The sequence below is a fragment of the Salmo salar genome, chromosome 06, assembly GCF_965601325.2.
Source record: "Salmo salar chromosome 06, fSalSal1, whole genome shotgun sequence".
Taxonomy (NCBI): Eukaryota; Metazoa; Chordata; class Actinopteri; order Salmoniformes; family Salmonidae; genus Salmo; species Salmo salar.
In genome coordinates, this window is record NC_138296.1 from 33,917,483 (window position 1) to 33,989,571 (window position 72,089).

Here is a 72,089-nt window from a genome sequence, read left to right on the forward strand (position 1 = left end):
TGTTGTATCCACTGACATAACCTTCAAAGAACTGCTCACGTTCAAGAAATGGGAGGATCGTGTCTGATAAGCAGGCTAGCTGCCTATTGTTTCCTGCATCAGCTGGCCTGTACCCATGGTCGCTGAGTGTCAGGTGGGGTGAGTTTACAGAGGAAGTAGTGACATGGGCCAATCCTCCAGGGGAAAGGTGGCTGACGCACTCTCCAGCTCTTTAACCCTCCGGCCCTTGTAGAGCAACTAAACAGTCACTCCCCAGCTCTTTAACCAACAAACCCTTGTAGAGCAACTAAACAGTCACGCGCCATCTCTTTAACCCACCAGCCCTTGCAGAGCAACTAAACAGTCACTCCCAGATCTTTAACCCACCAGCCCTTGTAGAGCAAATAACAGTCACTTCCCAGCTCTTTAACCCACCAGCCCTTGTATAGCAACTAAATAGTCACTCCCCAGCTCTTTAACCCACCAGCCCTTATAGAGCAACTAAACAGTCAATTTCCATCTCTTTAACCCACCAGCCCTTGTAGAGCAACTAAACTGTCACTCTCAATCTCTTTAATCCACCAGCCCATGTAGAGCAACTAAACAGTTACGCTCCATCTCTTTAACCCACCAGCCCTTGTAGAGCAACTTAAAAGTCTCCTCAAAATGAATTTACAATGGTTTGGACTTACGAGAAGCTGTAAGTGGTGCATAACCGGTGGTAGGGAAGTCAGACGCAGGAGAGCAGAACTTGGTAATAGCAGTTTAATAGCAAAACCAACGGCATGAAAATAACAAGATATGGGTACAAAATAACAAGATATGGGTACAAAAATCAGTCGCGCACAAATCAACACTTGCACAAGCACTTACAATAAACAATCCCACACAAAGACATGGGGGGAACAGAGGGTTAAATACACAACAAGTGATTGAGGAAATTGGAACCAGGTGTGAGGAAAAACAAGACAAAACACATGGAAAATGAAAAATTGATCTATGATGGCTAGAAGACCGGCAACGCCGAGCGCCGAGCGCCGCCCGAACAAGGGGAGGACCTGACTTCGGAGGAAGTCATGACAGTACCCCCCCTTGACGCGCGGCTCCAGCAGCGCGCCAACGCCGGCCTCGGGGACGACCCGGAGGGCGAGGCACAGGGCGATCCGGACGGAGACGGTGGAACTCCTGCAGCATTGAAGGGTCCAACACGTCCTCCACCGGAACCCAGCACCTCTACTCCGGACCGTACCCCTCCCACTCCACGAGGTACTGAAGGCCCCTCGCCCGATGCCTCGAATCCAGGATGGAGCGAACGGAGTACGCCGGGAACCCCTCAACGTCCAGAGGGAGCGGAGGAACCTCCCGCACCTCAGACTCCTGGAGCGGGCCAACCACCACCGGCCTGAGGAGAGACACATGGAACGAGGGGTTAATACGGTAATCAGGGGGGGCGCTGTAACCTATAACAAACCTCGTTCACTCTCCTCAGGACTTTAAATGGCCCCACAAACCGCAGACCCAGCTTCCGGCAGGGCAGGTGGAGGGGCAGGTGGAGGGTCAAGAGCCAGACCAGTTCCCCCGGTGCGAACACCGGGGCCTCACTGCGGTGACGGTCTGCGCTGGCTTTCTGGCGCAGCACGGCCTGCTGGAGGTGAACATTGGCGGCGTCCCATGTCTCCTCCGCGCGCCTGAACCAGTCGTTCACCGCAGGAGCCTCGGTCTAACTCTGATGCCAAGGCGCCAGAACCGGCTGGTACCCCAGTACGCACTGGAAGGGGGAGAGGTTAGTGGAGGAGTGGCGCAGCGAGTTCTGAGCCATCTCGGCCCAGGGCACGAACGCTGCCCACTCCCCCGGCCGATCCTGGCAATACGACCGCATAAACCTGCCCACATCCTTGTTCACTCTCTCCACCTGCCAATTACTCTCGGGATGAAACCCTGAGGTAAGGCTGATCGAGACCCCCAGACGTTCCATGAACGCCTTCCAGACCCTCGAAGTAAACTGGGGACCTCGATCAGACCCTATATCCTCAGGCACCCCGTAGTGCCGGAAGACGTGCGTAAACAAGGCCTCCGCAGTCTGTAGGGCCATAGGGAGACCGGGCAGAGGGAGGAGACGGCAGGACTTAGAGAACCGATCCACAACGACCAGGATCATGGTGTTTCCCTGTGAGGGGGGGAGGTTGGTAAGAAAATCCACCGACTGGTGCGACCAAGGCCGCTGTGGAACAGGTAAGGGGTGTAGCTTCCCTCTAGGCAGGTGCCTAGGAGCCTTACACTGGGCGCACACACCGAGCAGGAGGAAACATAAACCCTCACGTCCTTGGACAAGGTAGGCCACCAGTACTTCCCAACCAGACAGCGCACCGTCTGACCGATCCCAGGATGACCAGAGGAGGGTGACGTGTGGGCACAATAGAACAACCGGTTACGGACAGCAGACGGAAAGTACAGGCGCCCAGCGGGACACTGGAGGGGAGCGGGCTCTGCACGTAACGCCCGCTCAATGTCCGCATCCAGCTCCCACACTACCGGCGCCACCAGGAAGGATGCCGGGAGTATGGGAGTGTGATCCATGGGCCGCTCCTCTGTGTCATACAGTCGGGACAGTGCATCTGCTTTCACGTTTTAGGAACCTGCTCTGTAGGAAAGGGAAAAAACTAAACGGGTGAAAAACATGGCCCACCTTGCCTGGCGAGGGTTCAGTCTCATCACTGCCCGTATGTACTCCAGATTGCGGTGGTCAGTCCAGATGAGAAAAGGGTGTTTAGCCCCCTCAAGCCAATGTCTCCACGCCTTCAGAGCCTTGATGACAGCCAACAGCTCCCGGTCCCCCACGTCATAGTTTCACTCCGCCGGGCTGAGCTTCTTCGAGAAGGAGGCACAGGGGCAGAGCTTCGGTGGCGTACCCGAGCGCTGAGAGAGCACGGCTCCTATCCCAGCCTCGGACGCGTCCACCTCCACTATGAATGCCAAAGAGGGATCCGGATGGGCAAGCACAGGAGCCCATCCTGAGATCTAGTTTGGTGAAGAAGCGCGCCCCGTGCATTGACTCAATCACCGTGGCGATAAGAGGTAGCTGTACCTCACCATGATCTGTGGAGTTCTGCTCTCGACCAGGTGGAGGGCTCTCAACCCTCCACCTGCCCTGCCGGAAGCTGAGTCCGCGGTTTGTGGGGCCATTTAAAGTCCTGAGGAGAGTGAACGAGGTTTGTTATAGGTTACAGCGCCCCCCTGATTACCATATTAACTGTACCTCACCGTGATCTGATTTAGGCCTCGGTAGTCAATACACGGGCGCAGACCTCCCTCCTTCTTCTTCACAAAAAAGAAACTCGAGGAGTCGGGTGAAGTGGAGGACCGAATGTACCCCTGACGCAGGGATTCGGAGACATATGTTTCCATAGCAAACCATAGAAACATACAAAAACATGTGTGCAACAGAGGGCTCTGGGTGAGAAGGGTGCCGGCTCACCTGGGATGATGCCAGAGTGCCCTGCCTGCTGCCCCGATCCCCAGAGGAACCAACCCGGCACCGACCGGCAGTGTGACCTCTGTGGCCACAGATGGTGCACGAGCCGGAACCACCTCCAGTCTCCCTACGCACAGCACCTCCCAGCTCCATGGGTACCGGAGCTGCGGTGCTGGGGGATGGAACCGATAGAACCCGATATGGACGTCCGCGGGTGGCCAGCAGGTTATCCAGCTGAATGGACAGGTCCACCAGCTGGTCGAAAGTGAGGGTGGTGTCCCTGCAGGCCAACTCCCGACGGACGTCCTCGCGCAAACTGCAGTGATAGTGGTCGATCAGGGCCCTATCATTCCATCCCGCGCCGGCGGCCAGGGTCTGAAAATCCATGGCGAACTCCTGGGCGCTCCTCGTCCCCTGCCTCAGATGGAAGAGAAGTTCACCCGCCGCTCTACCCTCGGGTGGATGGTCGAAGACTGCCCGGAAGTGGCGGGTGAAATCCTCGAAATGGTCCAGCGCCGCATCTCCTTCTCCCCACACGGCGTTGGCCCACTCCAAGGCTTTCCCAGAGAGGTACGAGACGAGGGCGGACACCTTCTCATGACCTGAAGGAGCCGGGTGGACGGTTGCCAGGTAGAGGTCGAGCTGTAACAGGAAACCCTGGCAGTGTGCAGCCGTCCCGTCATACTCCCAGGGAAGGGCGAGACGATTACCACTGGGACCGGGGGAAGGGGGGGGGGGCGAGTAGTGGAGACCCTGGTTGTGCTGGTGGAGGCACTGGAGGAACTCCCTGTCTCTCCCAGCGGTCCATAGTTTGGACAACGCGGTCCATGGCGGTGCCGAGATGGTGGAGCATCGCCACATGCTCCCGGACGCGCTCCTCCACCCCTATTCCAGGGGCACCTGCTCCTGCTGACTCCATATAGTTGGTGTGGGATTCTGTAAGGGGTGCATAACCGGTGGCAGGGAAGTCAGACGCAGGAGAGCAGAACTTGGTAATAGCCGGAGCAGTTTAATAGCAAAACCAACGGCATAAAAATAACAAGATATGGGTACAAAAACTCGTTGCGCACCAATCAACATGTGCACAAGCACTTACAATAAACAATCCCACACAAAGACATGGGGGGGACAGAGGGTTAAATATACAAGTGATTGAGGGAATTGGAACCATGTGTGAGAAAAAACAAGACAAAACACATGGAAAATGAAAAGTGGATCGATGATGGCTAGAAGATCGGCGATGCCGAGCGCCGCCCGAATAAGGAGAGGACCCGACTTCGGCGGAAGTCGTGACAGAAGCTCTGACCATAGAATACAGTGAGGGAAAAAAGTATTTGATCCCCTGCTGATTTTGTACGTTTGCCCACTGACAAAGAAATGATCAGTCTATTAATTTTAATGGTAGGTTTATTTGAACAGTGAGAGACAGAATAACAAAAAAATCCTGAAAAACGCATGTCAAAAATGTTATAAATTGATTTGCATTTTAATGAGGGAAATATGTATTTGACCCCTCTGCAAAACATGACTTAGTACTTGGTGGCAAAACCCTTGTTGGCAATCACAGAGGTCAGACGTTTCTTGTAGTTGGCCACCAGGTTTGCACACATCTCAGGAGGGATATTGTCCCACTCCTCTTTGCAGATCTTCTCCAAGTCATTAAGGTTTCGAGGCTGACGTTTGGCAACTCGAACCTTCAGCTCCCTCCACAGATTTTCTATGGGATTAAGGTCTGGAGACTGGCTAGGCCACTCCAGGACCTTAATGTGCTTCTTCTTGAGCCACTCCTTTGTTGCCTTGGCTGTGTGTTTTGGGTCATTGTCATGGTGGAATATCCATCCACGACCCATTTTCAATGCCCTGGCTGAGGGAAGGAGGTTCTCACCCAAGATTTGACGGTACATGGCCCTGTCCATCGTCCCTTTGATGTGGTGAAGTTGTCTTTGTCCCCTTAGCAGAAAAACACCCCCAAAGCATAATGTTTCCACCGCCATGTTTGACGGTGGGGATGGTGTTCTTGGGGCCATAGGCAGCATTCCTCCCACTCCAAACACGGCGAGTTGAGTTGATGCCAAAGAGTTCAATTTTGGTCTCATCTGACCACAACACTTTCACTCAGTTGTCCTCTGAATCATTCAGATGTTCATTGGCAAACTTCAGATGGGCACGTATATGTGCTTTCTTGAGCAGGGGGACCTTGCAGGCGCTGCAGGATTTCAGTCCTTCACGGCGTAGTGTGTTACCAATTGTTTTCTTGGTGACTATGGTCCCAGCTACCTTGAGATCATTGACAAGATCCTCCTGTGTAGTTCTGGGCTGATTCCTCACCGTTCTCATGATCATTGCAACTCCACGAGGTGAGATCTTGCATGGAGCCCCAGGCCGGGGGATATTGACAGTTCTTTTGTGTTTCTTCCATTTGCGAATAATCGCACCATCTGTTGTCACCTTCTCACCAAGCTGCTTGGCGATGGTCTTGTAGCCCATTCCAGCCTTGTGTAGGTCTACAATCTTGTCCCTGACATCCTTGGAGAGCTCTTTGGTCTTGGCCATGGTGGAGAGTTTGGAATCTGATTGATTGATTGCTTCTGTGGACAGGTGTCTTTTATACAGGTAACAAACTGAGATTAGGAGCACTCCCTTTAAGAGTGTGCTCCTAATCTCAGCTCGTTACCTGTATAAAAGACACCTGGGAGCCAGAAATCTTTCTGATTGAGAGGGGTCAAATACTTATTTCCCTCATTAAAATGCAAATCAATTTATAACATTTTTGACATGCGTTTTTCAGGATTTTTTTGTTGTTATTCTGTCTCTCACTGTTCAAATAAACCTACCATTAAAATTATAGACCGATAATTTCTTTGTCAGTGGGCAAACGTATAAAATCAGCAGGGGATCAAATACTTTTTTCCCCTCACTGTACTTCAAATGACACCTTGATCAGAAACACAGTTCTAATATTCATAACAGCAACTTATCTCTTGAAGTGAATTTTTGTAACACCGTTTTCAAGTGAACAATCCACAATTATTAGGATATGGTTAGCTGTTTTTCCATTTGGGCTGGACTGTATAAGAACATGGGCAGTCTTATTTGTGTGCAGACACAAAAAGTGAGAATTTGTCTTCCTTTACACCAACAGCCCTGACACAGTTGTCATAGGAAGGAGTAGACAAAAGTGCAGCGTTCCACATTTTATTTATAGTGTGAAACTATGCAATACATAAATACACTGAATGAAAAAACAACAAACCGTGATGCAGAGATGAACACATACACAACTCAAAATTAATCACCCACAAAACCCAGGTGGGAAAACCCCTACTTAAGTATGATCTCCAATTAGAGACAACGAGGATCAGCTGCCTGTAATTGGAGATCATCCCAAACAAAACCCCAACATAGAAATACAAAACTAGAACCTAAACATAGAAATAGAAAACATAGAGAGAGAAAAAACCTGTCACACCCTGACCTACTCTACCATAGAAAATAACATCTTACTATGGTCAGGACGTGACAAGCCCTAACAGCCTAATGATAACAGGGTGAGCTCACAAGCAACGATTAAAGAAATATTTCTAAAACGTTGACCTCATATTCCAGGTCAACCAAGGTCATTGATTGGAGGTCATTTGAAATAGAAGCTGTAATAAATAAGCCCTTTGCTCCTCTGGTACCACATATTTTGATTATTTCAAGCTGTTTATGGTTAAGTCATGCTTCTCTGGTGTTTTTTTTATCAAGTATTTGATAGGAAGTAACTGACTGAAAAGGATCCCTGTAATGTCTGCCTCATTACTTTTAATTGTGCTCATCCCATTCTGGCTTGTAACAGCTAGCCGTTATGGGCTTCTTCAATTCAATTAAAATAATTTGATCCAATCTCATTTTTGTCTTATTCATAAACATAATTATCTGCTTGGCAGTCCCTGGAACAAAAAAAGTGACGTACACCAAATTCAGAAAGAGGGTACGGTTGTGGAGAGCACTTGTTAAATCCCATATCAGGTCACCCCTTTTTTCCAACTTCACTGCATATTAGCCCTAGCTGCTGGTAAAATGTCATGCGGAAAAAGGACACATCTTACTAAGTGATTAACATTTGGTCTCAGAGTCAGGTGTCTGAATGACTCCATTCTCCCCCTATAAGGAGCTTCCCTATGCGTGGGGTAAGGTTCGCCCTCAAAAGTGACAAAGTATGTTGTAGGTGCTCCTCTGACGCAAGCAAACCATTTAGTTGTAGTGTCTGGTGTCACAGGGACGCATAGCAACGCAAATGCTGCCTATAAATATACCTCCGCGTCTGTGCTATTTTAAACCAAGTCAAACAGGAGAGTTCAATTTCCTTTTACCTTTGGGAATGTATGTATTGGAAGGTAGAATGAAGTATTGATTCTGTTGGCCAACTGACCACTGTTATGTAGATTATTTGGACTTTACTATATAGTGGAAGAAACGGTGGAAGTGATTTCTCAGCTGTCAAAGCATACAGTGATGTCACCTTTGGCAGCTACACAATTTGATCCTGACAGAGGTACAAAACAACAACAAATAGTTAATACATTGTAATTTTAGAACAAATATTAAGTAGATATTACTACTGTAACTTATTTATATAATACATAAACAATATTTATTATCCTTATCACGAACACATTTCATTCACTGCAAATTAATGAAATGTAATCCTAGGCAAACCTGCCCTCAAAGCAGTTTAAACAATCAACAAAGGGCAGAACAAGTGCATAAGGTTGAATACACAATGGAACCCCAGGATAAGGAGTTGGACTTAGTGGTGTACGTCAGGAGAGAAAGACACACTTCCTTCAATTCACTATTGAATGTTCAAGTCACACCACTTAACTGCTTTTAGCAGTTATGCCCTACTCTTTCTTCTTTGACAAATACATTAAGTGAGAGACATTCTATTATGTCATTTCAGTCATTAAAAAACCCCAACGGCGAAATAAACCATGTGTGGTTGTGTTAAACAGAAAGATCATTTCATTTGATATGTCAAGCTAATAGCTGATATGAGCCAGACTGTCTCATGGAACACTTCGACTTCTCCCCTATATATCAGCTGTTCTCTTCAGAGTGCATACATAGTGAACCTTTGGATCATGAAAACAGACACAAATGAAATGTTTAAATATGGATGAGAGTTTATTAAACCTCACTATAACCTATTAACAATTGATGTACTGTTAACAGAGAAGTCATACATAAAAATGATTATAATAAAGTGGAATAAAATACTAGACCATTTCATATCGCTCAATATATGAAATACATTTACTGACAATGGCAAGTACTGTAGTGACAACAAGACTGTGGCAAGATGCTAGTAATTCCAAAGAATCTTGTCGTCATAGTTACATAGAACACCATGTTAGTCATGGTGTGGAACAAAGTGCTTACAGAGAATACTTAATAAAGGTTAATTTGATGCAAGTTACATTTAGTCAATAATCATATTCCCTCATAATGTAATACTACCTATAACATCATAGGTACATCATTGGTACTATACATAATTACTGTGTGACATCTAACTGACTTTATCTCTGAGCTTGACTTGTTTCAGAGAATACGATAATAAACATCAAACAAAAACAACACGTTTTTGTGTCCCCATAATGCCAATATATATCATTACATACTAACATGTAAGTACCATATTCCCATGTCAGGTAATTGAACAAAATTATGTGTGAAATGAAAAGGAACAATCAGACTTTATGAGAGATGTTATGCCTAAAACATGGTAAATGAAGCATGATTCATTGTTCTGGATTTTCCCATGTCCCCCTCCTTTCAGACCACTATCCCTCCCAGTAAATCTAAGCCACCAGATGCAACAGTAGATTAATGGGAAACATCCTCTCCATTGCTTTGTACAGTGGTAATTTGTCTTAATTTTGATACATTCAGTTTGGCTGTCAGCCCAGCTTCCCAGATGTGACCAGTCTGTTTGACAGATTAAAAACCCAACAACTTCATGAAAGCTAAGACGTTTTGACTTGCTTAGCCTAGAGACAGTCTGAGGTCAAAGCCTTGCAGGTCAACGACCCACCACATAGACGTTGGTCAGTCATGAAAACATCTGGGTACAGCTGTCTCCACTCCGCTTTCAAATGCATCACTACCTCTGTTTCCTCTTGCACCCAAACATATCACAGACTTATTTCTCTCCTGATGATCAGTCTTTCCCTTCATGCAAAGATGCTCCTCTGGTTTGCGACCAGTGCCGTTTGGCTTTCCCTCCGCCTCTCCTTCTTTCTCTCAAGTCTCATCTTCCAGCATACCACACTTAGCGCCAATAGCACCAGTCCAGCAGATAGTAGCACAAGCCCAAAGTAGGAGATGGTGGACCCATGTGAGTTGAAGCTGTAGGCCACAGAAGTGACCACGATACCGGCAATGAGAATGACCACGCCAAACGGCACCGTGCAGCGATAGCAGGAGAGTTCTGCACCACCTGTGGCCGCGTTCAGTTGGATTTCAGTGACCAAAGGGATAGCTATTATAGTCACAGTCGGAGTGTGGTCATTGATGTTGGCCTTCTCCACGACAGCTCTTTCTGGGGCTGCTGGCACTGTCATGGTGTCTTTACTGGGTTCCTCTGGCATCGCAGGATCCAGCATCAAAGTTTTGCTTCTTTCCAACCACAGATGGATCCTCACTTTAACCACAGATGGGTCTTCACTTTTTATATCCTGAGGTTGTTCTGTCAGCGTGTCCCAATCTATGTGAAGAAATATATCATTTGTCATGTCATGCTGAAGGGAGTGTCAAAATCCATATGTTCCTCAACATGTTGCCCAATTGTAGCCTCACTGGACATAATAAAATAGGCCTAAACAATCATTTAAGTAGCTATTATGTGCATGCACATGGCCTCAGTCGGAATTGTTGACAGCTTAAGACATGAGCCTTCATTTGGCACTTAGTAACTCCAGGCAACCTCCTTGCACAATGCTAGCCTCTGGCCCAGCAAAGTCAGAAATTGGCTGAATGACGCAGAACCACTCAACCTTGCACAAGCTGTCACATTCCCTGGAGAGCGTGGGAGATGGCATTACAAACTACTCCGTGTAATGCGAGCAGCCTCAAAATCATCAGCAATTTCACAAGCAGTCATTGTTTCTCCATGTCCGCAAACTTAGAAAATATAATAAAAAATGTCATTCAAGATGCTTGTTATAAAACATTAGTCCATGTCATAACATCTTAGAAATGTATTACTCTAATAGGCCTAGTGCAAAATTGTAGACCTTTTGCAATTGATATTCTATATGGAATATATTTCACGTATAGCCTATCTATTGTAGTAGGCCTAGTCCTTTATTATAGTAACCTTTGTTGATGAGGTCCCTGATAGAAAAAACACATTAATTTCACATGTGAACATGTGAAGTGTTCCAAAAACACATGTTTTCATGTGATCACGTGATAGTATGTGAAGTTAATGTGATAACATATGACAACAAGTAAAGCAACATGTGATAGATAACATGAAATTACACATGTGAAATGTTCCCAAAACAATTTTTCACATGATTTCACATGTACAATGTAATGTGAAATTATGTGATTTTACACATGTAAAATCATGCGGTTTTTCTGTAAGGGGTGTTATGTTTGAATTGAATTTCAATGGGTCTAGAAAGTTAGTAATAGAAAATATTGTAGCCTTAGCTGTGCCACATGCATAGGCTATAATTCCGATGACTACATAGTCTACCTACCATATATAAACACGTTATCTGAAGTTATTATAATGATTACATAAAAGGGAACATATCATGTATGAGGAAAAGTGTTTGGGTTGGAGAGATCGAGTTTTACGCGTGGACCAACTTCCGATAAACACACAGTGAATATTGTGTGATGAAGAAAAAAAATCAGCATGTTCGATAAGTGTCTAACGAAGTGTTTAAACTTACCTTGCACGCATTTTCCATGCCCGCACCGTTTAAAATGTGGTTTTGCCCATCGATGAATAAAACATGGACTGTAATACGCTTTTGTATTCCAGTAACGCCGTATACTTTCAAAAGCCGACACAAGTGGGACTCCCCTCCGTCTTTATGTACATTAAATTATAAGCCAGATTCAATGTGTTGGTCCAGAACACAGTTTCACTCTCCACTTCGCTCAGCCAGTCTACAGCTAGCACGGTAAACGTTGTGTTGGAATTTGACTCCCATTCATCGGATGTCCCCTGTGCGTTTCCTCCTGTGTAAGAAAACGACTGTTTGACTGCCATCTTCTTGCATTGCAAGCACGTTTGTAGAATATCGGTGGCTATGGGGGTGGGGTGAACCAAAAGCGGGCGACAGGTTTGTATTATTATCTTGGCTTCAGAGGAGGGGGGACCTTTTAACCTCTTTTGACTAAGGCAGGGCCAACACGAAGCACAGCTGTTGGGATGTCCAGACACATTTATATAGCCTAGGCCTTTGAAGCAGATGTTGGCTAATACGAAGATGAGCAATAGCAGTTGACATATTATAATATTATCACATCATTACAAACAAACATACACACACAAACATACAAAAACATACAACATACAAACACACACTTGAGCCTACAAGAATATCCATGCACATATCTTCATGTTTGGTTATTTTTAATTAAAACAAGGGACTCTCTAAGATGAATGACATATGGTCTATCAAACTGGGGCCATGGTTCATAGGACCTATGTGTCTGGAAATTCATGCTGTCACACCCATGCTATGCCTATGATCCAATGGCAGCCACCAGGGCCTGTGGATGGGATATGCCTACTGCCTGTAACACAAGTGCTCCCCAAGACAGATCTGACACATGGTAATATGATACGGGGTGTTGTCTTGTCTCTTCCTTCCTGCAGTAAATCCCTTCCCAAAAAGAGACAGTGGCAACGGGAAATCATGGCTCTTCCACAACCCTTAGCTGGACCATATACTGTCCGGATGGAAAACTGATTTTAGTAATATGACATGTCTCTAAACTATCCCTCAGAGGCACTTATGGAGTGACATATTTTAGAGTGATTATCATTTGGGCCTACCTTCAATCAGTGGCATATGTAAATGCTGAATTCGCCTGGTGTGTTTGCAAAGGATGCTAAACCACAGATCCAGGGTTCTACCTCTGGAAGTTCCTAAAGGCATTGATATATTTTATTAAAACCACCAGATGTAGCTTATCCTATATTTGAAATAGCCTACAGTTTTGGGATTTCTGAATGGAATGGGAGTGGTTAACCTCAGAGTAATCATCAACAAGCAACTGAGACAGGGCACCAGGAGGACACAAAGCATTACAGATTATGTTTCCTATCTATTGTAATTGGAGATGGTCAGTGCTTCCAAATTATATTTTTCCTTGGATGGCACTTCAATTTGGAGGTGGGATAGACAGAGGAGCATTCCAAAAACATTACAGTGCAGTGCAGATAGTCATTAACCACACACACGCACAGTTTAAATCCAAAATACAATTTCAATCACAAAAATAAATAGATAGTGATTCTAAGTATATCACTGGAATGACTGACGCACTTCAGCGCACGCACGGCGTCTGACGCGCACACACGGAGTCCTAGATCACATGATCAAATGTCAGAGCACGGTTTGAAAACATGTCGCTGCACTTTACAGATGAGGATTTTCTGGAGGCATGGAAGGAATTAGATAAACCTCAGTTGGAGGGGGGGTGGGAGTTTTTCACAGAGACAATGGGTGTCAAAATCTACCGGCTGTATGACAAGGTACATTTAAGTTACTGTTTTGAGACAGGAATAGAAAGTGAAAACTGCTGTGTTAGCTTATCGACGGTTAGCGTCGTTAGCTGGCGAAGCGATAGTTAATTCATTGTGATTATGCGGATTGGCGTGATTGAATGACGCACTGGCATCGATCTGTTGGATGTGCTCGCACGTAGACTATTTTCACGTTTCATACGTTGTATTATTTTCACGTCGAAAAGGACGAAATAGCATAGCAGATTTTGTGAGTAGCCTACGTTAGACTCGAGCAGCAGGCCCACTGGCAAAATGCGGAAGTCGCTATTAGTTATCATCAACTAAAGTGTTTTAAACGTCATATTGATGATGGAGTAAGCTAGGGGAGAGTGGGGTAAGTTGAGCCATTCAGAAATCATGTAAACATAGTTTTGAAAGCATACTGTAGCTTGTCCATAAAAAAAGTGGCCTTTTGGCACAACTTACCTCGGCAATTCAACACAATTACGATCGCTTTTTTGTATTTCAGTCATTTTAAGCATATTTTAACAAAGCTTAACACCCAAAAAACACATTTCTTTTTTTCTTTTTTTTTTAACATAGGCCAGGCCCTGTTGTTACCTCATATCCCAGCGATAATGCCGTGCATTATGCCTGGAAAGAAAACACTTCAATTGGCTCAATTTACCCCAAGGCAAACATTGTGACTATTTGCCCACACAGGTACAAGGATTCACTTTTATGCTAGGTTTAAAAGAAAAATCCAAATCAAATGTTATTTGTCACGTGCTGAATACAACAGGTGTAGACCTTAGAGTGAAATGCTTACCTACAAGCCTTTAACCAACAATGCAGTTTTAAGAAAAAAATAAGTGTTAAGAAAGTATTTACTAAATAAACTTAAGTAAACAATAAAAAAAATACTAATTAAGAAAACAGAAAAATAACAAATAATTAAAGAGCAACAATGACAGTAACGAGGCTATATACAGGGGGTACCGGTACAAAGTCAATGTGCAGGGGCACAGGTTAGTCGAGGTAATTGAGGTAATATGTACATGTAGGTAGAGGTAAAGTGACTGTACATAGATAATACACAGAGAGTAGCAGCAGTGTAAAAATGTGGGGGGGGTGAGGGGGTCAGTGCAAATAGTCCGGGTAGCCATTTGGTTAGCTGTTCAGGAGTCTTATGGCTTGGGGGTAGAAGCTGTTAAGAAGCCTTTTGGACCTAGACTTTAGGACCGCTTGCCGTGCGGTAGCAGAGGACAGTCTATTAATAGGATGGCTAGAGTCTTTGGCAATTTTGAGGGCCTTCCTCTGATACTGCCTGGTATAGAGGTCCTGGATGTCAGGAAGCTTGGCCTCAGTGATGCACTGGGCCGTACGCACTGCCCTCTGTAGTGCCTTGCAGTCGGAGGTCGAGCAGTTGCCAGGCGGTGATGCAACCAGTCAGGATGCTCTCAATGGTGTAGCTGTAGAACTTTTTGAGGATCTGAGGACCCATGCCAAATCTTTTCAGTCTCCTGAGGAGGAGTAGGCGTTGTCATGCCCTCTTCACGACTGTCCTAGTGTGTTTGGACCATGACAGTTCGTTGGTGACGTGGACACCAAGGAACTTGAAGCTCTCAACCTGCTCTAATACAGCCCCGTCGATGAGAATGGGGGCGTGCTCAGCCCTCCTTTTCCTGTAGTCCACAATCATCTCCTTTGTCTTGATCACGTTGAGGGAGAGGTTGTTATCCTGGCACCACACTGCCAGGGCTCTGGCCTCCTCCCTATAGGCTGTCTCATCGTTGTCGGTGATCAGGCCTACCACTGTTGTGTCGTCGGCAAACTTAACGATGGTGTTGTAGGCTAGAGATAGTGGGATGAATGGCACCCTCAGAAATATGCCAAATATTGCATTTTGTGCTGCGTCTGTTGGGTATGGTGTGCCAAATTGTAGCCTAGAACTTAACGCATGCTCAGACCGTACCTTTTCACAGAATGCATGTTTGTTTTTTATTAAACCCCCTGCCTAACTCTATCCCCAGCTCAAGTTTTTGGAGAATAATATCCTGTGCAAATCCAGCACATTTTTTGGGGTTGCATGTTTCTCCAACTGGCAATAATCCTGTGGTATGGGATTAGTTACATTGTAGGTGTGGTATATATTTGGAAGAGAGAACTTCTTTCATATGCTGTTCACAGGAAACTGGACTTTATGAGTACAAAGTCTTTGGAGTGCTTGCCACCTGCACTCCAGAACTGTGTGCTGATGTCTACATGGACTTGCCCTATCGGAAACAATGGGATGGATATGTCAAAGGTAAAGAGTAACGCAAACTCTCCCTAGATCGACTTTCTTCCATTCAAACCTCTTGTCGCACTCAACCCCTAATAAGGGCCATTTATAAGACTCATAACACATTCATAAGCAACTCAATTCTGTCAGTTTGGTTGAGTATTGATGACATGGTATTGCATATTAATGCTTGTTTTATATGGTGCTTACTTATGCATGTGTTATTGTTCATATGTATAGCCCCTTTAACGCTTACTTAATTATCTTAAAAATGAGCCCATCACCTTTCCATTGTCCTTTTCCATTCACTCCTGTTCTATCCCAATCAAACCAATCATAACCAATAATCCCTTTTATCTCAGTTTTCATGAGGATCACATTAAGAGCACAGGGCGCGTTTGGCAGTTAATCACTTTTCTCATCTTTTATTCTCTCTTGCCTCCCCAAAGTATCCAACAGGTAACATGTCTGTCCACCTGAATTTAGCCATAGACTGTAGCTATTGATGTCGTAGTTGGGTAGTTAGCACTCTGGTATAGCCATAGGCTAATGTTGTTGTGTCCTTTGTGTATTAACGTGCTTAATCCAATGTTCATTTAAGCCTAGACTGTGAACAAACAAGGGAACTTGAAGATGTTCTTTCAGGGCTTGTATCTTGAAAATGTAGTTTTTGTTTCGTCGACCCTCTGAGAAATGACCAACAGGTTCCATCTTAACAGGGTAGGCCTAAATCATTGGCCATATCTTGTTTTGGGATTTCCAAATACTGTACTGTTGTCCTTTTCAAGAAAAGACACAGGGTTATGGATATCCTGGAATTGATAACTAACTGAAGTAACATTTGCCTCTCTCAGAGACTTGTTGCGTGAGAGGGTGGAGTGGGCTTTTTATTGGAAACACATCCTTGGCTTCAGCTTCTGACTGCCGTCAAGCTTTTTGCTGTTGAATAAAATGGCCATTTCAATAGATTGGATAGATGCTGTATTCTGAAAGTGCTGTTGGTGTCTTTGCTTGCACATGTGATTGTATCTTGATGTGCGCTGTACACACTCTTAGAAAATAGGGTTCTGCAGTTGTCCCCATAGGAGAACCCTTTTTGGTCCCAGGTAGAACTCTTTTGGGTTCCATGTAGAACCCTCTGTGGAAGGGGATCTACATGGAACCCAAAAGGGTTCTACCTAGAATCAAAAGGGGTTATTCGAAGAACCCTTTTTGGTTCTAGATAGAAAAAAAGGTGCTAAGTGTAGCCAGTGTATGATTTAATCATGTAATGAATAGTATATGACATTATAGTATAATGCTTATCGTATAATAGATGACTGATGTTTCATGATGTAAGCACTGCTTTATTTTGTGTGTGCCTTTTTGTGTTTGTAGAGCTGCATGAGAAGGACTATGATGGTCATTCAGCAATCTACTGGGAGGTGAAATACCCATTTCCTCTGTCAAACAGAGACGTATCCTTAATGAAGTAAAATGTCCAAATAAATAATACCTGTAGATAATATCAGGTCATCATGTTTCTCAGTAAAAGCAATTAGGCCTATGCTTTTTTTTGTTTAAATGTTTTTACTAAATACATACTCACTATAGAATATCACATAATCCTGTTCTATGTATTCACCCACCCACAATGTCTCAATCTTGCTTTTCTCTCTCTCCTCCTTTTCACATTTACAATGGGTCTGACATGGTGAAGTGAAACCAAGTATGGTTTATAGTATTAAGAGTAACGTGAGAAATGTATTGTTCTTTAGGCGACAACACGGGACGGTATATTTTCTCAAGGAGTAACTGATCCAGTCACAAGGTGTGGACCACATTAGACCATATTATCTCTACCAGGCTTCTTTAACAGTGTAAACCTCAGTACGTGTACGTCAGGGAGCGGAGGGACGTTGACGTGGACAGCAGGAAGATCTGGGTGGTCCTGGCTAAGAGCTCCCCACAGTCCCCGTTACCAGAGAAGAGTGGGGTGCAGCGAGTGATTGACTACAAGCAGACTGTGGCCATGGAGAGTGATGGTGCCTGTGGCACTAAAGGTACTGCTCACTCTAGAGTACACCAGATTCAATCAGAACTCATCCCTGTAGAACCATTTTAAATGTCCATAGGGGAAACTGTTCAGTTGTGAACTTGAATCTGTTGTGGATCTGTCTGTGAAGTTACTTGCTTTTAATTGACAGCCATTTACATTTGCATTGTTTTCTTTCAGTCTTCATGAATTACTTTGATAACCCTGGTGGTAATATTCCAACCTGGCTTGTGAACTGGGCAGCCAAGGTGAGTTCAGACCTGAGTGCTATGTAAAACCTAATAGGGTTCTTCGGCTGTTCCCATAGCAGAACCCTTTGAAGAACCCTTTTTGATTCCCGGTAGAACCCTTTTGGTTCCAGGTAGAACCCTGTACACGGAGGGTTCTACATGGAACCAAAATGTGTCCTATTTGGAACCAGAAATGGTTATTCTATGGGGACAGCCGAAGAACCCTTTTCAAACCCTTTTTTCTAAGAGTGTAGCAGCTCATCTTTTTCTGTTGGTGGGATGGCTGACATATTCATAGTAGAGTAATAATAAAGGAGTACTATAGAATTAAGAAAACGGTTTGTTTACTCACATTTATATCTACTTGCCAGTTTTGAATGCCCCAAAGCATGCCCTGTTATCTCAAATGGAAGGCTTTATTCACGCTGTTAATCTCAAGCAGATGTTTTGTGTTAGGATGCCAATGGTTCCTCTCTGTTGCCCCATTTGGGTGTGTCTACTCTGCTAGTCTATCCATGACGTTCATTGACAAAGGCAGCTATTCCCTGTGTTTCAACAGAGTGGAGTGCCTGCCTTCCTTACAGACATGCAGAAGGCCTGTGGCAATTACTCAAACTACTGCCAGAAGAACAAGAAATGAACACCCTTGGTGGGAAGTCGCATCAAAGCCATGAGGATTGCATTTTTCAGCCCATTGTTCAATAAAGTCTACACTTACGGTGTCTGAGGGCCATTGTGGGTGTTTTGGGTATGGTTGGAGACTTATTACGAAGTCAATAGGTGAAAGTGGTGTTGGTGTAATCTGCAGCTGGATGTGGTACTGACTGGGGCATGTACTGTATTTTAGTTATTAGATGTATAAAAATATATATATTTCAATTGAAGTTATCTGGTACTGAATTCCTACTCCTATGTAAATGTTGCATTTCGGGCTTGCCCACGGTTAGGGCTTGGATGAGATCTGTAGTGATCTACCCCCTGTTTTAACGAGTACTGTTTCTTTGACGACAATGGCTTTTCCTTTTATTTTCCTGTTGTTTGTTATGGTCAAATGTGTGTTTTTTAAATTATACTTTTTTTTTTTATGTATGAATGTTCAGTCAATGAATGATATGCATTTTTGCACTTGTGATTAAGCACTGAAATCAAATCAACTTCCAAACCTTAATTTTACTGTTCATCAGCCTATTAATTAGTGAATTATTAGTTTCTCAGCAGCTCTATTGAGGAATGATTTCTGTACTCTACAATGCAACATTGTTGCTTAGGCAAGCAAGGCTGAATCGAAAGCAGACTAGATTTTTATTTTGTATTTCCCTAATGGACATTTTGAATGTACATTAAAAAAATCTGATTTTGTCCTGTTATTAAAAGTTGCCTGCACTGATTTGTTGTGATACTTGAAATAAATAAAAAAACACGATAATGAAATAGTTTAAGTTAATTATTCATATGTTGAATCTTCGAGAGCTAGGCCTATACCTCTTTGTCCTTGTGTGGTTGCAGTTAGGCCTCCAGTTCTATGGAGGTGATACAGTGTGTATTACTATCTAATACATATAAATAAAATGACGGCTGAGATGAAGCACTGCATGCATTATTTGACTGAAACCCGTAGATGCTTTTCAAAACAGGACTACCACCTTCATCGAACACAATTAAATTTTTTTTTTGTATTTTCCACCTTTTGACGTTGACAAATGAAAGTCATTGTTTCTTTGGCTCGCGCTCCCTCTTGCGGTAAAAATGATATGTTCACGCCGCGCGGCCTTGATGTTGCGTGATGAAGTTGATATACTTTACTTGACCTTTCAAATTTGATACATGTATCTGTTAATTCAATTCTCTCACCGGAAGCACTGCTGTGTTTTTTAAAAACTAGTTATATTGAAGATAAATTGACAGGGTATTTCTTGACATCATCTGAAAAAGGTAGAGCCTAGGTTTAGCAGTCTAGGCCTACTTTGCAGGTTTTATCTTAAAATTCGTCGACAGCATAAAATCCGCGAGAGGCCGGAAAAACCGAAACTCATGAACAGTGATGGTGATGAGTATGGTGAGTCCTATAGAATTTGTCTGGCTACATAGGTGGTATAGGAGTTTAGTTGTAATTAAGCGATGTTATTCTCAGGTTGTGAGAAAGTGGACCCTACCTTGTCAGTGGGGTGCTAACTGCAAAGCATTAGGAGTCAGGCAGGATTCAGCTGGAAGATGGGAGTATTTATTTACAGGTATAGAGGGTGAGATGAAACCATGAATATTGACAAGTTGATGAACATCACTGACAAACAGAAACACTACAGACTAGTGGTTAGAGCGTTAGACTCCCCGAGCTGACAAGGTCAAATCTGTCGTTCTGCCCCACAACGAGGCAGTTTACCCACTATTCCTAGGCCGTCATTGAAAATAAGAAATTGTTCTTAACTGACTTGCCTAGTTCAAAAAATAAACTAAAGGGCCCAAAATACTGACGTTTCTGGCTTCTAAGGCAGAGCGCCTTCAAACTGGCAGAGCGCCTATAACTTTGACAAAGCATCAATATTTACTCACACAACAGAGTTACACATAACCATAAAACAAAATGTCACCCCAGTGTAAAATGAACCACGACCAACCCCCAACGTAATGGATTTGTAATTATTGGTCATGACTAGACATTACCTTCTCACAACGTTGTGGCTACATAATCTGAAGGTAATACCATTTGGTCATCTTCCTACCTCCTCAACATGTCACAGCAACATGATTTCATTACATATTGGTCTTGATTAGACCCACACAAAGAATGTCACAGTATCTGCGCAGTGAAACATTCTGTGATCACAGCCTATATGAGCTGTGGAGCATGCGTCCTCAAATGTCTTTTGAATGAACTACACATTTATAGTTGTTTGAGTCCATTTATTGTTCAGATTGGATTTTAAATCTCCATGTATTTTTTTTTTTTTTTACTGCACCCACACATTTGGAAAGACTGATTCAACATTATGTAAGGCACAATTTTCCTCAAACAAATTGGGCATACACTAGATTAAATAGCATGGTCAAATAAAATAAATATATATATATATATACATTTGATGTATTTAATATAAAATGATATACACTATATATATACAAAAGTATGTGGACACCCCTTCAAATTAGTGGATTTGGCAATTTCAGCCACACCTGTTGCTGACAGGTGTATAAAATCGCAACACAGCCATGCAATCTCCATAGACAAACATTAACAGTAAAATGGCCTTACTGAAGAGCTCAGTGACTTTCAACCTGGCACAGTCATAGGATGCCACCTTTCCAAGAAGTGTTCATCAAATTTCTGCCCTGCTAGAGGTGCCCCGGTCAACTGTAAGTGCTGTTATTGTGAAGTGGAAACATCTAGGAGCAACAACGTATCAGTCGCAAAGTGGTAGGCCACACAAGCTCACAGAACAGGACCACAGAGTGCTGAAATGCGTAGCACATAAAAAATAGTCTGTCCTCGGTTGCAACACTCACTACCGAGTTCCAAACTGCCTCTAGAAGCAACATCAGCACAATAACTGTTTGTCAGGAGCTTCATGAAATGGGTTTCCATGGCTGAGCAGCCGCACACAAGCCTAAGATTACCATGCGCAATGCCAAGTGTCGGCTGGAGTGGTGTAAAGCTCACCGCCATTGGACTCTGGATCAGTGGAAACACGTTCTCTAGAGTGATGAATCACACTTCACCATCTGGCAATCTGACGGACGAATCTGGGTTTGGCGGATGCCTGGAGAATGCTACCTGCCCGAATGCATAGTACCAACTGTAAAGTTTGGCGGAGGAGGAATAATGGTCTAGGGCTGTTCTTCATGGTTCGGGCTAGGCCCCTTAGTTCCAGTGAAGGGAAATCTTAACTCTACAGCATACAATGACATTCTAGATGATTCTGTGCATCCAACTTTGTGGCAACAGTTTGGAGAAGGTGCTTTCCTGTTTCAGCATGACAATGGCCCCGTGCACAAATCGAGGTCCATACAGAAATGGTTTGTCGAGATCGGTGTGGAAGAACTTGACTGGCCTGCACAGAGCCCTGACCTCAACCCCACCGAACACCTTTGGGATGAATTGGAATACCGACTGCGAGCCAGGCCTAATCGCCCATCATCAGTGCCCGACCTCAATAATGCTCTTGTGGCTGAATGAAAGCAAGTCCCCGCAGCAATATTCCAACATCTAGTGGAAAGCCCTCCCAGAAGAGTGGAGGCTGTTATAGCAGCAAAGGGGGACCAAATCCTTATTAATGCCCATGATTTTGAAATGAGATGTTTGACGAGCAGGTGTCCACATACTTCTGGTCATGTAGTGTATCACGTTTGCAAGGCATATGAACTAACAGGTTATAGAATAAACAACGCAATTATCACATACTGTAGGTTTTCATAGGGCTTTTTTTCTGGCTTGGCTTCCCCAGGGATTTTACCCACACACCGCTACTGGTAACTATACTCCTGTTTATTGCCAGTCCACTGGTGGAGAGTGAGACCAGAGAGTGTTCCCCTCCCATCCTCACTGTGTTCCTCTCTCTGACGTTTCACTTCTGCTGACCTGTCAGCGAACTGGGCATTGTTCTAGATGTTTCCTGAGTGAAAATGGTGCTGGCTTCCTATGAGATCACCACCTCACTAGTGTCATTGCTCTAGGCCTAGGATGTCTTGTGTGAAAGCCCTCCCATAAACCCCAAAGAGAATAGCTTTGTCTTTGCCATTACATTTCCAAGCACTGTCCAGGTAAGTTTCTAGTCATCGGCATATAGGCAGTTATTAAAATCGGAATGTTTTGTTGTCCCTTTGTCAGGCGTTCAGCCCCGTGCATGTACAGTAGGCTACAGTGTACACAACATGCCATCTATAGCCTTTGATATTGATTATTAGGCTATTTGCTATTAAGGAGTTAGAGAAAAGTGCAATCATGGAATCACTACCCACTGGGCACACACTGGTTGAATCAACGTTGTTTCCACGTAATTTCAATTCAATTAGATTGAACCAACATGGATTAGATGAATTGATGTCTATGCCTAGTGGGTATTGTTTAATCATCAATGGAAAGTGATGTAGGGCCTAGGGCTCATTGATTTCACTGTGCTGGAGATTGACCACTTACTTTGTTCTTCTCTTCCACCTAGTGGTCTGTGGAGTGAATAGTAGAAGGTTGAACGAACATAATCTGCAGTGAAGGTCCGGTCTCAATTTTGACTCATGACTTCTTTCAGCCCTGAGACTATCAGGAAGTACAAGGAACACATTTGTGTATCTAATTAATATCTCAATTTGATTCATGAATACTTTACAGTATTAATTACATTACTGAATTCAAATTCCATCAATGGGCCACAAAGCATAGGCGTGCATTAGTTATTTTAATAGAGTAATCAAAGGCACACTTCAGTTCTGGCAATGTAAGTGACGGGTCAAGAATTGTCATAGCAGGTAGAGCTGAATCCATTTACGAGATAGTAGTAGGTCGATGACTTTGGAATTAGATTAAGGACTTTGAATCTTGGAAGAGTTTTTGTAAGATTTTTTATGCATCCGTTCTTTTTTGGTGGAACTGAATTATGGGAGTAATGATAAAAATCAGAGCCTTACATTTCTATTTTTATGCACCATTTTATCCACTGGAATTTCTTGAGTGAATAATATTCAGTTCTCAAAAGGGTTCTTTCCATTGCCAGTCTTTCACAAATGGAAGACAAATATATTTCTTGGCTAGCCATTGTATTTTAGAGGGGGGTTCTTTTGATTGGTAATATACAGGGCTAATTAGCTTTAGAAAGTGATATACTTTTTCTCCTGGACTCCTGCTTCTCCTAAATGTCAGCTCAGATTTCCCAGGTGCCTTGCTGTCTGCCAGAGGTAACACAATAATGGCTGTGCTTGGAAATGTATTTTTTCAACCTCCTTTTTGGTGATTTTTAATAGATTACAATTATAGATATCAGTGTGCTCTGGGAATCGGAATCCTTGATCCTGAATAGGCTTTTATATGATTTTATACAGTGTTGTGCAAATCAACTGTAGTTCAACTCAATTATACATGCAGACTCACATGGGGTTCTAGCTGAGCACAGTTGTCTTGCTTTACCTCTATTCAAAAAGGCCCAATCTTAAGGTTATACAATTCTTTTCTTAAGCATAGGTAGCCTAGTGGTTTGAGCGTTGGGCCAGTAACCGAAAGGTTGCTAGATCGAATCGCCGAGCTGACAAGTTAAAGATCTGTCGTTCTACCCCTGAACAAGGTAGTTAACCTAGGCTGTCATTGTAAATAAGAATTTGTTTATAACTGACTTGCCTAGTTACATAAAATAAAAGCATTTCCTTTACATTATGAATATCAATCAACCCTGTCGCACTGGTTCAGTTCAACAGCATCTTTGTTAACTGCTGGGTACTTGTGCCAACCACATATTTTACTTACTAATTCAGTCCAAACTTAATGATTTCCAGAAGTAAGAGCTTTTTGAATAACCAATAGTATAACAAATGTCCAGAAATAGGCTACATACGCATGTATTTATGATGTTGGAAATACGTCAGCCCTGCAAAATGAGAATATTTAGGAGGGATTGTTTAACTCCATTAGTTTTATGGTTAAAAAAGATGTATAGCAGTATTGTATTTGAATCTCTCAACAACTGGCATGCAACCTGGTAGAGTTATAGCTTATTCCTCTGTCTGTGTTGTTATGTGTGCTCAGTTTGTGCCCCCTTTTATTTTGGAGAAATATTGGACCGTAGTAAGTCGTATATCAGGATACCAGGCAGGAATCCAACTGTTTGACAATACTTTTATAATGGCTCTGTTAATGTTCTTATTACCACAGAGGATGGTTTAGTTGAGTTGAGAAAGCTTGCAGTCAAAACACTTGATGTTTGACTCTTTCTGTTTTAAAAACATGCTTGTCTAGGATGGCAAATACTGTATCTCTCTGTATGATAGCTCATTTGGCGGGAGCCATTCCGGTTCTGGGAGAGTCTAGTCTGTTCCTCAGGGCCAACGTTTAGCCTGCTACTGAGGTAATGAATGGTCTCTTCACAAACATGGAGAGACACAATATTGTCTCAGGGCTCTCCTGCTACGGAACTCGGAAATCACCAGGATGGCAGGCTGCTGCTGCTGGGCACTCAGGGGTATTTATGGATTTTGGATCGTTACAGCTGTGTAAGATAATGTTTGATTTTCATCCATCAATCTTACTGCAAACAGCTCCTCATTCAACAAGCAGAAAAAAATGTCTGTGTGAAATACGGGTCCTTTTAAACAAATTAATACAAAAAAGAGAAGCCTTTTCCTGACTTGAGCATACATTTACAGGCTACAAAAATACACAGAAGAGAGTTAAAAATAAAATGTATTTTTGTGAACTGGGTCAGACACGTGGCTAATGCCTGTGACTGGATGTTGACTTCTTTCCATTCACTTTCTACCTGCTGTTACGATCCCTAAATTCTCTGGTCATTAGAATGCAGGCTTGTGTCTATGATGATGTTGAGAAAACAGACTATGATACAGGCTATTTTCTTTTTCAGAGGAGTAACAATAACTGCAAAATTTGCTGTTTTTCTGCAGGCCGCTGCCAAAAAGAGAGAGGTACACACAGACCATAATTAACACCCATTGCTGGTCTTATGGTATGGTTACAATGAATGCTCTTCTAAGTTTAAATGACTAAGCTCTGCTTGTCTGCGCAAGTACAGATTCAATCACATAGGAGTAATGCACAGTGTAAGCTGCATTACACAAAATTGCTAAGGCTTTGGCGCTAGCTTAATGTCAGGTATTTGTTTTCTTTGGTGTTTCTTTGCATTCATTAAAAATAATTGTGTTTTCTGTTGAGCTGCCGTGGACTGGGACTGGCACCTCCTCCACACGTAACCTAGTCTCTGGGCCAACACAAGCCTTGCATTCCAAGGAGGGGCTACTCCTGTTTACCTCTCCCGACCGTCTGACCGCAGACTCAGGGTCCTCTTCTTTCCTTCTGTGGTTTCTGGCAGCCAACTCCAGATTCCTGCATGTCTATCACTGTAATCAGGAGTCCAGACCTGCAGTCAGCCAAGCAGCTTGAAACAAAGCAGAATAAAGTAGGTGAAGCATTTCATTTGGATATGGAGAAGCAGCATCTGCATTCTCTCTCAGATTGGTGACCCTCCTCTGAATCTAGATGATGACCATTCTTCCCCAAAGAGCCAAAAGGGGGCATGCAAGCTCTCCTCAGCTCTGGTAGCCTAACTACAGAGGCTCTATTGGCTGCTCTCTTCATTAAGGAGTTGTTGAGGACTACCACCACTACTATCGTGAAAATGTCCAGTTATTTTCTCCATTGCTCTTTTCAAAAGAATTGAACCCACAAAATATAAATTTGGCAAATGTCTGATTGCAAACATTTCGAGTGATTACTGATTATCCCCTCTTCTGTTTTATCACTCTGGCTCTTCTTCTAAATTCCATTTAATGAAACTCCTCTGGGACCTGATACCTCCTATTATGTCATTACCCCTCTGGCAGAAGAAGAGATGACTGTTTTTGCTTGACTACAGCTGCCTGCAGACCACATAGAGCAGAATAGTACTAGAGCACTGAGGAAGTAGATGGCATGAATAAGTGACAGAATGTGCAAACCATCCAGAAAATAAGGATTTCTGCTAAAAAATGCATGTAATGCAAAGACCTGTTTACTTAGGAATGATAAATGGAATGATTTGTACAAGTCAAGTGCTTTGCTTGGAGTGCAGTTTTGGCGTAGGTGATTGTTTGGTTTAAACAATAGTAAAAACCTTTTGTGGAAAAAAAAGATGAGACCTGATAAACACTAATGTGAGTGTTTTAAAAATGAATTCCTACATTTCTTTGCTTGATTTCCATTTAGAAAAAGATAACTATTTTTAGAAGTAAGTTAGTAAAGAAATATGAGTTAAACCTGCAAGATAATGATTTATCACTGTAATCAATAGAATGCAGATTTACCACATCGAATAAATATTGTGGTTAGAATTGGTCTCTGATGGAGAAATTGTGCAGCATGTCGAAACAACATAAATTCTTTACTTCACAAGTTCTTCATACGACAACATAATGTACAGTGTTTTTTCTCTGTGGCATACACTTTCAGTAGATGGCGTTTTAAATGGACTTAATGATTTTGGCATGTTGGTATGAGTCGTGAATAGTGGTTTGCTTAAATGGACCCCATTGGTTTCTGAGGATTGTACTTGACTGTAGTGGCTGACATGATGAAGGAGTGCTATGCATAGGTAATAACACCTTTGAGTAACCATCAGTAAACCCATCTGTGAACTTAAGTGTTATTCTATAAACTTCTTAACAGCAAATTCCCAATCAAAACCAACCCTGTCTTGGTCAGAGATGGATGGGGCCATTTAGGGACCAATAAACAAAATAAATACCACAAATGAAATGTCTCAGTCTATAGGCTGATTTACGCATTCCCAGAATCAAAGACCAGCAGGCCTCGTACCCTCTGGTTCCACAAACAACAGTGTTGGTAGTGGACAGACAACCATTCAGACAGTATTACTGTCCTGTTCTGTCTTTTACAGCATACGTACAACTAACTGTCCTTAGTCAAATATAGAATTCACCTGAGTAAGTAACTACAGACTTCATTCATATTGTTAAAACCGTACTTGTCTTTCCTCTAAAATGACCAAATCTATGAATGTTAAACCCGTGGCTGCCAATATATAGATTTGATGTATTGTTTTGATTTCATTGTCTGAAATGATGAATGCAGTAAAGAGCCTCTCCCCCACCTGGGCTGACCTGGTGTGGCTACAGCAGCAGCAGTAATAACCAGTAGTGACTATCTCCTCTCTCTCTCCCTGATTAATGCACTTAGATATGATTGAACCCTGCTCTTTGTCTGTCTCCTCTCAGACTGATGCCTGAAAGACTATCTCATTACAGCCCCAGTTAACTGTAGTAATACACACTGTGGCAAGCGCACATCTTGCAGTGTCATTAAAGCCACTGTTCATTACAGCTTTGCCCTTGAATTCACACATACCAGGGAACTGGAAGTGTTTAAGGGCTGCAGCCATAGCAACGGAAATTCTGTCTCTTTCACTTTTCCTGGAAAAATAACGTTCACTTTACCATACTGCACATGAGCATTTTGTTTGTGTTTCATGGTTAGTTTCTGCTATAGACATATCAGACCTCCTGAATATCATTCTTTCTTTCTTTCTCTCTTTCTTTCTCTCTTTCTTTCTCTCTCTTCTTTCTTTCTCTCTTTCTTTCTCTCTTTCTTTCTCTCTTTCTTTCTCTCTTTCTTTCTTTCTTTCTTTCTTTCTTTCTTTCTTTCTTTCTTTCTTTCTTTCTTTCTTTCTTTGCATCCAACTTAATCCTCCCACTAAGACCATAGTTTGTAAGCTTGTTTTTCTAATCAGAGATAGGTGCAGATTCTCAGGGTTTAAAGCCTGGCATCTATCTGCTCTGTCGCCATAACATTGTGTTTGTAATTAGTTTAATTCTACAGTTATTAAGCACTCTCACAAATACTGGAAGGAATTTAAGCCCAGAGTGGATTCTCACAGAGCTTGCCATTAAAGCTGTCTGAATAGGTCTGGTGCCATGGTTCTTGCGTGGGATGATTCCACATGTTGCAGTGTGTTTTAGCTCCACATTGCTATGCACCAGTGTCAAAATGAGGATATATACTCACTCACAGATTTAACTGTACAAATATTTTGAGAGCAATATGCTAGTCCCTTCAAATACCTCTCTGAATGTGAGACTGAACCAATTTATCTAGACGTCTCATTTGTTGAAGGGGGGAAAATGTATCATTTTGTGTCCTGCACATATAGACAGTGCTTCTCAGAGGTAACCTGAGGTAAGTTGTTATACTGTATATGCCTACTACTAGATGTTGAAAGCAGTCCATTACATTTTTGGGGGCATATTATGTCAAGCATATCAGTCTTGTGAGTTACTGACCTTTGTCTGGCTCTTGTGGATAGTTTAATGAGACCTCTGTAACACAGATTACAGCATATTATTCAATGTAGTCGACATTCAGAGGAATCGGAAAATTGACCTTTTACTGTCACAATTACAAAAGCCTTTTAATGTATCTGTCTATCAGAATGAACAAAGCTAGTCAGACAGATGTCTCACTGTGGTGCTGGAAAGAAAACGAGTCAGAATCAGATGATATTAAACATTCTCAGTCCTTCACATTGAGCAAATGCTTGGTACATATGGTTTGAGCTAGTTATATAATGTCCATGACAGATCTATGCAACATAAAGCCCTCTATTTAGAAATTCCAACAATATTTAGTTCAAATTATGTATATTTGAACATGTGGTTTCACAATTGTTTTTAAATACAGTAATTCAACACGGAAAATGACCTTGGCTGTTCCCCTGCGATATGTTCCAGGACAGTTCCTTTATTGTTCTGTTTGACTGTGTGCAGTAGAGTGTATTCTGTAAAGGAGGTTGCTTATTCGGGTGTAATCAGAGTGCCGTGGCGAGACTCTAAACCATCAGAAAGTTGACTGTCCTGTATCAAGTCAAGTCTCACTTGGCTTTCCTGATAAGACTGCCACCTGCTGGCTGGCTGCCACTCGTAGCGCTGTTCAGTTAACCAATAATCTGAGCAGAAGGGCTGTGATAATGTACTACTACATCAGAAGATTTACCCATTTAAAACAATAGTGAAAGAAAAGGATTCATAAGAATGTATCTTTCAGAAAGATGTTAACTCACTGCTTTGGAGAGAATCTCTTTACGGATTATTCGTTACATAAACCTTTGACATGAAGTTCCGTTGAGATTGATGTTATGCTGGACAGTTTTTTCAACATGTCGGTTAATTAATGTTGAAAAGGTTGGCAGCTGGACAAATTGGCAAAGGGCTGTTTTGTATGATGTGGCAGTTAGTATGATGACTTATGATGAACCCATTTCCTTAGGAAAACATAGTGTGATGCTGCCCCTGTGGAATGTGGTGCAGTGCAGCTGATTACTGCTGGACTTGGTGCAACCACACTTACATCAATAGTGATACACATTGAGATATCTAATGTCACCATTAGGGAACAGAAAACCTAGAGACCCGACCAACCAGAGGACAGCCTCTCATAAACATGGTATGTGTCTCAATAGTGTTGCACCTAAATATCAATATGTTGTAATGTCTATAATTAAAATCTAAATCTAATGGCAATCTCATTATCTCAGCCTACACAGCCGTTTAGTCTCTACTTGTCCCCTCTCTGAGCTGGATTTAAAATGACCTGGGGACCAGCTTTGCCTGTGATGCTTTGGTCTTTGTAGGGTTCTGAGAGACAAGGATGGACAGCACTTTGTTTTGTCTGACCTCTCTGTTTGTTCTCTTTCTAAGGTCTTGGGAGACGCCAAGCCGTGTGTCTGAGTGACCAGCCGCACATCACTCATTGTCATCTCCTTGGAGCCCCCAGCACCCCAGGCTCCCTCTCAGTGCCAACGCCAGACTGGAACCCAACTGTCAGCTCTTTGGGTGGAGAGGATCCCAAGTCCTAACAGGACTCAAGAAACGAAGGTATATATCCAGCTCTGTTAAAGAAAATATAACATAAGTTATGTAAGTCAATGTGGTAATGGGTTTCTGCCTGATCAGATTAATAAAGACAATATTAACAACCCTACCACAGGGCCCTCCACCCAGCTCCATTCACCCATCACACTCGCTCATCTGTCCTCACCAGCCAAATCTGTTTGTTGATGCAGAAATTCTATATAGATTTTCTATTTCAGTTTGATAAAACATTGATATGAATGAATGAGGTAGGTGTATGAAATACCCAGCCACTGTCTGTCAACGGGTGGCGTACCTCGTCAGACTCAGTCAACCCACCCAGACCTGACCCCCTCTACAAAGCCCAGTCCCCTGCTATTAAAATAATTTACAGAAACAACACAAGACGTGCTCTTGAGGGATTGGGTGGTCTTTCAGTCCTCTCCTGGTGAGGGAGCCTCTCAGCTGAGTCTCTGGACTGGCTGCACAGGTAATCCGAGTGACTCCTAATTAAATGTTACAGCGTGTCGAGTCAGAGTTTCAGTCACACTGCGGAGCTGGGCTGGTGTCGGACTGGTGTTTAAACATGGTCTGTCAGAGCCCAGGGTATCTCTCTCTCAGCCTGTATTTTCTTACTTCCTATACTCAAACCAATATTGCCCCCAAACCGAGCTGATTTTCTAGGTTGTCTTGATCACACCCCAGAGTATGACTTGAAAAGACATTGGCAAAAATGATTAAGCTGATGGCAGAATAAATGTATTGACATCATTGACATTCAATACTTCCAGACAGAACATACTTTGATAGACCTACTGCCAGGTTTGTGCAATAGAACCCCTGACAGAGGTTACATAATTCAGCCCTTCAAAATATAGCTAGCTAAGGATGTACAGGATTATGCAAGATATGAGATTCAGACAGACAGTTATACAAACATTTATAGACTGTTAAAGATCATTTTGTTGTTTTAGAGAGGGTCTCAAATTGAGTTAAAATGTTACGTCTCCTTTAAACAACATATCATGCAATCATATATTTTCCTGCAATAGGAAGAAAAAAATATTGATTTCTATGACTACAGATTTGCAAGCAGACAGAAAGCTCTTTCTCCTTAGCCTTCATATGGGCGTTTTACCATGGTTTTGTTTTTCTTTAATAACGCAACAGCTTGAATCACGGAGTCGGCAGGGATCGACCATCCTGGTTCCTGAGACAAGTTAAAGATCTTAAGCTGGGTGTCTCTGCTCTACACCCAATGGTCTTAAACATATATCACACTGGCAGTGGGCTGTTTGCGTTCAACCCCCTCTTCCCCTCCCTGAGCCGACCACTGATCCCCTCTCTGTCTGTATCTCATAGAGGATTCCCTCTATTCAGGGGTACAAGTGAGGCTTCACAGTCAAACAGCCATGCTGACAGAGAATTTCTTTGATCCCCAAAGCTTACTATCTGACCGAGCTTCTGGATTTACTCCACCTGGTGAAAGATGTATACTTAACGTAAACTAACACATTTTAAGTCACGTGTAAATGTGTTCATTTAGACTGTCTTCCAAACACCATGAGGGGATGAGGTGAAAGATCATATGTGTCGGTCCTGTAAAACATGTATGGTGAACAGTCTGGTGAACTGTCCTGCTGATCTCTGTGTCTCTTTTGATCACTGGACCTTGATGACAATCTGTCCTTACATCTTGAATCACCATGTCGCAAAACAGCAGTTCATCTATCAGTCTAGATTTGCCTTTACCAAAATAACACTTTGTGCTAGTTTTGTGAACTAGTCTTTCTGCATTGCATTAAAATATGAGCTGGTAAATGTTAAATGTTTATATAATTTGGTAATGTATATAGCTCTGAAACATCATCTCTTACAGAGAGCATATTACATTAAATACAAACATGATATTAGTGGAGGAAGAGGGGAAATTTCTCCTTGGGGAGTAGTCTAATCAGACTGACTCCAGCCATTTCAAAAGGTCTGCTCGTTTTTCAGACTAGAAATCCAACCTTAAAATTGCTTTAGAGTCTGACCCACAAGTCTCAGTTACAGTACATTAATCTGAAATCAAAATACATTTTCCTGTTGGAATTGTTCTCACTAATTCACTGCCAATGTAGAGGATTCAATCCTGGTCATGATACACCCATCGTACATGTTACATCACATTGGACCCATTAAAGTTATGGTCATCCATACACTGGTTTAAGTTTATTATTGTCATTGAAAATAGACTTCACCATGAAACAGAAGAAGGTGATAAAAAATAGAAATTAGATTAAATTCATATTACGGACTTTAAAATGATTGTATGATTGTACAATAATACGACATGTTTCAGTGGCCATTATTCATGTAGCTATTGGTTCAGTTCTGTCTGGAGACAGAGGTGCTGTCTCTCTGCCTGTGGTTCAGCAGGGGAGAGTGGAGTGCTTTTGAGGGCTTCTTCCTCTATACCGTGGAGAATAGCCCCATACAATCTGCTCTCCCTGGTGTGCACAGCGACACCGCCCTCCATGATAAACGCCCAAACCATGTCCAGTCTGTCTCTCAGCTCTCTACTACTTAGTGTATTCAACACCACGGGGCAGGTTATAAGAGGGGGGCGGGGATAGGGGTGTGCCCTGACGTTTGCATACTGTATAGCACTCTTGGCAGTAGCAACAAAACAGCCATTCCTCACTGCTAGTCATTGAGCATAATTTGTCTGGCATCCCTGTGCTGAAAATGCACAAAGGGGGAAAGTAAGACCGCATGAGGCATTTTTCTAAGCTGTGATGTGGAGAGATGGGGGCCCCATGCGGGGTGCAGGGAGCAGACAGTGACAGGGAGGCTCGCTGTGATCTCTCCCAGGACAGCTGGGGGACAGCAACCCGAGAGGGACTCCCCTGATGGTTAAAACAACAGCCCCTGCAGCCAACCAGGCTCCATCTCCCCTGCTGGATTTACACTCGTTTCTCAACCCCCCCTGTCCCTCCCTCTTCTCCCCTTCTGCTTCCCCCGCCAGTTCCCCTTGTGTCAGTCTTTCAGGAGCAACCTCCCCCTCCTCTCTGGGCTCTCCTGCTGCTCCCGTAAACAACTACTGTGACAGAGCGGTGAGCTGAGCTGACAGATCCACACTCCAGCAGCCAGCCAGCCCTCAGGAATGACTCTGGCATTCTAGGTTTTGATTAAACCGCAGTAGGGACTTGTCATAAATTGCCCTGTCTGGTGTCATTTTTTATGATGATGGGCTGAGTGAGAGAGGTCCTGCCTCCATAGAACTCACCCTATGAAATCTGCCCTCTCTGTGTCTGTTTGTTACCACTTTACATGGCCACAATAGATCAACACCAATTCAAAGGCAAACGGTGTGAGAAAGAGAGGTGGGAAGAGCCAATAGTACCAATAAAGCCATTTAGTAGAGATTATAGATTTCCTACAGTACAAACCAGAGGTGTAAGGCTTTCTCAGTTGGATTTCAAAGGCAATGAAGTGGAAGTCTTAGCTTTTATCGTTAAAGGGTGCTTGTTTAAATCTCAGCCTCAGTTCTTTAGCCCCTTTCTGCAGTAACTTGCTACCCGCCGGTGTCTGTTACTACAGATTTGTGTCTGGTCCTCCTCATGCCTCACCATGCTTAGGATCATCTACCTCTCAGATGATTCCATTTTAATATAAATCACGGTGTTCAATGTTTTGAAATGAAAGATTGATTTGGGGTTAAGGCTGTTGCTCTCTTTGCCTGTGTGACGTGTTGAAGCCACGTGGAGGCCTTCGGAGCGTCTGCCTGCCGTTGCGGATCACAGGGAGCATGACGCTAGGCTAGCGCTGGAGCCGCGAAGGTGAGGTGAGCTGGGACGCGCCTGGGTGGCAGGGCAGCGCGTGGGGCCTCCCTGGCTGGCGCCTGTAATTTTACCTTCCCATTCATCAGCCAGAGATATTAATAATAACAGCCCATCTGGATTCACTTTACTGTCTCACTTTAACTCCTTCTGTAGCTGCTGCCCAAGCCCCCAGCACACTCCCCCTCCTCTGCTGTCTGTCTCCCTCTCACTGCCTTCCTCTCCTTTTTCACTTCTCTGTTCTTGAGTCTGGCCTCGTCAAGAGCAGGGTCTCCTATCTCAATCTCACTACTGGAAAGGACCGCCTTAGAAGACTCTTGCTATCAAAACAAACGTCATTCCATTGATACATTTTACAGTCCTAACAAAACAGTGGTAAAGTCCTTATTCTTAGCTTAAGAGAGATCATTATAATAGTTGTATTTCAGTACTAATGTTAACGCTTCATATGGTACCAAGACCAAGACCAGGTGTTTAGAAATATAAAGTACAGACATTGAACTGGCTTTAATTCCACTGCCAACTTTCAATTAGCACCAACCCTCTGTACACAACTGGACATGCCACCCCTGGGAAGAGGCTGTGTAAGTCACTGAGCTGGCCATCCATAGGTGGAGGCAGGGGCCTGCTGCTGGCGGGCCAGGCTGGCTCAACGCCCGCTGTCCAACCCTCCTGGCTGCGGCAGGTGAAAGAGGTCTGCTGTGTGCAGAGCTGACAGCCCTTCGCAATGCATAGAAACACTTGCTTCATTACCAAACGCCCCCCAGTGAAAGAGGGAGAGGTAGAGAAAGAGTTGCTGTACTAAACATGACTTTGGGAAGAGGAGAGAAAAAACTGTGTGCATCACTCATCTGCTCATGGGTCAACCAACACTGATGATGTCACAGGGAGCTGTGCAAGCCTCACACAAACTATACTGTATTACAGATTTTCGTTTAAACGACCTTATTTATTTACACAAAGAAAATCAAGAGCTGATTATTTTTTCCATGTTGTGGACTGAAAAGTACCTCCCACAGAGAGGGAACAGCCTTATTTCACAAACAAAACACTTCAAATACTTATTCAGTACAGAAATAGACATTGGACAATTACGGCTCATATTTTCTTAGTACATAGCGCCTCTCATGATATATTCAAAATATTACCAAATGGAAATATGAAGCCTGGTATGGATCTTTTCATTTCTACTCAGACATGTTTCAGCTTTGATGATCAACAGATTATCTGCTATAGCAGACTTGTATCTACTTTTATTTAACTAGGCAAGTCCGTTAAGAACAAATTCTTATTTACAATGACAGCCTAGGAACAGTGGGTTAACTGCCTTGTTCAGGGGCAGAACGACAGATTTTTACCAGCTCGGGGGTTTGATCTAGCAACCTTTCGGTTACTGGCCCAACACTCTAACCACTAGGCTACCTGCCACCCCAGCAAGTTATCAGGGAGTGAATACATCCATGAAATGAATCCTAGCAATGCTGCAAAAGCACCACTATAAAGCAAAGAGAGGGATTCATTAATGTAAGGACAGGTCATCTTGATTTATGATGTGTGAATTTGGAGCTGAGAGTCTGAGAGACCAAGGGGGTGGGTGGCAAACACAGCACCCTGTGTTATAGGTTGAGACACCGGGATCCCCCTCGGCTGGCTCCCCATCCTGTCTCCAACTCCCCCAGCCTGTTAGTTCATAGAGGAGGCTCTGGCTGCGCATCTGCAGCTTTGTCCTGATGAACCGTGTAAATCCACCTTGATTACTACATGGGATCACCACGCTGGCTTTGGTGGTGCTGAAAAGCCGTCTTTGACGTGTGCTAAATATCTTGGCAGCCGCAGTGGATGCCCACCGTCTCTCTGTGCTGTTGTTCACGCTCCATTACTGTGACATGGTGGATTGATGAACTGCTGAATCATCAATCAAAAGCCAAAGTATTTATTTTTCATATGCTAAAGGGGCTGCTATCTGAGAGCTGACCACTGCCTTCGGGCTGCATCACAGCCCAGTGCACTTGCTGTGTAACTGGCTTGTTAGAACCATCGGTCCTCCTCCGTCTCAGCTGAGGACACTGTTACACTGGATGACATATGAGTTCATGCTCACCTCCTGAGCTCAATGAAACCTTAAGCCCTCCACCATCCATGACGCTCTGATGTAATATGTTAGTTGACATATGAGGTATTGAGCTTGCTTTAGATTATAAGTAGGCCTACAATACTGTATTATCATTTTCCCAGGCCCGTATCTTGGTCAAAGTGCCAAATCTGTGCATCAGTTTCTTTATTTTATTGATCATTTCTGGAAATAATGACACAACTGCCTTTCATAATTTCTTAACGATTTCATTGTACAGGCCCAAACTAACTGTGTAAAAGTACTCTATTTGTTTTGAATCCCAAATAGACATTATGTTAAGTAATTTGTCTGAATAGCTAGCGAGGGCAGTTCGGAGATTGAAATAGCCCAGTGTTTATATTCTGGTTAATTACTCTGTTTGGATAAAATGCTATTGTCTATGAAAACTTTATGGGATGAAAAGAAATGAACACACACAACAGTGTGATGCCTCGACTCCACAACCTGTGGGAAAACAAGGCTAGCTGCTAATTAAAGAGCCTGTTAAAGGGGAAGTTCACCCATCTGGCCTTATTTTCACTCTTTCTGTGCTTGTAGTTGATATTTTGTTTCTTTACAGTGAAAATTGGTTGTCACATTTTTCTGAGTCATCACTTGGCATTGATTATGATGCAATATGCAAATATGTCTAAAGCATATTAGAAAACACTCTAAAACACTCCAAACCAACTCATATTACATCAGAATCCCATTCGGAATGATGTCTCTGCACTAAAAACATTCCACTGTGCCATAAATCCATGTTTGAATGATGCTGTTTATAACAACAACAGAAAAATATGCAAATATGGATTTATGGGACAGTGGAAAAAAATAGCAAGAATTGGGTGTAGAGACCTGATTCAGAATGGGATTGTGATGTAATAGGAGTTGGTGTGGAGTGTTTTAGAGCGTTTTCTAACGTGCTTTAGACACATTTTCATGCAGTCAATGGCAAGTAATGACTCGGGCAAAATGTGTCTACCAATTTTCTCTGTAATTAAACAAATGATATATTTTTTTTAACGGTTCTGTGCCTTCAAAGAACAGTATTTTCCATGCATGGTAATGTATAACGACTACATAACTGGATATTTATGATAATAGATTAACGGAAATAGGATTGACATCTGTATACTACATAAAACCTGTAGTTGTGAAGATCTGATCTAGACAAATGATTGGTGTTGTAAACTCTAACGGCTTTGCTCGAGCAGTAGAGTGGCCTTGTTTGACGTGAAAGAACACCATCTACGATAAGGCTTAACATTGTGAGGAAAGATCTCACCTTGCTCTAGTGAAACCTAGCAATTTGTTGAGATAAAGCACATAGTAAGTGTGATTATTGTGATTGTGGGCTCTTGGATCGCAGGAGGAACATGGAAAAAGTGCTAAACAAACTACCAAATTGCACACCACCAGAGTGCCAGAGTAAAGAAAATGGCACCCATTTCATGTCTGTGTTTACTCAGCGGCAATGTGGCCTCAATTAGCCTGGAGTGTGAAAATGGGATTGCGCGAAATAAACCGTGTGAAAGGTGCTGTGTCGGAAGCGCGCCACGTGAAATGGACTGTTTGCTGAGACAATTTCATTTTATTGAAACCACACACTGTTTCCATCAGTTATGACAACTATCTGTGCCCCCCACCATCGCCTCCAGTGTAGACTACACAATTTCCCCCCCCACCGGTTGAGTGGGAATGTCAAGAGATTGTATTGTCTATCGGTTGTGAGGTGCTCTGACTTAGACCACTTCTGTGTTGAGCATACTGATCATTCTTGCTGTGGGTCCTATTCAAGCAAACACAGTAAACAGTCATCAGTAAAAAAAAAAAAAAACACTGATCTAGTACTATCAGAATGCACATTTTGATTCATGTCCTACATGAATAATACAGTTTACTCTGAAACAGCAAGAAAATGCTTAAACTTTGTCATTGTACAGAGAATAACATAGTTTTTTCTTGTCTTATGCTTTCAGTTAATCTTTGTTATCAACAGTCAACTGAGGTAAAAGTGTAACTAATGCAGTAACTGGAAAACCTATGTCCATTATATTCATAACAAATCTCAATAACTTGATACAGTTGAAGTCGGTAGTTTACATACACTTAGGTTAGAGTCATTAAAACGTGTTTTTCAACCACTCCACACATTTCTTGTTAACAAACTATAGTTTTGGCAAGTCGGTTAGGACATCTACTTTGTGCATGACACAAGTAAGTTTTCCAACAATTGTTTACAGACAGATTATTTCACTTATAATTCACTGTATCACAATTCCAGTGGGTCAGAAGTTTACATCCACTAAGTTGACTGTGCCTTTAAACAGCCTGGAAAATTCCAGAAAATTATGTCATGGCTTTAGAAGCTTCTGATAGGCTAATTGACATAATTTGAGTCAATTGGAGGTGTACCTGTGGAAGTATTTCAAGGCCTACCTTCAAACTCAGTGCCTCTTTGGTTGACATCATGGGAAAATCAAAAGAAATCAGCCAAGACCTCAGAAAAAAATGGTAGACCTCCACAAGTCTGGTTCATCCTTAGGAGCAATTTCCAAACGCCTAAAGGTACCACGTTCATCTGTACAAACAATAGTACGCAAGTATAAACACCACGGGACCACGCAGCCGTCATACCGCTCAGGAAGGAGACGCGTTCTGTCTCCTAGAGATGAACATACTTTGGTGCGAAAAGTGCAAATCAATCCCAGAACAACAGCAAAGGACCTTATGAAGATGCTGGAGGAAACAGGTACAAAAGTATCTATATCCACAGTAAAACGAATCCTATATCGACATAACCTGAAAGGCCGCTCAGCAAGGAAGATGCCACTGCTCCAAAACCACCATAAAAAAGCCAGACTACGGTTTGCAAATGCACATGGGGACTAAGATCTTACCATTTGGAGAAATGTTCTCTGGTCTGATTAAACAAAAATAAAACTGTTTGGCTGTGATGACCATCATTATGTTTGGAGGAAAAAGGGGGATGCTTGCAAGCCGAAGAACACCATCCCAACCGTGAAGCACGGGGGTGGCAGCATCATGTTGTGGGGGTGCTTTGCTGCAGGAAGGACTGGTGCACTTCACAAAATAGATGGCATCATGAGGATGGAAAATTATGTGGATATATTGAAGCAACATCTCAAGACATCAGTCAGGAAGTTAAAGCTTGGTCGCAAATGGGTCTTCCAAATGGACAATGACCCCAATCATACTTCCAAAGTTGTGGCAAAATGGCTTAAGGACAACAAAGTCAAGTTATTGGAGTGGCCATCACAAAGCCCTGACCTCAATCCTATAGAACATTTGTGGGCAGAAATGAAAAAGTGTGTGCGAGCAAGGAGGCCTGCAAACCGGACTCAGTTACACCAGCTCTGTCAGGAGGAATGGGCCAAAATTTACCCAACTTATTGTGGGAAGCTTGTGGAAGGCTACCCGAAACGTTTGACCCAAGTTAAACAATTTAAAGGCAATGCTACCAAATGCTAATTGAGTGTATGTAAACTTCTGACCCACTGGGAATGTGATGAAAGAAATAAAAGCTGAAATAAATCATTCTCTCTACTATTATTCTGACATTTCACATTCTTAAAATAAAGTGGTGATTCTAACTGACCTAAGACAGGGAATTTTTACTAGGATTAAATGTCAGGAAGTGTGAAAAACTGAGTTTAAATGTATTTGGCTAAGGTGTATGTAAACTTCCGACTTCAACTGTAGGAGAAAGTAATAATTTAATACAACCACAATAAAAGCAAAGTTGAAAAGACACTGGAAAGTCTAGGTCCATTCTTAATCACTCTTAGTGTGTTTTTAATGGTTTAACTAAGCTGGCCTTTTCTTGGTGCCTATGTTTAAGGGCTCTTGAGTAGCGCAGTGGTCTAAGGCACTGCATCTCAGTGTTAGAGGTGTCACTACAGACCCGGGTTCAATTCCAAGCTATATCACAACTGGCTGTCATTGGGAGTCCTATAGGGTGGCGCACAATTGGCCCAGCGTTGTTAGGGTTTAGCCAGGGTAGGCCGTCATTGTAAATAAGAATTTGTTCTTTACTGACTTGCCTAGTTAAATAAAGGTTAAATAAAAATAAAAAATAAGGTGCCTGCCAAGAGAGTGGTCTGGTTTGCCTCACTAAATGAGAAACCAGCAGGAAAGGGTACAACGACCTATGCAGAACCTAAAGGTATTCATTTTGAATGCATATCCATTAAGCAGAAGTTGTTATGCCTTTGTACCTTTCAAGGACCAGACCCTGAAAATGATAATTATGTTGGCTGTTTTACTAGCTGAGGAAATTGACTTTGGTTTAGCCTACCTGAATAAAAACTCTTAAATTAAGCAGGCGTCTGTCTAAAGTATTCTGTCTTTTCAAGGTGAATATATAACTATCACCATGAAATGAGGGCAGGCAATAAGTCCATAATGTAATGAGAACCATATTGAAATGTCACTTTGTTGGCTCTAATGTAGCTGTATTCTCCAATGAATTTCATCGCATAGATTAAAGTATTCCATAGATGCTACCACGTATCTAGACCATTGAAAGTTATAATCATTGTAATATATTGCTTGTAGATGATTATGTATCTATTCATCAGTATTTACCTATTATCGCTGCAGCATTTCAACACCGGTATTCAGATACATGGGGGTTTGTCACATTAAGTTAAACCTTGTCAATGCCTTATTGTCAATGCCCAAGAATGCCTGAATAGTCAGATCAATTGTTGTTTCAAAAATTAAAAATAAACGTGACCTTTTCCAGACTTTTCACCATAATTTGACCATAAACTAAATGAGTCGTGCGCAGAAGTGCTTGTGTGAATTAGCTCATTGAAAATGAAACGGAGATGCATTTATCTAAGTAAATGCTTTATGGCTGATGTAGCAGCCAGTCAGTTCTTCCATTAAATTATTTTCAAGGAATGATTCTCCAAGCATTTGAGGGTAGAAAGGTTTGCAAATGGTGATACTTTCCATGGCTGCTGCTTAGTGAGAGTTGTTTATTTGGGAGTTATTTTGGCCAAGGTTAAAGGAGAGGTTCCCTGTGACATGGTTGCACACTGAAATATTGTCCCTGCCAACAAAGAGAACACTCTTCATTAGTAAAATAAACAGTTGTTTGTTCAGTCATGTTCTTTATAAGATCTCTCCCTACCTTCTACTTGCTCACAACAATTCCAAATATTTCAAGCATTTTGTGTTGGTATTATTGAGTAGAGTGTATGTGTCATGAGTGTCATTTAAGGATGCTATTATATAGAGTATTTAACATGTTTTTCCTCATGACAAATACTATCTCTATATCCTGTTGTTTTATAACCTAGTAAGCCTTTTTTTAATCATCAGCAGTATTTGTACAGGGTAGCCAGTAGGCTAACCTCTCAAATGAATAGAAATAGTAGTGGCTATGGCCTCTCACATTCAGTTCTAATTGTTGTTCAGCCTTCTAGCTAATACCCCCCCTCTGATATCAATGGAAAATTAGCAGAAGTAGTCAGATATTCCGACAGAGGGCGATCAGAATCCAAAGTGACGGACCCCTCCTCTCCCTAACCCATCCCCGCCTCTTGATTGAGGGAGGTGTCGGGGATCTCCTACAACAAACCCACATTCAGATGGATATATTAATTACATCACAACCCGTGGAGGATATATCAGAGGGAGCAGGTTACTCTCTCAGCGTCCTGCAAAAGAAAACGAAACACCATGCCGATCCTCAGAGGGGAGGACTTGAAACTGGAATCACGCGTCAAAGCGCACAAGAATGAAAACCGCTGATGCCATTGATGCTGTCACAGAGCCATTTCATACAATATATTGAATTCGTGCGTAAAAGGGAAACACTGCCTATATCTAGATTTGTTTTACGAAAGAGACTATTCATCTTTACCATCTTCAATCAATTATCGTTTGCTATGGAGTAAGCAGTGTGAATTTTAAGGACACCAACACTCAATAAGTGAAGTTTGGCTGGATGTTACTCAAGCCGGTGCGCACTCCGCAAGAACCGGGCACAACTGTACGCTGCAGAGTAGCCTAGGCCTACCTGTTTAGCTGTATCCTATAATACTGTCTTATTGTGCGTAACGGACATGGATCAATCACAGCATGTTGTAGCAATGTACTTGCTGATGTTGTCCCTCGGACTTATAATAGAAGAAGGGCTATGCCAGCATTATTACCTCCTCCGTCCTATCCCGAGTGACAGTTTGCCACTTGTGGAATTAAAAGAGGACCCAGATCCTGTCTTTGACCCAAAAGAGAGAGACCTCAATGAAACCGAACTGAAAAGTGTATTGGGGGACTTTGATAGTCGCTTGATGTCTATTACACCACCACAGGATAAATACACTGGCAACGATGAGCTTGACGATTTGGACATTCAACAGAAGCCCAGTGGAGTGATGCCGAATGAAATCAAAGCAATGGATTTTGACGTACAGTTTGGCAAGAAGCACAAACCCAGTAAAAAACTTAAACGGAGGCTGCAGCAGTGGCTGTGGTCATTCTCGTTCTGTCCCGTCATTTACACATGGAACGACCTCGGCAACAGATTTTGGCCACGTTATGTGAGAGTGGGAAACTGTCAAAGCAAAAGATCATGTTCGGTTCCAGAGGGGATGGTCTGTAAACCAGCAAACTCGACCCATTTTACGATATTGAGATGGCGATGTATACAGAAGAAAGGGGGCCTCAAATGTACTTGGATACCAGTTCAATACCCCATGATAACCGAATGCAAATGCGCCTGCTCGAACTGAAATGACTGTTTTCAAGTATAAATTATGATGACTTTGTAATTTTGTATGCACTACCGAATGTAGGAATGTATTTTATGTATATGAGGTGCCATTCAATTATATAGGTTATTGTAAAAAGTCAGTATTACGTGTAACCAGAGTCTACCGTATTTGTGGAAAGTATTGGTTATATTTGTTGTATTTATATTGAAGATCAATGGCGCATAGGTGCCGTTTTATAAACATGTTGTTTTTCATTATGGAAACGATTCTATCGACCTCAGATTTCATGTGGATTATGTTATCTTGCAGCTGATATACAGCTGAATATCGGTAGCCTATTTCAACGATTTATCATGTAAATTAAGAGAACTGCTATTTATTCTTTATATTCATACAATAAAATGTCACTGAAATAATGAAATCTCTATTTTGTCTTAAAAATATATATCTCCCCTATACCTGTCAACTCAACACACGGTGAACCCTTTGATGGAGTAATGACACCTGTCACAATTAGGGTTTACAGTGTGCGCACTCACTCACTCTGAACCAAGCTCTCAGGAGTCTCGCGTAGTTTGCGCAAGTAAGCAGTCTGGTTCAAGAGACTCTCAGTAAAGCAGCGTGCACCGGTCATACATGGGTAACCTATGGGCGGCTCTCAGTAGATTACTTACTTACACAGTTATACACTTTCATAGAGCTGGGGCCAAGACTTACTTCGGAATTATATTTGTTAAAACTTGGGGTTCCCAGGAATGGATACGGGTTGAGGATTGCCCGAGTCATAATTGTTAAGCGTTTGTATTCATGTGTAAATGCGCACCATTCACGCACACTATTGGATAAATGGAGGGAGTTTTGTGCTTTTTCTACAATCTTACTTTTTTGCTTCATAGCAACTGAAACTAAAATATTGATGAGAACAAGATGCTTGGTGACCTTGGACAATATATCAAAGTCTCAAATTGTGTTGATATTTTCCCACATTTGTTTTATCAACCAGTGACCAGTCCTATAATTACCCTATCATAGTAAAACCATCTGTCCTCCATCAAACAGTTATCAGCTTACGAACTCATTAGAAATGTAGGTGCTGATAAAGTAACAGTGATTTATTGATCCATAGTTTCAGCAGCTGTTGACAGTTCTCAGAGAGTCATCTCCAACACCCACCTCCTCATTAGGAACACAGCAGGAGTGAGCTCTAGAATGGAGCTGGAATTCCAGAGTGAGCAGAGGCCAATATTCCACCTGAAGTTGAACAAATAGAAGTTATTTCTATGTCTATGTTTTTGTAGAATTTAAACAGGGTGCAAGGATTAATAATATTTGGCTGCTTTCATTTTGTTCCTTATCAAGTTTACTAACTCAGGTGAAAAAAGTTTCAGCTTCTAGGAGACAAAATCAGCCCACCATTTTTGCGTCAGTTCAGGATAAACACAGTAGTCCACCCTCTATGCTTGTTATACGAGAAATTGCATACAAACACACACCAGGTTGACCCATTGTCTCAAGTCAGATAGTGTGACGACTGTAGTTTATCTGCATTTAATTTGTAATTAATTTGTGGCGCAACGCATTATAATGATGTCACCTGATGACCAGGTTATGATGTTTCTAAATGTACTCCTCAGATTCAAGGGGCGCGTTCCTCTGCCCAGGCTTTGCCGACATATGGAGAAGGGTGCAACTGCTCAACTGCAGCCCGCAGGAACCCCTATTTATACTATACTTCTACTGGTACATTTGTAATCTATGATTCCAGTACATATGCGGGAGGCAAGGACGTTCCAGTACAGTAGATGACGGTAATGCAACCGCCGATAAACCCCAGAGAAGAAGAAGAGGCCAAAGGGGACAATGGCGAGGGCAGGTGTTCGGGCAGGCGGTAGCGAAGGACACTGTGTGCCATCTTAGCCAGCTAGTCCTAAGGAGTACTCCGGTACACGGGGGAAAAAATGTATGAAGGACACTGTGTGCCATCTTAGCTATCTTAGCCAGCTAGTCCTAAGGAGTACTCCGGTACACGGGGGGAAAAAAATATGAAATGTATGCATTCACTACTGTAAGTCGCTCTGGATAAGAGCGTCTGCTAAATGACTAAAATGTAAAATGTAAAATGTACACAGCAGGCGGAAGGCGGGCTAGCTAAGCATACTGTGTCGCAAGCACACGGTGTTGCCCCCACCTGCTGTGTACCGGAGTAGCTAGCGGTAGGCGGATACAATACCGGTAGACAGTGCCCTTTTCCCCCACCTGTCGGGCACCGTTTTCTCCAGTACACAGCAGGTGGGAGGCAGGGGCAACACAGTGTGCTAACTAACTAGCAAACTAGCACACAGTGTCACTAACTAGCAGACAGTGTTTCTAACAAGCAAGCTGGGGGGCGACAGGAACGACCCGAATTGCGGGCTGCAGTTGCACACTATTGGACGCATGTCAGATCTTACAATGCCTGGGTAGGTATTTTAGGTATCAGCGATCACAGTCCGAGGTTCTGAAATTGCTAAATCTATGCGGCTGCTTATCAATAGGCTATCAGATTATGTAATGTTAGTGCTTGTAGTAGCCTATAGCTTTGCTTTAATGAATACATGTTTTATTTGGTCATTTTCTCATGTTAAGCCTAACGTTTGCTCCACGAATCTATAGGCCTACAGTGTCGCAATGCTGCTATTTAGAATGCTGGCTGGCAGCAATAATGTATTTACTTGTTCAGTAATTAAAGTGGGAAATTCAAACACTGCAGATTGTAAAATACATTTCTGATGCAACTGTAGGCCTACCTTAGCCGTCCTTGCGCACTCTCACAGCTTGGATAGAAAGTTTGTGCTGCATAAAACCAGTCTATTAATGGAAATAATAATTATCCAATCAATCCACCATCAAAACAATAGCTTATTAGGGATTGTTTCATTATGCAGACAATGCAGTCTAGCCTACTAGCCTATTCATAGCAATATACAGTATTTAGCTGGTAGCCTATTTATATTACACATTGGAACTCAGACTCCACACTGTCGGGGCTATCCATCTCATCACTCATAGGCTTACCAGTGTTCACAGAAGGGGGGTCGCTATCATGAGGCCGCTTGGTCTCTGGCAGTCATCAGCTTGGTTTTCTAGAGAGGAGGAGGAGGGACGGCACTCTCACTAGAGGAACTGTCACTATTCTCGAGGGGAGGAAGAAGAGGAGGAGCCAGGCCTCTTTCATTGCCGGGCCCGGCAGTGAGGTCTCTGTCGGGACTGGAAGGCTGCTTGTGCTTGCTGCTGCCATGGTGTTTCGTCAGTGGAGGATGAGGTGGTTGCTTTGCTGATGTGGTTATCATGGGTAATTTGGCACGAGCTTGATCAGATAAAGATTTTTTGCATCATTTTTTTGTGCACCACTTGGTCTTGCCTTATTTTTATCCATCTTGAACAACGCACTCACTCTCCATCCGAGTCCGACCTGATTCACCTACATTTTTTTACTTGATTGTCAATTAGGTGACTAGGAAGGCGGGCTGCCGCCGGCGCCGCTAAGAAATAGCCTAATTAGATGCACAACAACTATATTGTCTGTCTGCCTCACCTACTACCATGTAGATTGGACAACACAAACACTTCACTTGCTACATTCGGAAATTAGAAAAGAGGGTTACTGTCAAAATGATTTATAAAAAAAACGTTTTAAAATGTGTGGGTCCCCATAGCTTGTGGGGGCAGCGGGTGTTTCCTCTACACCAGTGCATATGTTATAGCAATCTGGTGCCCAATGGCACAGTCGATGATGTGGCTTGCAACCATTGGTTGATGTGTGCAATGTCTGAGCAGGGGAACACTACCATAATTTTTTACCCAATTTCTGCTGGTCACTGAGGTTTACTTATGAGTGAATAAAAGCCATAATGTGGATATGCAGTGGCTTTGATTTTTAGTCAAGGGTTCTCATATCTACACAATCTGGGCTGAATCAACATGGAGATAGAGCTCCAGATGCAGGAACATGCACAGTATATCATCAATGAACAATGAAGAATTTGACTGACACTGACCCAAATGACTTTTCCATGGAACTTAATCTCATATGGTTATAATGCCTATGACTGTCAAGCCTCAGTTTACAAGCTATGTAAAGTGACCACCTATTTCAGGTTTTGTGTGTCATTGTGGGGTATTTAAGTAGACGGCAGGATTACAGTGTCTACTCAGTAACAGCTGGCCTGGAAAAGTTGTTAAATATGAATAAACTAATTTTACTTTTACTCAGAAAGTAGGTATCAAATATACTTATTTGTTCTATTATATTCCAACACTTTATAATTAATATGGATTTAATATTGATAGGGTCAGTGTAAGACATTGTCGAGCAAGGTACACAGCGACAGAACAAAGCAAACGAATCAAGTCTAGATAGCCTTTGCAGTCTTTCTATTTTGCTACACATTTACAGATGTAGGATCTTAATATGAGCCAGTCTCCTACAGTAGGAAAATAATCCTGCAGCAACAGGAAATGTGAATTATTATGTGCATTATAATTAAATAATATTTTTTTCTAGGGGTTGATACATTTTTTGTTATAGTAAATCAAGTCTGAAATTTCTAGGTGGAAATTACAAACTTTAGAAGCCTTTTTAAAACTAAAATAGTCTACAAGTTTGTATTTCCTGCCTTGCAGGAAAATTCTCATTGACAAAAGACTGATCAAATGAAGATCCTACATCTGTAATGAAAAGTGTAAAATATATATAATTTTTTTAAGACATATTTTTCTCCCAAAATATTTCCTCATTGTGTAATATAGACCATTTCCTTTTAAAATGTAATTTCACTTTGATTCACTTGACCAACCACATGTCATCACTTTAGGGGAAGATTTTTATATAAAACTGCATATCTTTTTCTTTCCTCTGGTTGTGTCTTAGAGCTGTAGGAAAGTGCTGACGCTGGTCAGAAGATTTGTGTGTGGAGTAATAAGTGTTGACAGAGTGCTTGGTGCCTGCTAATACCAGCTGCAGACTGGAGGATGCAGGGCAGCTAAAGCCCCCTGCCACTGTGAGCTGGCTTTTAGTGCTCCCTCCCTTAACACAGCATGCTGGGCCTCAAAAGACCCAGGCTCCATGGCCAGAGATCTCTGAAGTCTGAGATATACAACAATGTAATGCTTTTAGCCACCAGCAATCCATAAACTTAATGATATTTTTAGCTATGGGTTCTTTTTATTGCTTTTCTTTCTTTTTCTTTTCTTAATCAACTTCTTTGTTGTTGTTGCAAGGCTCGTGCAGACACATTTGAGCCAAAACTTGTGGCTGATTAAATTCCCCTGAAGGTTTCAGATAGTTGCCTAATCAAAGCAGCGTCTGCTAGATAAGTATGCCAACCATAATACAATTATGATTAACAGACAACTCGTTTATGCCTGATGTATAGGAAAACTGGATTGATAATTTATTGAGTGGCTCACTAATTGAGAAAAGATTACGCTAACTTCTAGCTGTATCATTAAAATGAAGGTTGGCTGGTCCATAAATTATTATCATTTTGACATCAACATTTCTTATCTTTTTGATAGGTGTATAAGAGCAATAAGGTGAATTATGCTTTTGTTTTATTACTTTTCCCATAGGAGGACTATGCTTTCAGTCAAATTATTTCCTTTTCCAACATGGGATGACATACATTCTTGGTTCAAATTTAAATGATCACTAACTCACAACAAATATATTTAATAATTGCCACAAAGTTCAAAGCTTTGTTGATCTACACTTTTACCTTTTTTGAGTTGTATTGCTTTGATTTATGTGCATGGGCAGCATATCATTCTCCTGTAATGAAAAATTCCAAGCCAATATTCACTTTACATACAATACTATTACTACTATCAGATGATGGAAGTTAGAGATCAGTTGTAAAGACTCAAATGTTGGCAAAGCCTGTGTTCCTTGACATCTTTCAGAACTCTTTGGAAGAAGGTGTTGGGGCTGGCATCAGAGATCATCAAAGGGTTTACACATCTCTGAAATGCTTTGGCCTTGATTAAAAATTACACCTGTTTATTCAACTATCCATCACCTTCAAAGTAGCAGAGAGAGCTTTTTGAAATAGGATACCTGAAACATATTTTTCAGCTTATAAGAATGAAAGGCATCCATGTACATTTATTTAAACCTGTGGTCGCAAGTTGATATGGTGGCAACTACTTTCTTTTGTCATTCATTTGGCCTTATATAATATGTCATAACTATGAAATTCATGTACAAAATGAATAATTCAGAACTTGTCATAGTTGTAAATGTATTATAGTCAGCCTAGGGCTTGGTCTACGTCCCTGACATCATTTAATAATACATTGTAGTCATATCACTCTCAGCTCAGCGTATACTGTAGTCTATATTGTAGTCATATACTGGTTAAACCGCACAGGATGATAAGTTTGTATTAAATGCATTACCGTTCAAATGTTTGGGGTCACTTAGAAATGTCCTTGTTTTCCATGAAAACATACATGAAATTAGTTGCAAAATGAATAAGAAATATAGTCAAGACGTTGACAAGGTTATAAATAATGATTTTTAATTTAAATAATAATTGTGTCCTTCAAACTTTGCTTTCGTCAAAGAATCCTCCATTTGCAGCATTCTAGTTGTCAATTTGTTGAGGTAATCTGAAGAGATTTCACCTCATGCATCCTGAAGCACCTCCCACAAGCTGGATTGGCTTGATGGGCACTTCTTACGTACCATACGGTCAAGCTGCTACCACAACACCTCAATAGGGTTGAGATCCGGTGACTGTGCTGGCCACTCCATTATAGACAGAATACCAGCTGACTGCTTCTTCCCTAAATAGTTCTTGCATAGTTTGGAGTTGTGCTTTGGATCATTGTCCTGTTGAAGGAGGAAATTGGCTCCAATTGAGCGCCGTCCACAGGGAATGTGGCATGGCGTTGCAAAATGGAGTGATAGCCTTCCTTCTTCAAGATACCTTTTACCCTGTACAAATCTCCCACTTTACCAACACCAAGGCACCCCCAGACCATCACATTGCCTCCACAATGCTTTGACAGATGGCGTCAAGCACTCCTCCAGCATCTTTTCATATTTTCTGCGTCTCACGAATGTTCTTCTTTGTGATCCGAACATCTCAAACTTAGATTCGTCTGTCCATAACGCTTTTTTCCAATCTTCCTCTGTCCACTTAATATTTAATTTATATTGGCCAATCTAAGGTATGGCTTTTTCTTTGCAACTTTGCCTAGAAGGCCAGCATCCCGGAGTCGTCTCTTCACTGTTGACTTTAAGACTGGTGTTTTGCGTGTACTATTTAATGAAGCTGCCGGTTGAGGACTTGTGAGGTGTCTGTTTCTCAAACTAGACACTCTAATGTACTTGTCCTCTTGCTCAGTTGTGCACCGGGGCCTCCCACTCCTCTTTCTATTCTGGTTAGAGCCAGTTTGCACTGTTCTGTGAAAGGAGTAGTACACAGCGTTCTACAAGATCTTCAGTTTCTTGGCAATTTCTCGCATGGAATAGCCTTCATTTCTCAGAACAAGAATAGACTGACGAGTTTCAGAAGAAAGTACTTTGTTTCTGGCGATTTTGAGCCTGTAATCGAACCCAGAAATGCTGATGCTCCAGATACTCAACTAGTCTAAAGAAGGCCAGTTTTATTGCTTCTTTAATCAGGACAACAGTTTTCAGCTGTGCTAGCATAATTGCAAAAGGGTTTTCTAATGATCAATTATCCTTTTAAAACGATAAACTTGGATTAGCTAACACAACGTGCCATTGGAACACAGGAGTGATGGTTGCTGATAATGGGCCTCTGTTCTCCTATGTAGATATTCCATGAAAAATCAGCCTTTTCCAGCTACAATTATCATTTACAACATTAACAATGTCTACAATGTATTTCTGATCAATTTTATGTGATTTTAATGGACCAAAAATGTGCTTTTCTATCAAAAACAAGGACATTTCTAAGTGACCCCAAACTTTTGAACGGTAGTGTACATCTTATTTGACCTATCCTGTCTAAGATGCAGCTCATCTCCAGTCTGTCAGTGTAGGACAACCCTCAATTTAATGACCTGACAGATGCTTTTGCACACATCTGTCAATATGGTGAAATATTAAGGCCTTGCTCAATGGCAGCCCAGATGCCCAGCTGAGCTAGTATTAAAGGCCTCTGGAAATCAAACCTACTCTGTATAAAGACAGGTGTTCACGGGCGGATGAGAACAGTTGGATGCCTGCTTACCGTACAGCAGGGAAAGTTCATCAATTTGAATCTGGTTCCCTGTTTTTTACTTGTACATGCAATTGGTGATTAAAACATTAACATACGTTAACTTAAAATGGTCTTTAATTGACTTATGACTTATGATGAGCTGCATTTTGCAGTGGAATGCTTTGAAAGGCTGATATGTCCTGTCAAACGTTTTATTTGTTCGGTAAAGGATGCCTTTTGGCCTATGGCCTAGTTCATTGTACGCTCCCACACATCAGATAATTGGAGGCTTTTGAAATATCCTCTCTTGTTGCTTAGCCCTGTCTTGGTCACGGTGTTCGGATGAGACACATGGACAGGTTGATGTAGATTTTTTAGCAATTTTTCCTCTGTGAATGTCTTTGACTTGGTTTTGATGGTTCGTGGGGGTGATGTGGTGGTTTGATATCCCAAGCCCATTAATCCAAACCTCATCTGGTATGCAAGGTCAGCTCTACTTTGATGTGCTAGGAATAGCATAGCCAAGTCTGAGGCGAGAGGGCACTGCTCGTTTACGAAGGATCAGGAACCGTAGCAACCCTGACACATTTTGGCCTTTGTCCATCAACCACTGTGAAGATGAGGTTTGTTAAAGGGGCCCCTAGCCCTCCAGCTATTGAAAACATGTACAGCATTTCTGTGAACTTATGAATCAAATAGAAATGATTTTCCATTATCACAGTATAATCTGAGGAATGTATGGAGAATGAATGTTTTCCCCAAGGAGCCACTGCTGATTAGTATCAAACCTAAAACGTTCACTTTTGCGGAGGACCAAAGTTACCTCAACACATGCCAAACACATTCATGAAATGTAAACTTCAATTAGTTGTTTGTTTCCCTATTCTCCCCCCCCCCCCCCCCAAGATTCTAAGAATTACATTCTCCAAATCTTGGTCTGCTGTATTACAAGCATGGTTTTCAGCACACATTTTATATTCTCCACTGAATCACAACACATTTTTCACAATTTGAGTGATTAATTATAAGGTCGTTTTTTGCCTTTGGGTGCATTATATCGAAGTTACAATCAACCTCTTGAATACCAAGTGCTCAAATACTCTTTTGCATTTTTTCTTTCAGAGAGCCTTGGAAGCAAAAAAGGGTGCTTAGAAACAACGTATTTGTTATGTAAAATAAAACACAACAGCCCCCACTTTGCACCCAGCGCAGGAATTCACTGCAATTAACTCTTCAGTGTCGCATGTAAATATGAACGTTTGAGGCTCTGTGGGCAGGCCGGCGCTCACTCACACACAGAGATCCTGGGCCTTTGTTCTCCCGGGCCTTTGGCCAGCCGCCATGCTGCCTCAGTTGGCGGCACCTCGCTATAATTTTCTCACAATGGCTGGCGTGTGAGCCGTCCATCATTCCTCTCCTGTGTCTCCCTGTTCCCCCTAACCATCCCCTCCGTGGCACGTCCCGAACCCCACCACATTGAAGTTTAGTCACTCCTGTGTGCATGCCAAGTCTCTGCAGAAAGCTATCATTCTGCCACCGTGCGTTACGAAGCCAACCATCACTCTTATGTTCGTTTATCGATTTGCCACACTGTTGAATTGTGCATTGAGAGAGGCCTTGCTGACTTTGATCAGATACGAAAGTTGGACTGGATTTTCAGTGAGAGTCAGTCAGGTCGGTCTTTGACTTTCAGGACGAAACTTTGTGAACACTGTTCTAATGTGGTTAAGTTCAACCAGTCCTTGAAGTAGGTCACATTACCTCAGAAAAGGCTTGATTCTCATGAATGATGACAGATTGTTCTGAAAAGAAGTTCATCGTTTTATCTAAAGCTTTCATAAGCATACTCCCATTGATCTGTTCAATTGGTTTGGCGAACTCATGAAATGTTTATGTATCATTACTTTCGTACCAAGTCAGATTTAAGACCAAATGGGTTTCTGGCTCAGTGAAAGAGAAGCCTGTGGGCTTCCTGCTTGACCAATAGACAGTGTTCAAGGTTTGCACTAATCCAATAGAAAATCTGCATGGCTTCCACTGTTGTCATGCCAATCAGGGTCCTGTTTGTTACCTATTTCCAATTTGTAAGTCATTGTGACACTCGGGGCTTATTCATGTGTATAGAACTGCAAGATAATAAATCAGCGTGCATTGACTTAGCTGACATCATTATAAATGTCACTGCTGTCCTGGACCGAACTCTTTTAGAGTTCATTGACAATGGAGGGAGTTTGTCAGTCATGCCACTCATTTACATCTCATGGCAAGTTATAGATTCATGAGGGTTTCGGTGTATGATTAGATCATTGGCACAAACAATTTGTCTGGTTTGCTTTAGCATAATAAGAATGCTGTTAACAGTATCGAGAGCTCATTCAGGGCAGTAGACCTACTTCTGAAAGAGAGTAAAGTGAGGATACTTTGAAAAAAGGTGTTCATCATCACAGTTATCGTTGCAGTAAATGCTTGAACAGGGGGAGAAGTAGAAGGCTTTTAAAAAGAGAGGAGCAAGAGAAGCAGGGCGCAGACGAGGGAGGGCTTTAGATTTATCACCCAGGCCTGGAGTGGAAAGAAGCACCCCTCTCTTCGAACAGTGGGTTTTCACTTCAATCTAATTCAGTGTGAAGTGTTTAAGACAGCAGCGTGGCTTTGTGAGGTGGATGTGAAATCCAGGCAGGCTTTTCCCCATTAAGACTGAACAGTCCCAGTGTTCTGATCTATAGCTTCTCAGATTCAGCCCAGTAGTTTTTGCTATAGTTGAAAGTCAGTACTAGACCCAATGGTATTTCACTGGAAAATGGTATGTAAGATGTCTTCTAATCAGTTGTACAATATGATTGTTTTATTAGGATTGGATTTAGGATTGTTTTATTGTCTACTTCTATCCGGAAGCATCTTTAGTCAGTAAGGGTGCTGTCCTGGTCAGATCATCAGAAAGAAGTTAGGATTTCAGGATTTATCAGGATTTCTGCATCATTAATGAGGCAATCTTACTCACTGCTCTTTCTTACTTCTCTGAAGTGCTCATTATTATAATGCATATATGCCATCTAGTGGCCTACATCTAGTGGCCTACATCTAGTGGCCAACATCTAGTGGCCAACATCTAGTGGCCAACATCTAGTGGCCAACATCTAGTGGCCAACATCTAGTGGCCAACATCTAGTGGCCAACATCAAAGCAGATGGTATTCCCACAGCTCCTCATGTCAGAATGCTCCTCATTTAAACCTGACATTCATTTGAATGTGCATCCTTGAAACGTTCCTCTCCAATCGTTCCTCTCTTAACTTTCTTCGCCGAATCCTAACTTTTAACTTTCATACTCACACGTATCATTCTCTTATACACATTACAGAAGTTTTATTTTAAAATAACTACACCTTTTACCCATTGGCAGCAGTAGATAATTGTGCAACAGTTCCACTTTTATAGGTGTATCAAAAGTTAGGATTTGGCGCTACAGTAAGGCCCATTTTTTAAGAGACATGTTAAAATGCTTTAGTAGGCTATCACAACTATGGGCCACATGACCAAGACTATAGTGTATTGAGGAGGTCATGTCATGTAGCAAAAACTAGTACTGAGTATAATGTGCCCTCATTTTAGTGAATGATCTGTTTCTCTCTGATGGTAGACAGTGCAAAACCCTGTTAGCTCCATCATCCTCCCTAGTGAGGGCTCAGTGGGGCACATTCATTTAGTGTTTCCAAGAGGCACACCTCACACTCCACAACAATGTCTGCTTACTGGCCCAATCAACAGGACAGGATGTGTGTGTGTGTGGCAGTCATAGATCCCCTGCATGGCGTCGGAGACTTTCATTAGTCTGTCTTTAGTGTTGTGTTTGCTCCCAGGTTTAGGAACTCCAGACTGAGTGGCTTGTTTGAGGAGAGCTGAATGAGGTGAATCTCACACTATCAGGTCAGTGTGCCGAGCGTATTTGTAGATTTACACCGGCCGCTTTATTAAGCTGGAATGTTAACTTGAAGCCCAGTGTGTGTGTGTGTGTGTTTGTGTGTGTGTGAGAGAGAGACAGGCGCGTGCGTCTGTCTGTCTGTGTGTGTGTGTGTGTCTGTGTGTGTCTGTGTGTGTGTGTGTGTGTGTGTGTGTGTGTGTGTGTGTGTGTGTGTGTGTGTGTGTGTGTGTGTGTGTGTGTGTGTGTGTGTGTGTGTGTGTGTGTGTGTGTGCGTGCATTCCAGAGGGAAAATTATGAGCTGCATGAAAATTATTACACTGCAATATCAGCGCTTCCTCCAGCCTCCTAGCTGCCCGCCTGCCTGCCCACTGCCAAGACATGGATTGCTCTAACAAGTCTGTTAGAATGACAGCATGAGGCCAAATAAACTAATGAGGACCACAGATAAGGAGATAAAAATAGATAAAGGTTGTCAAACTCCAGTGTCTCCTCTCAGTGTGAGTTGATATCCAATTAGAACTGTGGATCTGGTAGAGAGCGTGCCAGTGATATTCTCATGATCCTTGCCTAAAGAGAAATGAGTGGTAATGAGAATCAGTTGACTTGCGCCAGCAACACCATCCAAGCTGTCCAGAGTTTTCACACAGGACACCATCAAGCAGAGAATGTTTTCCCCCTGGAAGGCAGGAGTAAAGCCCAGGGGGTAATAAAAGTGGGACAGCTCATGTCAGTCCTGTAAACGCAATCTGCAAAGTGTTAATTACAACCTGGCGCCTCTGTGAAGCTCTGTGTTCTCAGGTCCGCTGAGTCGTCACGTCCTGATCTCCTTTCCTAAACAACTTTGCACAAGCAATGGAAACAAGATTTTCTCCCGGTGGGGTTCGTGTTTGATCGACCAGCTTGAAGCAAATGTCAGAAGTTGTTTGTATTACCTTTCCTCCTCTAAAGTAAGCCACACCATGATTGCTACACACAAGTCATCAAGATCGCCCTGAGACTGTAGCCTAGCTGGACTAATGTCATAGGACCCCCCAAAAATATAAATGCAGAGCCATTTTATTTCAGCTGTGTAAGAAAGGGTGGTCTGTTACTGATGAATTTTACACCTCCACCATCAGCTCAGGCTTCGACTCCGTCAGAGCATGCTAAACAGTGTTCATGTGCTCATTAGGGCTTTGGTGGAATCATTTCCCTCTCTTTGGTCAAAGCGGCCACTGTTACTTCCCCCCATAACAGTAACTCTTCCGCCTCTGTCTATTGAATTGTGACTGGAACATTATGTGGATAACTCTGGGAGATACTCCCCCTTCCTCTGTTCTCCCTCCTGCACTGGAAAACAGAGATCAGTGGGCCCTCCTTTTGATTTTGTTATTTTGTAATGGCCTCCAAAGGTTGATGGATGGCTCCTCTACAGGTCTCCCTAAGGAGCGAGCCCTCTATCTACACATGAATCTACCGCTGTGAGACAGACACGCTTGTTTAGCCAGCACAAAGCCCAGTAAGCTGTTGTCTCTGAGAACAAGCTGGCCGTCTCTAGAGCCACTGGAGGCTGCGATGGCTGGAGCCAGAGTAATGACCTGTGAAATTCACCGATAGAGATGTCCTGTTGCACACAGGTCTGCCGGCACCGGCCCTTGTTCTTGGCGCGCCTCTGATTTATCGGAGCGGGCCTCTCCCGGTGCCAGTGGTTTTGTGAGTTTTTATGTGCATTGGCCAAGGGATCCTCATTTTAATATTTTTTTTCATGAACACATTTTGTACACAGGCTGCCCATGCAAGAAAGGTTTAGCAAAATCACTTGCTGCCCAGGATGCGAGTTCTTAACAAGTATCAAGACAGAGTGAAATGCCCAGTCAAAAATCTCTTCAGCCCCTGTTATTGACAATGCTCAACAAGACCGGTCTGGGTCTTCCTGGTCTTTTTTTTAAAGCGGTATGAAACATGGTGAAAACATGCAGTGTTATAAGGTTGCAGTGCAATATGCTGAGTTCTCAGCTAATATCATATAAGTATCTGTTTGATGCAGTATGTAGACTTTAATGCCCTGAGAGTCTATCAACGGTGGCTCTCCCTCTTAACCAAATTAGACTGGGACCTAAGAGTCAGAGTTTTAGAAGAGTTATACTTATACAAATGATGGACAGATCTGAAAGACGAACACTACCCTGGCACCTTCTGTCTGCTTTCTGTATTTAATTAGATACAGCTGGACTAACCCTAACTCAGTTTGACAGTAGCGGGAGATCCCTGCCTGTGGGTGGTAGCAACTCATGACCGACAAGGTCTTCCCTGTCATAACACAGTGGATTGTATGGACCGATTTCACTCCCCAATTTGTATCTGATTGTGGGACCAACCTGTTTGTCTGACTGTCTGCATATTCATGAATCTATCTATCTTTTCTGTTTATCTTGTCGATCAACCAGTCGATGTGTACATCCACCTTAATGACTCTCTATTCATGTATCAATACATGATATCAGATAGCTGGGGAGTTGTCATAGTTGCTAGCTTGTTGCATTTTGTGGCTGTAGAATCCCAGTTTCAGGACAATTCCTACTCTATACACTCTTAGAAAAAAGTGTTCCAATAGGGTTCTTCAGCTGTCCCCATAGGAGAACCCTTTTTGGTTCCAATTAGAACCTTTTTTGGTTCCAATTAAAACCTTTTTTGGTTCCAGGTAGAACTATTTTGGATCCATGTAGAACCCTCTGGGGAAAGGGTTTTACATGGAACCCAATAGGGTTCTACCTGGAACCAAAAAGGGTTCTTCAAAGGGCTCCCCTATGGGGACAGCCAAAGAACCTTTTAGGTACTAGATAGCACCTTTTTTCTAAGAGTGTACAGGTAGCTGACGGAGCAGTTGAAGAAGGGGTTATGGAACCAAGATGACATCAGATACTGAGACTAATCAATATGTTTTCTCTCTGCTTGCTTGCCCTTCAGGTGTCCATGAATGCAGGGGTGGGGGTGGGGGGGTGGGGGGGTCATCTGGTGTAATAAAGTAAGCCTGGAGGAAAATGTGACAGATGTGGAGGCCTGTGCCAGTTAGAACAGCGAGAGTGGGACTGTCAGACATGTCGACTCCGGCGCAGTGATGGATGGCGAGTGAGGTAAGACGGATGACATCGTCTGTCTGAGGCCGTGTTGTCATAGTGGAGGACTGCCGCTTGTCTTGCCTCTCAATATCAGAGGGCAAACTGACATTTGTTTACACTGCTTCAGCAGAGTGATTTAGAAACAGACCATAGGAGATGTGGGTGAAAAAGGTAGGCTTTGCTGGAGGGTTGTATCAGATTTCTAAACAGTCCTTTGAAATCGAGTACCAACCATCGTTAAAGTTGGAGAGTAGTTTAAACACAACCAGCCCCTGGTTGTAATCCGAAAGTTTAGGGGAAACAAAACAAAAATACAAACATTATTGCAGACTATTTCATTACATTATTAGAATACTGTGTGTAAATGTATAAAATAGACAATGTGATCTAGTAGAGATAGCTGATCACAGCTTTCTTCAACTAGTGTCACTGGAACAATAACCTGTAGTGGAAAAAAGTCCTCTGAGACAAACCTGCCGTGGAGTCTCCAAAACAACACCAATTTGGGCAGGGTGTTATTTCCATGTAAGATGGATTGGAGTCTGGCTTATTTTGCTGGGAGTCGGGGGGGGGGGGGTGGGGGGGGGGTAGACTCCACATTTCCAGACCGGCCTGAAGTCAGGGGTGGGGGGGAGGGATTACACTGTGTCACACTGTTCATACTGTTTATGCATACCAGGCCACTGTGAGTGCCTCTGTCGCTAAAGTGTTTACATTAATTTATTTTGGGAAAATTCCACAGTATCGGGATGGGGATCTCTATAAATTAAGGAATCTAGCACTTTGTAATGATAACTTCTTTCAGTTAGTCATTCTTTGTGACAGTGTTTTAAGAGTTTCTAAATATATGGGTGGTGAGAGAAAGGGGTGGGTGTCTGTGTGTTGAAAGGTGGTAGGGATTGGGGGACTAGCCGAGGGCTGGGGGCATGTGAGATCGCCCAATGAGCAGTCTCCTTTTATTACAGACAAACAATGCTTAAAGGCCCAGTGCAGTCAAAGATGTGATTTTCCTGTGGTTTAAATATATTTCCTCCACTCTTCTTGGAAGTCTTTCCACTAGATGTTTGAACATTGTTGCGGGGACTTGCTTCCATTCAGCCACAAGAGCATTAGCGAGGTCGGGCACTGATGTTGGGCGATTAGGCCTGGCTCGCAGTCGGCGTTCCAATTCATCCTGAAGGTGTTCGATGGGGTTGAGGTCAGGGCTCTGTGCAGGTCAGTCACGTTCTTCCACACCGATCTCGACAAACCGTTTCTGTATGGACCTCACTTTGTACACGGGGGCATTGTCATGCTGAAACAGGAAAGGGCCTTCCCCAAACTGTTGCCATAAAGTTGGAAGCACAGAATTGTCTAGAATGTCATTGTATGTTGTAGCGTTAAGATCTCCCTTCACTTGAACTAAGGGGCCTAGCCCGAACCATGAAAACAGCCCAGGACCATTATTCCTCCTCCTCCAAACTTTACTGTTGGCACTATGCATTCGGGCAGGTAACATTCTCCTGGCATCCGCCAAACCCAGATTTGTCCGTCGGACTGCCAGTTGGTGAAGTGTCATCACTCCAGAGAACGCGTTTCCACTGCTCCGGAGTCCATTGGCGGCGAGCTTTACACCACTCCAGCTGACTCTTGGCATTGTGCATGGTGATCTTAGGCTTGTGTGCGGTTGTTCGGCCATGGAATCCCATTTCATGAAGTTCCAGACGAACAGTTCTTGTGCTGACGTTGCTTCCTGAGGCAGTTTGAAACTCGGTAGTGAGTGTTGCAACCGAGGACAGATGATTTTTATGTGCTACGCACTTCAGCACTCAGTGGTCACGTTCTGTGAGCTTGTGTGGCCTACCACTTCGCGGCTGAGCCATTGTTTCTCCTAGACCTTTCCACTTCACAATAACAGCACTTACAGTTAACCGGGGCAGCTCTAGCAGGGCAGAAATGATAAACTGACTTGTTGGCAAGGTGGCATCCTATGACGGTGCCACGTTGAAAGTCACTGAGCTCTTCAGTAAGGCCAGTCTACTGGCAATGTTTGTCCATGGAGATTTTATACACCTGCCAGCAACTGGTGTGGCTGAAATAGCCAAATCCACACATTTGAATGGGTGTCCACATACTTTTGTATATATAGTGATAGTATTGTGAAAATGATGATAATGCCCTTTCAATGTAAGAGCTGTTGGAAAAACCCACCTGAAATGTCAGCCTGTTTTGGTGGGATGGAAGTTTGGACTGCCTGGTGTCATCACCAGGTGGTAAATTAATTAAATGACCAATAAGAAAGAGAGTTCCAAACCTCTCTGCCAAATTACAGCTAGTTTTTAGTTTTCCCCTCCCCACTCAGACATCTCCCAGACAGTCCTAGCAAAATTCTTGCTTGAGAAATTGCTCTTTGCTAGGAAGCTATTTTTGTTTATTTACTTTTTTTTTTAATTGAAAACAATCACAATAAATTACTTAATTGTTACCCAGAAATTATATAATATTGCATTGGACCTTTAACATGGACCTTTTGACTGTCCGTAACACACTCATAATAGATTTAAGCACAATGGGTTGGGGATATTTTACAGATTTAGACACTAGTTTAAAAAGTGCTGCCAAACAAAACTATGAAGTATAGGGTGTAATCTTCTTGGCTAGCGAGGGCCAAAGTAACAATCCCTGCATTAGCCAGTCATACACTTGTATGCATGCATAGCAATGAGCACTGTATGTTACCACCTGAGCCCAATAGTCAAAGGGAACTGACCAGCGTTGACCTTCGTAAGACTTAAACCCAAGTCATCTTTATGCAGTCACCATGATGTATGAGCCATGAAGCCGATGTGACTCCTGAAATACTGACTTATGTCACTGTGTTGTGTGAAAGGTGACTCTCCAGGAAGACACCTCCGTCTGACCTCCCCATCCGTATCTGTAGTGGAACAGAGAACACAGAACACTCTGCTTATCAGTCACGGCTACAGGTCACATGCCACCCACAGGTCAAGTGTGACACTGTCCACTCAGGGTTAATTGACCTAGGCAGCCAGGAGAGTGGGGTGACACTCCACTGGAGATATGTAACAATGTAACACTCCTGGCTTCATGGTAGAGGTGCTAATACAGCCAGGAGAGTGGGGTGACACTCCACTGGAGATATGTAACATAATGTAACACTCCTGGCTTCGTGGTAGAGGAGCTAATACTGCCTCAAGTGTCTGCTCCTCCCGTGAGAGTGACCCAGGGCCTTCAGTTTGAATTGAATTAGATAAGACAATGGGACATAACAACATCCAAAATATGACCTTTTTCATTTTGGGGAGGACTATTGTTGTTTGCTTACATGTGTGCTCATGAAATGATTCTGGCATGCAAACAAGTTGTAGGAGAGCTTGTAAAGTTAAAACTGAATAAACAATACCTTTGTGTTTTGACATTTCCGATAAAAGTCATTGGCTAGTGATTTTGAAGATGTTTTTTCTTGTAGCATTTAGATGCATTCAGACAGTTTGATAATCAGCTGTTTGAACATTTCTGGCCAAACCCTAACCTGGTTTACTTCATCCTTTATACAATCAATAGCTGTATCAGGTTATTTGTGATCTCAGTTGTGAATAAAGAGTTGTCTCAGTCCTGGCAACTGGAGAGGTAGTGGAGTCTGGTGTTTGGAAACTGTCAGAAATGTCTAAGTTAGAATCAATCCTGTCTTTGATAGGGAGCCAGTGCTGTTGTAGGTGTGATATGGGTCCAGGATTGGGGATTTGGCTCAGCTCTGAGCTGGAGCTCTGGGCTGGAGTTCTGAACCAACTTAAGTGTGTGCAGGGATCTGGAACTAATGACACAGAATAGTGGTAACAGTTAGTTCTGTCAGCTTGTCACAAAGGTGTGTATCCGTTTTCCTTCATCAGGATGGGTAAGGGGCAAACTCTGGCAATGGAAAAAGGAGACCATCTCAATGTTCTTGATGTGACATTCAGATGAGAGAGTGGGGTCAAAGGTAACACCAAGGTTTCAGGCCTGGGGGCAGGGAGAGACCGTGACACCCTCAATCATGTTGAAATCACCCAGCTTTTCCAGCACACACTTTTTACCAGTGGTGGAAAAAGTACCCAATTGTCATACTTGAGTAAAAGTAAAGATACATTAATAGAAAATGACTCAAGTAGAATTGAAAGTCATACAGTAAAATACTACTTCAGTAAAAGTCTAAAAGTATTTGGTTTTAACTATACTTAAGTATCTAAAGTAAATGTAATTGCTAAAATATACTTAAGTATCAAAAGTAAAAGTATAAATAATTTGTGTTTAGTGAGTCCGCCAGATCAGATGCAGTGGGGATAACCAGGGATTTTCTCTTTAAGTGTTTGAATTGGACAATTTTCCTGTCCTTCTAAGCATTGAAAATGTAACAAGTACTTTTGGGTGTCAGGGAAAATAAATGGAGTAGAAAGTACATTATTTGCTTTTGGAATGTAATGAAGTAAAAGTTGTCAAAAATATAAATAGTAAAGTAGATACCTCTAAAAACTACTTAAGTAGTACTTTAAAGTATTTTTTCTTAAGTACTTTATACCACTGCTTTTTACTTTTTGGCTTTGAGAAGTTGGCTTGCATCCATGATTTGATGTTGAGCAGCCAGATTTTATTGTGATGGGTGGGCAGAGGACATAGAGATGTGATATCAACATACAGTACCAGTCAAAAGTTTGGACACAGCTACTCATTCAAGGGGTTTTCTTTATTTTTACTATTTTCTACATTGTAGAATAATAGTGAAAACAACAAAACTATGAAATAAAACATATGGAATCATGTAGTAACCAAAAAAGTGATAAACAAATCAAAATATATTTTATATTTTATATTCTTTAAAGTCGCCACCCTTTGCCTTGACGACAGCTTTGCACAATCTTGGCATTCTCTCAACCAGCTTCACCTGGAATGCTTTTCCAAACGTCTTGAATGAGTTCCCACATATGCTGAGCACTTGTTTGCTGCTTTTCCTTCACTCTGCGGTCCAACTCATCCCAAACCATCTCAATTGTGTTGAGGTCGGACGATTGTGGATGCCAGGTCATCTGATGCAGCACTCCATCACTCTCCTTCTTGGTCAAATAGCCCTTACACAGCCTGAAGGTGTGTTGGGTCATTGTCCTGTTGAAAAACAAATGATAGTCCCACTAAGCGCGAACCAGATGGGATGGCGTATCGCTGCAGAATGCTGTGGTAGCCATGCTGGTTAAGTGTGTCTTGAATTCTAAATAAATCAAATCAAATGTTATTTGTCACATGCGCCGAATACAACAGGTGTAGACCGTACAGTGAAATGCTAACTTACAAGCCCTTAACCAACAATGCCGTTTTAAGAAACAACAAAAAAAAGTAGGAGATAAGAATAACAAATAATTAAAGAGCAGCAGTAAATAACAGTAGCGGGGTTAAATACAGGAGGTACCGGTACAGAGTCGGGGGCACTGGTGTCGAGGTAATTGAGGTAAAATGTACTTGTAGGTAGAGTTATTAAAGTGACTATGCATAGATCAATCACAGTGTCACCAGCAAAGCACCCCCACACCATCACACCTCCTCCTCCATGCTTCCCGGTGGGAACTACACATGCAGAGATCATCTACTCTGCGTCTCACAAAGACACGGCGGTCGGAAACAAAAATCTCAAATGTGGACTCATCGGACCAAAAAAACGGTGGAAATCTGTCCAATGTCCATTACTCGTGTTTCTTGGACCAAGCAAGTCTCTTCTTATTATTGATATTCTTTAGTAGTGGTTTCTTTGCAGCAATTTGACCATGAAGGCCTGATTCCTGCAGTCTCCTCTGAACAGTTGATGTTGAGATGTGTCTGTTACTTGAACTCTGTGAAGCATTTATTTGGGCTGGAATTTCTGAGGCTGGTAACTCTATTGAACTTATCCTCTGCAGCAGAGGTAACTCTGGGTCTTCCTTTCCTGTGGCAGTCCTCATGAGAGCCAGTTTCATCATAGCACTTTCAAAGTTCTTTAAATGTTCCACATTGACTGACCTTCATTTTTTAAAGTAATGATGGGCTGTTGTTTCTCCTTGCTTATTTCAGCTGTTTTTGCCATAATATGGACTTAGTCTTTTACCAAATAAGGCTATCTTCTGTCTTCCACCCCTACCTTGTCACAATACAACTGATTGGCTCAAACACAATAAGAAGGAAAGAAATTCCACAAATTAACTTTTAACAAGGCACACATGTTAATTGAAATGCATTCCAGGTGACTACTCTTCAAAGGGGGAGACACTCTATACCCAAACTGTTACAGACCTAAATCTATCCTACCCTGCCTTTCTAAGGTCTTCGAAAGCCAAGTTAACAAACAGATCACCGACCATTTCGAATCCCACCGTACCTTCTCCGCTATGCAATCTGGCTTCCAAGCTGGACATGGGAACACCTCAGCCATGCTCAAGGTCCTAAACAATATCATAACCGCCATCGATATAAGACAATACTGTGCAGCCGTATTCATCGACCTGGCCAAGGCATTTGACTCTGTCAATCACCACATTCTTATCGGCAGACTCAACATCCTTGGTTTCTCAAATCACTGCCTCGCCTGGTTCACCAACTACTTCTCAGAAAGAGTTCAGTGTGTCAAATCGGAGGGCCTGTTGTCCGGACCTCTGGCAGTCTCTATGGGGTACCACAGGGTTCAATTCTCAGGCCGACTCTTTTCTCTGTATACATCAATGATGTCGCTCTTGCTGCTGGTGATTCTCTGATCCACCTCTACGCAGATGACACCATTCTGTATACTTCTGGCCCTTCTTTGGACACTGTGTTAACAAACCTCCAGACGAGCTTCAATGCCATACAACTCTCCTTCCGTGGCCTCCAACTGCTCTTAAATGCAAGTAAAACTAAATGCATGCTCTTCAACCGATCGCTGTCCGCACCTGCCCGCCCATCTAGCATCACTACTCTGGACGGTTCTGACTTAGAATATGTGGACAACTACAAATACCTAGGTGTCTGGTTAGACTGTAAACTCTCCTTCCAGACTCACATTAAGCATCTCCAATCCAAAATGAAATCTAGAATCGGCTTCCTATTTCGCAACAAAGCATCCTTCACTCATGCTGCCAAGCATACCCTCGTAGAACTGACTATCCTACCGATCCTTGACTTTGGCGATGTCATTTACAAAATAGCCTCCACACTCTACTCAGCAAATTGGATGCAGTCTATCACAGTGCCATCCGTTTTGTCACCAAAGCCCCATATACTACCCACCACTGCGACCTGTATGCTCTCGTTGGCTGGCCCTCGCTTCATATTCGTCGCCAAATCCACTGGCTCTAGGTCATCTATAAGTCTTTGCTAGGTAAAGCCCCACCTTATCTCAGCTCACTGGTCACCATAGCAGCACCCACCCGTAGCACACGCTCCAGCAGGTATATTTCACTGGTCACCCCCAAAGCCTATTCCTCTGTTGGCCGCCTTTCCTTCCAGTTCTCTGCTGTCAATGACTGGAACGAATTGCAAAAATCACTGAAGCCTCATATCTCCCTCACTAACTTTAAGCATCAGCTGTCAGAGCAGCTTACAGATCATTGCACCTGTACATAGCCCAACTGTAAATAGCCCACCCAACTACCTCATCCCCATATTGTTGTTTATTTTTTTCCCTTCTCCTTTGCACCCCAGTATCTCTACTTGCACATTCATCTTCTGCACATCTATCACTCCAGTGTTTAATTGCTAAATTGTAATTATTTCGCCACTATGGACTATTTATTGCCTTACCTCCCTAATCTTACCTCATTTGCAGATACTGTATGTAGACTTTTCTATTGTGTTATTGACTGTACGTTTGTTTATTCCATGTGTAACTGTGTTGTTGTTTGTGTCGCACTGCTTTGCTTTATCTTGGCCAGGTCACAGTTGTAAATGAGAACTTGTTCTCAACTGGCCTACCTGGTTAAATAAAGGTGAAATCTTTTTTTTTTTGTCATCAAGGCAACAGGTGGCTACCTTGAAGAATCTCAAGTATAAAATATATTTTGATTTGTTTAACACTTTTTGGGTTACTACATCATTCCATGTGTGTTATTTCATAGTTTTGATGTCTTCACTATTATTCTACAGTGTAGAAAGTTGTAAAAAAAATAAAAACCCTGGAATGTGTAGGTGAATCCAAACTTTTGACTGGTACTGTAGATATTAAATCCAAAGCCAGGGAGGATGTGACCAGGGTGAGCAGGCACATAGAGGCGGAGGGGGCTGTAGATTAGAACACCCTGAATGACAGTACTGTAACTAGCTCAGCCTGACACATCCCCATGAAGGGAAATTATATATTTCCAATTGGATCAATTAGGAGCTAAACCAGATAGTGATTTGATCTGTCAGAGTGAAAAATGTGAGTATGTGCTTTTCAAATGGAACAGCAAGTCTCACAACCACGTGAGTGTGATTGCCCACCCCTCTTTACATTGGTGAACCCATCCATCTGTTACAACTACAGGGGGAGAAACATAGTACCCCATTCTGAATGGGCCTTGTTTGAAATGCAACACCACCATCTAGTGACTGAATAACTACATTATATTCAGGAGGCTCCTGCAAAGAGGATTTTTGCAAAGTATTTTTGTAACACACACTCGCACGTACACGTACCTAATAATTTAATTCAGACTCCTATTGGCTATTTAAATTCAGCAGAATTTCTAATACTAAGGCAAATTAACAGAAAATGTATGACTTGGGTTGACATTATGAGTTGAGGGTTAAGGGGCACCCCTAACATGATCAGTGAAAACAGAAATGATTACCAGACTTATTAAAGTACTATTTATTTAAGGTTAATATCACGACAACATGCACAATACAAAGATTGGTGACATTGTCCTATCCTGAAGACCTCGTTTAAATAAATAGTTTGAAGAATACAGCCTTCAGCTGAAATGGTTAGTATATCAAAAGAAGATTACAAATGTGTAAAGACCACAGCCCAACAATTGTCTTTTCTTGTATGCCTTCACTCCCTCGCGTCACAATTTGAGAAATGGAGAGAGGAAAACATAAAACCACCGTTACAGGAGTCTGTAGCCTGGCTCCAGCTCATGTCAAATGTGAGATACAATTATCAAAGCAATCCAGTTGTAAGTGCCCCATCCTCCCATAAATTGTCAAATGTCATTGACATTTAAGAAACCCTGTGGATGAGGGTCATTTCTCATCTATCAAGGCACAATGCCTTGTCCTCCTTCAAGGCTTCCCATTAATCATGTCAGTAATGTTTGCATATGAACATATTTGAGAGAACATTTTTCCAAATCCAGGGTCCAGATAGCCTCAAATAGTGTTTAAGGCACTATCACCATAAACAGCTGAATACAAGCACTTAAAACCACCTAAGTGGTTGCTGGTTCTAGTCTAGTCAATTTGACCATAAATCTGTAAGTATTGTAAATCTAGTTGAAGAATAAACATGTCTGGACAATGCCTGGCTACTTGATCTGTATGAGAGGCAAATCACACTCAAATGTTGTGTCTCCAGAATTCTCACAAAAAAATCTCTCTTGTGTTTGTTTAAACAATACACTACCACATAGGTTACATCATGACACAACTGCACTTTCAAACACGGTGCATCTGCGTGGCAAGATTTAAACAAGTAGGGAGCAATGATTACCACTCTGTGTATAATTAACAGATGCACTAGAATAACCATCCTTCTCTGCAAACCTGACACGTTAGCTTTCTTTGGGGTAACGCCTTTGTTGATTCATTTGAGTAAAACATTTAAAGCATGGTCTGCAGAGTATGATTAGAGTGGGGAGTTCAGTTGAAGTGCTGTGTAGCTTAACTCCTCTCTAGGGAGCAGAAAGACAGTAGACGTTGTGGTTTCTTTTCAGTTACATCAGATAAACACATTTTTCTTCTGTGGGTAGCAGGGCCTAACTACTGATCCCATGCAGGCGAGTAAAATGAGATTGTGGTGTGTGTATGCACACTGCATGTAACAAAGGAAAATATCTAGCATTTCATCAGCCTACACTTTGAACACCAGCTGCTAAATACTCGATCTGGTGTTTTTTTTTGTGGTCAAGGAAAAACAATATCAGGCAGTTAGGTTTCCTTGGGCTCCACCCTTCCCACAGTAGTGAAATCCCTGAGTGCTTGCCCTCAGCGCTCATAAAGGCACAAAGAGGCCCTTCACAGGGAACTCTGGCTGAGGTAGGGGAGGAGTCACGTCAGGTGTGCTGTCCATCATCATCCTGCCATATCTATACCGGCAATTATTCACTGGGCTCGTCCATAATAATCACCAGTTTTGACAGTACACCCGCCAGTGAATGCCCTAGTGGGGTTGTGGGAACACAGACCTGAAGGGAGAGGAGTAACCTCGGCCAGTAACCGGTCTTATCTGAGCACTAGGGGAGAACAGAGATAGTGTATCTTCTTCCCTCCTACTCCAGCCTGGGTGAAATACTTCACTGATAGACTGACTGCACTGAGGAATGAAACTTATTTTCAACTGATGAGAACTTGGTCCTCAACGCAACACCGGGTTTGCCTTGCAAACTTCTTTGTTAATGTTATAGCTTCGAGAGACAGAGCTCTTCCAGTAATTACAACATTTTCTATTTTGGAAAATGTTGCCTAAGGAAATGTTGCTATTATTTGTCCTTTCATTGGAATTTTACATTTCATATAAGACTATGGTGCTTTACACTAATGTGAATTGGCAAATTGATTGTAATGGTCACGACATCTTATACTCGAGGGAGAAAAAAAACAGTACTTCCAAGCTTGCTATTCCAGAAGAACTTTGAATACAAAACGAGAGCTGGATTAAACTAGAGGTAGCTACATTATAATGACATCCCTAAGAGTTGCATTACTACTTCGTAATCAAACAAGCTACCAATCTAGTTTACACCTGGCCCTGAATAGTTCCCTTAAGACAAAGCTTTCCTCCAGTTGATTAGCTTGTTTTGTTGCGTGTGTACAATATATCAAAAGTACATTGTCTTACTAACAGAGCAAAGCAAAAGAGTAAGTCTGCAGATTTCAGATGAATACATTGTAGAGAAGAGGAAACTTTGCATCACTGCAGTAAACCTATGTGCATTAACACTGCTCTAACTTATCTACTTCATTCAATACCCCACTTAAGGCCTCTGCTGTCTACTTTTCAGCCCCTTTGCTAGGCAGCTCAATTACCGGTATTCAGTCAATAATTATGTATGTTGAAGAAGCCCACACTGGTTGGGGACTCCTTGACTGTGACAGTGACAAGGTTGGCGGTGACATCAGTAACAAACACATGCTCGATCAGGCTGTGAGTGGGCTTCCAGTCCTGGCCGGTCTGGACTGAGATGGACAAGTCCTGACTGTTACTTGGGTAGGGGGAATCCTGGTCAGAGTCTGAGGTGCTCTCCTCACCGGTGCTCATCTCACTCAGGAGGACTTTGGCCTGCTTGCCACTGTCTTTGGAGGCAGATCTCTCCCGCTTGCCCAGGATGTCTCTGGCCTCTACGGAGGGGTTCTGGACAATGCTCTTCTCAACCCTCCCTTGGGCCCTTGTTGTAGTCAGCCTCTCAGGCCTCTCGGCCATGACACCCACTTCACTGGTCTCCTCAGCTTTGACCTTAATTCCAGGATGGCTCTTTCTGGGCTGTTGTCCACCAGGCGTGGCAGGACTCTGTACAGGATTTTTCTCTTGACCATACTGACCAACTGTGTCTTTCCGTACTGGGTTGGCGGTGCTTCGCAGGTTGGACACTGGTGCGGTGCCATTGCCTGGAGTACCGTTGCCCGGTGTTGATTTGTTCACACTCTGCAGGTTTAGTGCCTGAAGGCTTGCAGCTTGGTTGGCAGGGCCTTTAGGAGTGGAGAAGGGCGCAGCAGGTTTGTTATTGGGTACCTGCTGCAGTGGTGTTTGCCCAGGGGCATCTGGTTTCTTCTGCCCGTTGTGGGAACCCAGCTGTGGCTGAAAAGCTCCTTGCGGGTTGCCATTGCTGGTTGAGAGTTTGGAGTTATGCAAATTCAACGCTGCTACTCCAGGAGATTTGCTTGCAGTCGTTTTTAAGTCCAAACCTGCTCCACTGTACACATCAGAGACCGACAGTTTGAAGTCAGAAGCTTGACTCTTGCTCTGGTTGCATCTCTGGTTGAAAGAGAGAGAAGCTGAGGTATTTGACCGGCCAGAGCCTGCAGTGTTCATGGAGCTTTTAGTAGTCCCACCCTGGGCCAGGGAACATCTGCCCTGGACACTCAGAGGGCCTCTGCTGTTCAACCCCATGAAGGTGAAGCTGGCTGGGTGAAAGGGTTTCTTGATTCCACCTCGGAGGTCTGCAGGGGATTCTTTGGCAACTGTCTTTATGATCTTGCGCTGGCCCTTGTTCTGTTGAATGGCCTTCATTTCTGCAGGCAGTGCTTTCCTGCCTCGCTTCTTCCTCGGGGGCTCCGGCTTGGCCACAACAATCTGTGCTTTCTTCTGAGGGACAGGGTGGAGCTCCCGTGTTCTGGGACCTGGCTTTGCCTTTCTATCGTTGTTATCATCGTCGTCATCATCCGATGAGGAGGAAGAGGAAGAAGATGACGATGATGAGCCAGACGAAGATGACGATGACGAAGAGCTGCTTGACTTTGACACTTCAGGCACAGTTTCCTGAAATGAGAACGGGAAAAGTCATAGTACATTATATTTATACAAATATTAAAAAGTATTTTCTACCAAAATGTCAAAGGTCTTGAGGAAATCATACCACAACTTTTCGAGGTCTCCCCCTCGGCCTTTTCCCTCTCTTGCAGATCAGAATTTCCTTTTCTTGTTCACTGTAAAAACAAAATACAGGAAACAGTCTTCAGCAGTAGTTATGGTAGAAGTAGAGCAGGAGTCAAGGATACAGAGCGAGCACTGTTGAGTGTTTTGGAAACCATCTGAGGAGAGGGTATTCTATCACTAAACATATACACTCTGACTTGTAGCCTTCTTCTTGACAGAGACATATGGACTGTGTGTTCATGGCGAGACAGAATTTTTACAAGTAACATCTCGTGAAGTATTGTCTTATCTTGCAATGCCCAATGCTTGGCAAAAACAAATCAGAGGTTGCAATAAAAATCCCCAGATGCTCATCTGAAAACATTAGATACGCTTTCACTTTTGGAAATTTGGTTCCTGTTTTTGTTCCACCCCCTCATTTCCTGCTGTATATGCTTTTAAATCATTGTTATCCTTCTACAAATGTATGTTTGCAAAGGAAAGTATACATTTGAAATGAAATATTTTCCCTGCTTCAGTTTTAAGATTAACTGGCACTTATGACTCCTTTTATTTTACAAATGCATTATTTTATCCCTTACCAATACTAAATAATGTATTTTTACATCAAATGTATATTGAACAGAACGACCATCAAATAAAACTTGAAGGGTTGGGAAAACCTAAACTCATATCGATGTGTTTACAGCCTGAAAACACAGATTGTATGCCTATCTGTGGGCTCCACATTGGCTTGAATGGGGCACTATTAACCCCTGCTGGAGCATTTCAGAGGGCATTGTTTGGATATAGTGGATAGCTCACTCAGTGAGGTCCTGGGCAAATAGAAACTCACCTCTTGTTAAATGCAGCCAATAATCTTGGGTCAAGGATGTTCGCTTGGGGCTCCCAGCTATTGTGCCTGAAGCAAAAGGAAAATATGTCCATCAAAATACTAAAATCACTTAAAATGTCCACATTGCAGTACTTCTTGGTAAAAGTTGATGATACAAGTTCGTCAATGCACTGATTGGACCATAGTGTACCAGTAATGAAATGTAGGCCTAGTGTAACCTAACCTAGTGACCTAGTATAACCTATACCCTACCCTAGTGATTGTGTAGAGATAAGAGGC

At 42.6% G+C, this 72,089-nt stretch overlaps 4 protein-coding genes across 4 annotated transcripts in view; 2 read left to right on the plus strand and 2 right to left on the minus strand.

The window, feature by feature from the left end:
- Positions 1-9,669: 9,669 nt before the first annotated feature.
- Positions 9,670-10,086, minus strand: LOC106606948 (transmembrane protein 100). The gene has a single exon (XM_082976144.1). It carries the CDS (start codon positions 10,084-10,086, stop codon positions 9,670-9,672), a length of 417 nt encoding a protein of 138 aa, XP_082832270.1.
- A 2,974-nt stretch (positions 10,087-13,060) lies between these two features.
- ppct (Phosphatidylcholine transfer protein) lies at positions 13,061-19,166 on the plus strand. Its single transcript, NM_001141138.2, is given in 6 exon segments — positions 13,061-13,220; positions 15,384-15,501; positions 16,855-16,934; positions 17,348-17,519; positions 17,693-17,760; positions 18,302-19,166. Coding segments are annotated over 6 exon segments (648 nt in total). The 5' UTR covers positions 13,061-13,091; the 3' UTR covers positions 18,383-19,166.
- A 22,700-nt stretch (positions 19,167-41,866) lies between these two features.
- On the plus strand, positions 41,867-43,396 carry LOC106606954 (noggin-3-like). The gene has a single exon (XM_014203451.3). The coding sequence runs from the start codon at positions 42,330-42,332 to the stop codon at positions 42,996-42,998; it is 669 nt and encodes a 222-aa protein (XP_014058926.3). The 5' UTR covers positions 41,867-42,329; the 3' UTR covers positions 42,999-43,396.
- Positions 43,397-67,015: 23,619 nt separating this feature from the next.
- Positions 67,016-72,089, minus strand: part of LOC106606946 (chromobox protein homolog 2) — a 6,602-nt gene continuing 1,528 nt past the window's right edge. Inside the window, exons 3-5 of the mRNA XM_014203441.3 lie at positions 71,811-71,876; positions 70,956-71,025; positions 67,016-70,858 (exon numbers count right to left, since the gene is read on the minus strand). Of these exons, the coding sequence (XP_014058916.2) occupies positions 69,419-70,858; positions 70,956-71,025; positions 71,811-71,876 (1,576 nt within the window). The 3' untranslated portion in view covers positions 67,016-69,418. The remainder of the gene's footprint in view (positions 70,859-70,955; positions 71,026-71,810; positions 71,877-72,089) is intronic.

Bases quoted from the DNA above. Each gene is read 5' to 3' on its own strand.
- LOC106606948 (XM_082976144.1), bottom strand. From the start codon at position 10,086: ATGCCAGAGGAACCCAGTAAAGACACCATGACAGTGCCAGCAGCCCCA.
- LOC106606954 (XM_014203451.3), top strand. From the start codon at position 42,330: ATGGATCAATCACAGCATGTTGTAGCAATGTACTTGCTGATGTTGTCC.